Source organism: Populus alba, chromosome 7 (genome assembly GCF_005239225.2).
Source record: "Populus alba chromosome 7, ASM523922v2, whole genome shotgun sequence".
NCBI lineage: Eukaryota > Viridiplantae > Streptophyta > Magnoliopsida > Malpighiales > Salicaceae > Populus > Populus alba.
In genome coordinates, this window is record NC_133290.1 from 14,269,876 (window position 1) to 14,341,964 (window position 72,089).

Sequence of the window (72,089 nt, forward strand, 5' to 3'; positions counted from 1 at the left end):
AAGTAGAACATTATTGTTTGAGTTTTATATTCCCATAATAGATACTATCTTTCAACCATGATTGTGAGTAGATAGAGTACTTAGCTTAGAAAACTAAGAGTATATAGACATTAAGGCTTCCCACCTTCTCCATATCAAAATTGAAAATGTTCATACAGGAGATATTTAACCAGAATTAGACAGTATTAACATACAGGAGATATGTTGCGGGTTGGATCAAAGTTTTTTAATCTAAATATTTTTTTCAAACCCTAGAAAATTTTGTAGTAATGTTATTAAATTCAATTTAAAAAGTTAATTTTAAAAAATTCTCGACTCGACTCTTTATCTAGTATGAATTTCAAATTAAATGGTGTAAGAATTGTTTCGATGTGACTCAATCGACTTGACAAGTTCAAAAATAATTTGAATGATAGGTAAAAAGAATTGTTTGACTTTAAAAAATATCAAGATGATATATATATATATATATATATATATATATATATATATATTAAATCAATGACATATTAGATTGAATCAAGTTTTGAAATTAACTCACCAAACTTGTAACCTGAATTATAGACTCTATTGGGTTTAATAATTTTATTTTTTAAAATTATATTCCACTTAATGATATGATAACAAAAGTAGATGCTAGCAAATTAAGAACCAACTAAATATTAAGATGTTTGTTTGAAACTACAATAACTTTATAGAAAACAAATCAAAATAAGTTATGAATACCAATTCAAAATTAATTAAAATTTTGAAAAGCCAAAATTTTGAAAAAGTTGAAGGATAAAATTAATTAAAGAAAAGCCAAAAGAACTCAATTGAAAGGAAAAAAAAAAATTAAGATATGGAATTAAAAAGAAAAAAATATATGAAGGACAAATAACAGCAATGTTGATTAAGAAAGGGCTAGGTATGCTAGCAAGTTATTTTCAAACCTCTTTAAACAGAAGGATGGGAAAACAAAGTGACAGAGGATTTTGTCTGATACAAAGACAAAATGTACATTTCTCTCTTCGCCTTTCCATGTGCTCTTGCCCAGAGAGAAAATACATAGGTAAACATGAGGTCATTCTCAAAATACTGCCGATGCCCTACTTGTCTTGGGCCCATAGGTAGCCTCATGACAAATAGGAAAAGCAATTCTCTTTTGTCATTGCATGATCTTCATCTGGACCTTCTTCGAGGAAGAAAATTAAATTAACCAACCCCGTCGCCATCTTGCCCCAGATTATGTAGCCATTTTCTTGACATTTTATCGTCAAGTAGTCCAGAACCATTTAATCCTGTAAACCATTTGGAACCCAAGCTGTGGAAAAAACTGAGTTGTGGCCCTTCCATGTGAGCACCAGCATATGATCTTCTTCTCTTTTCATGCCCCACCCACTAGCATGCTCTTCTAGCAAGGATCTAACTTCACCAATTGTGTCTACACAGAATGGAACGCTTGAAAACCCTGCATTTTTCATCCTTTGTGCTAATTTAATCCCAGATTCTGACCTCTCTATCCTTTGAGCCCCTTCAAAACTGATAATATTTTCGATTTTATGACCAATATCAGACTCATATTCAATCCTTTGGCTGCTATCTTTAAGTAAGAAAGTTTCCAAAGCATCGAATGGTATCCATAGAAAATTGAAGCAAGTGGTAATCCTAGAGGAGAGGCTTGGTGCACTTAAATCAGAATCTTCATCGACAACAACTACAATACAAGGATTGAAACCTTTTACTGTACAAAGGAAAGCGTCTCTTAAGGAACAATCTTGAACACTATTTCCCTTTTCCTCATCAGACAAGTATCTTAACCAGTTTTGGCAATTTATCACCAAGGCCTCATCGTCTCTAAGGTCTAGCATTGTAGGAGTCAAGTGATTCAACAATGACTCAATATGAAAGTCATGAGAAGATTCTTGGGACATAGTTTCACTTGAAGCAAAAGAAGATGGGTCATGATCAAACACGTTGAATTCAAAAGGAACATCCCTATATTGGCGAAATTGCTCAAACGGAGACCAACTTCTTCACACGATACATTAAGAAAAGGAGGGACTGGTGGTCTACAAGAGGGAACTGTAATCCTAAGTGAAGGAGGACCTTCAGGCCTTATAGCTAAAGCATCTATAAGAGTAGGCCACTGCATACAATGAGTGATGCTAAAATCTAAGATATGAACTTTAGAGTAACCTTCAATTGCCTTCAAAATAGCACTGTTCGATGCACAAAATCCAAACCTGTGCCAAGGGATAAGATCAACGTACACGGCAAGCTCGGTGACAGACATGTTCCTCCTCCGAATTGTGCTGCTACCATCAAAATTCATCGCGGTAGGACAAACCTTGGATGCCCTGGAGATAAGTGCCCTAAGAAACCAAGAAGTGAGCCTTTGGTTAGGGTCACCAACCAAAGAAGCAACATTGTTGAGCACCCACATCACTTGTTGAGCCAAAGTCCCATCATTGTGTTCTAAGGCACTAGCACAATGAAGTAGAAGCTTCTCTATACAGGCTCCATCAAGGCTACCAAGACACCCTTTAAGTGCACCGGAGAGAGAGCTTTGAGGGTTGTTGAAGAGACTAGGGTTTTGAAGAGAAATGGAGGTATTACTGTTTCCTCTCAGTTCAGTTTCCATGGCTAACAAAAGGAGATCTAATAAAGAAGAAGTGTTAGGGTTTTTGTTGATTTTAATTAACGTGCATGGAAGGTGTGGTAGCTTCAAAAGAAAACTAAGAGGATGCTAGAGAGGAAAGCCCTTTGGATTTGTCCATTTTTACACTTGTCTGGTGAATATTGGTAGTTGGGATTGAAGAGCTAGGGTTTTATCTATTTGTGGATCCAAAGTTCTTCAAGAAAAATGAGGTCTATGTTTAGCAAATCCATCTATAGCTAACGTTAGTGCTCTAAACAAGTTGCGATTTGCAGAGGGACAGAGAGAGAGGGGAGTTGAGAGCTAGTTTATCTGCTACTTGAACCATATATATATATATATATATATATATATATATATATATATTCATTTTAATGACTCAAGGTTCATTTATGTGTGATTTTTCGGCTCCATGTATTGCCAGGGTTAAGTAGAATGCAGACAAACACACTGCACTTTCACTTTCACTTTCTTTTAGTTTTTACTATCTTTTCCTTACTGAAATCAAAGACATGGCTGAAAATGAAAGGAATCCATGAGGGCATAAGCACACATGCATAATTTTTACCAGCAATTTATGCAGTGTACTGGTCTAAACCCTTGTTCCATTCATCATAAAGGATATCTGCATGTAGCTGAGATCAAGCTAAACTAGCAAACAAAGAAGAGATAAATTAATCATATTATGCCTCATGTGGGTTTCTTAACGTTTGTTAAACTCCCATTAAAGAAGGATATATAATTACGGTCTGATTTGAATTGATATTGTAGCTTATATAAGCTATTTTGGTCTATTGCCAATTATCCTCCTCACTCATTTTCTCCAATCTAGTGATTGTTGTGATTTCTTACTACATAGGCAGAGCATAGTTTAAGAAAGTTGTCTTAGCCGGCCACTCTTTTGTCGAATTTAAGGCAATGGAATGCCAATTAAGACAAAATCCGATGATTAATTAATAGGTTTAATTAATGTTTTTTCTTTTCTTTTTTGCCAATGAGTTTAGTGATTGATGGCTACCTTTCATTTCCATTCTTTCACGTATACAATGATGCATATGAGATGAACTTTGTTTCTTGTACCGTGTAATGCCACTACTAAAGACAAACTAGACCTCTTCCCACAATAATGAATTTAGGGTTATAAAACGTGACTCCATGCCCATCGCCATAAAACTTTCCCAAAAACTTTTCAGATATGAGATTCAGGTTGTGCCAAAAATTGTCCCACATCACTAGGGATTAGTACAGGAGATGCGTGTGGAACGATACATATGGTGTTAGAAAAAGAGAAATTTTAACAAAAACTAAAAGAGGATGCATTAAAATTTACCATGATTTTTTCTTTTTCTTTTTTTCTTTTTTTTAAAGTCATCCATCAATATTTAACTTATTAAAGATTGAACTTTATTATTAATTATAGTTTGTTTTTTACGTGATTATCTCAGTTTCATAATAAATATTGCAAGTTAAACTGATTAACTCAGTTGACTCGATTTTTTTAATTGATATATTTTTTAATTAATATTGGCTTGATTTGAAATTAGATTTCATGATTTGTTTTAGTTTGTTTTCTATAAGGTTATCATAAATCTCATGACCCGAGTTACATGTTTTTGTGGGTTAATTTTGATAGATTCAAGTCGTTTTATTGTATGTCTTTTTTAGAATAATTTTTTTTTTGTAATTTTACCCTTCAATAATTGGTTGATTGAGAATTTAGTTTTATAATTTAACATTAAGTTGATTGAAAATTAGACTTTATAATTTATTTTAATTTTATTTTCTATAAGATTATCCTTATCTCATTACCTGAGTTTAGGGTTTAGCGATTAACCTAACATGATTAGAGTCATTTTTTATATTTTTTTTTCAATTTCATCATTTAATATTGAATTGATTGTAAAGTAGGCTTTATAATTTATTTTAATTTACTTTATATAAGGTTATCTTGGTTTTATGATATAGGTTGTGAGTTTGATAAGTTAACTTGGATTTTGCAGGTTAGCTTAGATTGATCTGAGTTAATTCAATATGTTTATACCTCAATATTTTTTTTTTTAAAAAAAACAAATGTTGTCTTTAACTTTCTAATCAAACTATATTTTTATAAGTCATTCGAGTTGTTTTTAGACTATTTAAATCGATCATATTATGTTAAATCAATCTTGTACATTTATTTTTTTTCTACTTGAAAAAATTTAACATATACATAATTTTTTATATTCAAATATATTTGATCAGACTCGTAACATAATGCAAATCAATGATTTAATTATCACTAAAAAAAATGAATCGTGTTTTTTTTTTTCTTTTTAAGAAATTGATAGGTTAATCAATTTGGAGCCCTCTCGTATTTTATTTTTAAAAGTAGGTGTCAAAAGAATATAAAATTCAATTAATTTTTACTCTCTCACATAACTTTCTTTAAAAAAACTTTCAAGAGAGCAGGTTGTTTTTCTATATATGAGCTTTTTTATAACTATTTAAACTTTTGAGTTTAATGAATTTTTTATACATAATATCAGCTCTCTTATCTTAAACTAAATAAATTGGAATTCAGTTTTTCATTGCTTCCAGGCCTAATGATCCAGTAAAACTAAGCACAAGAATAGTTGTTGTGTTTGTTGGATGAAATTATCCAATTTCAATTATTAAAGAAATTAAATAAGTATATAAAAATATATATCTATAATTCATTGTTTCTAAAATTTTAAATTAAAATGAAAGATATCATTAATTATATGTAAGTTTTAGCAGCGCCGTCTCATAATAATAATAATAATAATAATAATAATAATAATAATAATAATAAAATAGATAAAAATATAAAATAAATATATTTCTAGAATAGAATAATTTTAAAAATAAGGAGCGGTTACGTGCCTAAGGTTCTCAACATAGATATTAACGTGAAGGCCGTCCATCTCTCTAAACAGAGATAAATTAATATTGTTTTGATTTCTGACATAAAAAATAAAATTTTAAAAATAAAAAATATTATTTTAATATATTTATAAATAAAAAATATTTTAAAAATCAACCATTATCATATTCCAAACACCCTCTTTCTCCTCTTATTGTGTAAATATACAGCACAGGTTATGAGCGATCAGGTTTGCCATGAAAGCTAGAAATGATCATACAGCAAAGCGAAGTACAGATTGTGGCCATGTTTGATTTGCACAAAGCTACGCAAGAAATTACTTCTTGCTTTATTCGAAAGACGCACTCGATTACAAGAAAAAACTTCGAGCTTCCCAAAACGATGCGCAGAGAGAAAGCTCACGTAAGACGTGATGATGGAGGAGGAGGAGGAGGAGGCCAGAAGTTGAATCCATCAAACAGAATAATCAAATCATTTGATCATATTCTGAGACATCCAAGAACCGCCATAATTTCTCAGCTTTGTCAAATCATAAGCTGTCTTTAGCACAGCTTTGTTGGCCAGGCTCATACGGACAAGAATTAGTTTTTATACCAGCATGTTTAAATCATTAAAAATATAAAACAGAAAGAAATTTAAAAAAGCATGATTAGACTTGAAAAGAAGAAGAGCACAGGCAAGGAAAAACTATAGAAAGATGCTATGATTCTGATTTGAAATTACATCACTTGTCTCGTTAGCATTTCGAATGAATTATCTGTTTCAGCAAAGCTGTAGTGCTTTGCCACACATGAGGATACGTCTTTGTCACTTGTACACGAAAATCCAATAAGAATCCTTTGATTTCGATGGTGCTTTCCATCACTGGCAAAGGGAAGCTTTTGCTTTGTTTGTTCTAGAGTCATGTCTCGATTTTTCCTTTGATAAAATTTAGTCTTGTCTCCATGATTCACAGTGCATGTACAGGTTTTTTTTTTTTTTTAAGCATCAAAATCGATCAAAACAATATAAAATGATGGAGCTCCATTTCAATAGCTACGCCATAAAGTTTGATGAGTAGGAGCTAAACTCCTGGAGTATCGTAATTTCTTGTTTTTTTTTTTTCTTAGAAAAAACTTTTTTAAAATATATATTAGGATTGAAAAAACATTACACTCATAGCACGTTTATTTTTATATTTTAAAAATATTTTTTTTAAAAAATTAAATTATTTATTATTTTTTTATTTAATTTTTTTATATTTTTAAATTGTTTTGATGCGTTATTATTAAATAAATTTTAAAAAATAAAAAATTATTTTTTAATTTATTTTTAAATAAGAAATATCGCTACTATAATACCAAACAGACTCCCAAACTCAAGAGTTTATTTAAAATTTTAAATCATCTCAATTTCATTAGTCACGTAACTTTTTTTTATTATAAAGAGAGACTCAAGTCTAAATTCTCTTGAAGAAATGAGGCCTCACATAAGTGCTAGTTGAAACATAAACTCACTAGCATAAAATCGTATGAGTATAGACCGGTTGAGCCCCTAGTTTCTTAGCCGCATGTAAGTGTCTGTTTGAGAATATAATTATAATTACTTTTTAAAATATTTTTTATGTTGAAATGCATCAAAATAATATTTTTTTAATTTTAAAAAAATATTTTTTAATCAGTAAATTAAAAACGATTCAAAACATAAAAAAAAATAATTTTTAGCATTAAAAAAACTTGAATTTTGATCCCAAACGCTATCTTAGACATTTGCAGGCTATTAAAACAATGTAATCACCATGGCTAGTTAAAGAAAATAATAACATGTAACTTTGTGACTTGTATCTTATTATCTTATGTAGATCGAGGATCTAAATTTTGAATATTCTCGATTTATTTTAAATAATTACGGTGATTTGAATACTGTTTATTTCTATTTTAATATATTATTTTGTATTCACCGTTGTTATGCTTATGTTTATAGAAAAAAAAATTTAAAGAAATTTTATCATAGTTATTCCTCGATTTATTGAGGAGCTAAACTCAAGTCGTTAGATATGTAACACTAGAGGCTCAAACAAAAGGTAATGGCATTCCTCTTTCTTTAAAAATTTCATTTACTTGTTAAATAGTTAAATAGTTATGTTATAACAAAAGTTATTTTTTAAAGTATTTTTTATTTAAAATATATAAAAATATTTTTTTATTTTTTTTTTATTATTTTTAATTTTTAATGTTAATACACAAAAAATATCTGAAAACACCAAAAAAATTAATTTAAAACAAAAAAAAAAATTAATGTTTTTGAAAAATACTTTTAAAATACAATAATAAATGAGTTCTAAGAGCCCGTTTGATATTGTGATAGCAGTTGCTTTTCAAAATATTTTTAGCTTAAAAATATATTAAATTATTATTTTCATTTTTTTAAAATTTATTTTTAATATTAAACACATTCAAATAATATATATATATATATATATATATATAATTTAAAATAAAAAAAATAAAATTATTTGAAAAACATTTTAACACCCAAAAACAAACTAACTGTCACTAAAGGTTTTAAACTAGACAGCTCTTCAATTAATGCTTAACAGATCATTGCAATTAATAAACGATCGAGCATGTCCTCGTTATTTCCAAACATATGGGAACTCGGAAAGAACAAAACCAAAAACCTTGAACTCTATTTTGTTTCTTTATCAAAGGTGTGGTCAAAGGAGGTTTTTTTTTTTTTTTTTTTCAGAATGTGTTCAAAGGAATTATGCATGAATAACCAGTGCATTATTTGAATGATTTGCCTAAAATAAATAAATAAATAAAATCAATCGGACAATGAAAGCACCTATTCCACTTGATAGAAGAGTACCTTTTTGGAATATTGTCATAAGCTGACTTTGAATCGAAAATATAAAACTGGCAAGAACATAGTGATCTCCACCCAAACTTTAATTACTTCCAAAAATTTATCATTCCATATGTCATAACCCGATTTTTGACCATTTTATTATTATTTATTATTATTATTATTTTATTTATTGAAAAGGATAAAAAAATTGATGAAAAAAATAATGATGATGATGAGAAAATAAGTAAAATGAAATAAATGAAGGATGAATTAAAATTTGGGTTAATGGCAAAATGATTGAAAGTTTTGGGGTTTAATTAAACTTTGAAATTAATTTAATTAAGCTTGGAATTAATTTAATTAATCCAATTAAGGGTTTAATTGGAGAATTGATAAGTTTTGAGACTTAATTAAGCTTGGAATTGATTTATTTAATCCAATCAAGGATTTAATTGGAGAATTGATAAGTTTTGAGACTTAATTAAGCTTGGAATTAATTTAATTAATCCAATTAGGGGCTTAATTGAAGAATTGGTAAATTTTAGACTTAATTGGACTTTGGATTTAATTAAATTAATGAAATCAGGGACTTAATCGAAGAAATAGCAAAGTTTGGAGTTTAATTGGGGCACGATTGCAACAAATTAAAATCCAAGGACCAGCTTGAAAATGTCACGGAAATGAAAGGATTCAATTGCAATTTACCCGAGGACTGGACTGCAAACGTTCAAAACATCAAGGACAAAAACACAAAATAACCTCACACTGTTCATCTTCTTCACCCGAAATAAAGAAAAAAACGGCTGCCTTTACTCCTGCATTAAAAACAGAGGCATGGTCGACCGCATGGCAGGAGAAAGGGGGATAAAAACCATAGAAGAAGAAAACGCCAGGGAGGAAAAAAGAACAGAAACAAAGAGAGTGGGGAAAGAGGAGAAAAGGGAGGAGCAAAAACCGAAAGAGAAAGGATAGGCTAAAACCCAGACACAAAAAAAACAGGCCACGGAGAGAGACCACGAGCAGCGGAGGAAGGAAGCAGCTAGCCCTCCATCACGTCTTCGTTTCTCTGCTTCCAGAGAGGAAGTAACACCGGGAACATAACAAGGCGCAAGAACAGAAACTGTACAGGGGGGGGCAAGTTTTCTGCCCCTGTTTCTTCCCACAGAAACAGAGGCGTTCGTGCCTCACGATCGTGAGGCACGAACGCGTGAAGAAAGGCCATTCTCTGGCTTTATAAGCCAGAGAAGGCCACAGAGAAGGAAGAAGAACTGAGGAGAAACACGAAAAAGAAGAGGACAGAACCAGTGGACGAGAAGAACAACACAGACGGACGCAGACGAGCGAGGAAGACGACGAGCAGGGGAACAAACCGAAACAAAAAGAAGAAGACAACTGAACAAGGAAAGCTAAAACAAAGGGGTAGACAGAAAGCAGTCACAGAGAAGAGCAACGCTGGTCAGTTGTCATCCCCGTCTTCAAGTGCAGCAATAGGTAAGTTGCGTTGCCCCTCCCTGCATTTTAATTGCATGTTGCTGTAACAGGCGTGCGTGAGCGGTTCACGCACGCCCGCGGGTAAAAAAAAATAGAAAAATGGCCAGCCGGGTCAAGCCTGTGACTGAGCTGGGCCCAGCCCAAAAAAATAATAAAAAAAAATTAAAAAATAAAAAAAAACAGAAAGATAAAAAAACCGAAAAAAATTAAAAAATATGTATGCATGAATAAAAATAATATAAATTTATTGGTTTATTCACTGACGCCAGAGTCAGGAATAAAAATACCGGTTTAAATTTATATTATTTTTATTCGTTGTATTTTTTATTTTGTTTAGCTAAAAAATAAAAATGTGTGCATGCTTAAAAAATAAATTTATTTTTATTTATTTATTCACTGGCGCTAGAGTAGGGAATAAAAAAATATATTGATCTAATTTTTGTCGTAGCTACGAAATTTTTACCAACGCCAGAGTTATTTGGATTTGGTTCGAGCTCGAATATTCACTGGCGCCAGAGTCAGGAATATTGTAAACAAATCATCACAGCATAAATTAATAAATATTTAGCAATTTAAGACAAAACCAGCAATGCAGTCTGCCTTAGGCAGAACGTTTAAGGGGTGATAATATCTTCCCTTTTACGTAACCAATCCCGAGCCATAGAATCTCTGTTGACCAGTTAGGGTTTCTAGTGACCATAATACTAGGTGGCGACTCCTCAAACAAGACATTTTTTTCTAAAAGAACCGGATGCCAGAATCTGTTCTTTTTCCATAATTAATTCAAGATAATTATTTTTAGGGCCGCCGCGATGTCGGGTGCGACAGAATGGCGACTCCACTGGGGACTTAGGATTAAGCTTTGTCTTTTGTCTTATTATTGTTATTTTTTTTGTTGTGTTTATTTATTTATTTTTTGTTTGTTTATTTTTCCTGTATTTACTGCTTTAGCATGCATTCTTATTTATGTTGTCATGCATCACTTTGAAAGCACACACTTTGCAACCTAGGATAAGTGGGAAAGTAACGGTACCCCAATGGCTTTAGCCTGGGTAAGACTCGTGAAACCATCCAACTCTCGCTTGATTGTTTACTTGGAAGTGGTTGATATGCCAAACTGATATTACTCAGGGCCTCTATCTTCACACTACTTGTAAGCCTCATATCGACCTTTCATGGACGATCACTGAGCATGCGAAAGACCCTTTGAGACTAGATAATGACCAACCCCTTGATGCACTCAGTAATTAGGATTTTTCAATTAGGTTGTCACCCCGTGAAGGGCAAGTTCGCATTTCATACGTATTTTTTTATTTTTTATTATTGCTTTAGCATTTTTGCATAATTGCATGATTTACATTTAGCAGGTTGAAATATAGGTTCCCCATTGAAACTCATTTATAACACTCGTTCGAGAAAAAGACAAATGGAAAACGAAGAAAGAGCCCAATTGGAAGCCCAACATCAAAAAGAAGTGGACAATCTTAAGGAAGAAGTCGTAAGGCTTACTAGGCTACTCGAGCAGGCATTGAGAGATAAATCCGGAAAAGCAACACTTATAGCGCAGCCTGGAGATATGCATGTAACTCATTTCGATCCACAAAATTTGGGGGCAAATAGGGAGTCATCTGAATTTCAACAAGCTATGCATTTCCAGCCAGCATACCCTTCAAGAATTTCATCTACCACTGATTCCACCAAGAAAGAATCTCAAAAGGGCAAGATGGTGAAAGAAGAGGATTTGGAAAAATGGACTACCCTAGAAGAGAGGATAAGGGCAGTTGAGGGAAACCATTTGTGTGACCTGGTGAAAGCTATCAATATGTGTTTGGTACCTAACGTAGTCATTCCTAAGAAGTTTAGGGTGCCAGAATTCATTAAATATACGGGAACTCAATGCCCTATAACTCATCTCAAAGCATACTGCAACAAAATGGCTGAGGTGGTTGATGACGAGAAATTGCTGATTCATTTCTTCCAAGACAGCTTGAGTGATGCTCCAACTCACTTTGGTATATGCGGTTAGACAATACCAAGGTTAAAAAATGGAAGGACTTAGTTGATGCCTTCATGAGGCAAGTATAAGTTAATATAGACTGGTCCTGATCAGTTTAAGCTTGCAAGCTATGAGAAGAACACAAGGAATCCATAAGAGAATATGCCCGGAGATGGAGCGAGGTAGCTGCACAAGTTAATCCCTCCATGTTGGAAAAAGAGATGATCACTTTATTTTTCCAATACATTTAAAGCTCCGTACTTTGAATACTTGGTTAGAAGCTCTGCACAACATTTCACTGACCTGGTTATTATAGCTGAGAGGATTGAACAAAGCCATTGGGTTAGGTAAGATTGTTAACCCGACTAAGAAGAACGGTTTCACTGAAGGTGGTGCCAAGACACTTATCGTCCTATAGCTAATTCCTTCACACCGAAACTCTCCAGAAATCAACTATTTTGAAGATAAAGTTATGGTGATAATAGGTCGAGAATGGTCTACATGTGACTGAAACTAAGTTGTTGAAGAGGATGCCATTTGTCAAGGAGAATGAATGATTGAAAGATTTCAAAATTTTCAATGAATGATCATCTAAATGTTTAGCCCTTTTGTGTTATCATGCCAATATTTCATGTTTGGCATAAGATCTTTGTTGTTGAACTTTTTTTTTCCTAAGCTTCAATGAAATAATGAGTTTGTCATTCAATCGTGTTTGCGAGCAATCATTATTCATCTTCTTAAGAGAGTTTTGTTATAAAACTCACGAATACACCTTGAAGCCTCGCGTGATCTTATAGACGCAATTCATCTCTTGTACCAAAATCCATTTCCCTATTGGAGTTTTTGAAAAATTGATCTGGTATTTTAATTTCCAAAAAATAATTTGATGTTCTTTTAAAAAGATGATATTTTTAAACATTCTATTTTAGAATGACAATTGAATCAAGCAAACTCCATCATTGAGGTGACTAAATGATAAACCAAAAAAAAAAAAGAAAAAAAAAGAAAAAAAAGAAATGAATAAACAACCCTTATCCTATGACCTTGAATCCGAGTGTTTTTAAAATGTATGAATAATGGGTATGTAGTGAACTCGTTACTCATGACTAATGAAATGCATCTTTGCAAGACAAACTATTATACTGGAATGAGGTCAAAAGTTTATTGATCTTAACTGCTTGCGCTTGAAATGAGGAAAGGCCATCTTTTGTATTCTTTTACGTTATGAAATAAGTACATCCCTTGCGATCCCTTTTGAGCCTGAAATAATTTTTTCTTTCATGAAAAATCTGACTAGGATCAACACGCCCACACGGGGGGCAAGAGAAAATTTCAATTGAGAAAAGAGTAATAAGCTGGCAAGAAAGCAAAAAGGCATAAGAGCTCAAGAAACTCAAATGCTAGGGGGATGCCCAAATCATAGAGAAAAAGTGAAATCAAGATAAAGTGGTATGCCTAGCCAAAACAATAAAAAAAGAAGAAGCAGCGCAAATTCAAAGAAGTGCTGAAAAGAAAATAGGAATGACATAAAGAGCGAACTACCTGATGTGATCCTCAGTCTTTGAAAACCTGAAACACTCTTTGAGCCTTATGAATCCTTTTCTTTCATAGCCAGAAACCCGCTACGTTACGTCTATAGAAGTCATTTTAATCAAGCAGCAGTCAACCGAGAACAATAAACAATGCTCTCAAATGCAAAGAATCTTTTTCAATAAGATTTTCATGACTCAATGAATAACTACTATTATTTATTCAATGCTGGATGGAAAAATGAATGTTCAAAAGAGACAAATTTTTCGTCGTCAAATCTCGAGCTTTTTTTCTCGAGCCCTTCACTTTGAAAACAAAAAGGTCATCTAATGACGTATTTTTCACTTGAAGATCTCATGCAACACAAGAGCAAATACCCTCTTTTCCAAGAAGAATTAGCCAAGGAGTTGCAAGATTTCAAAAGTAAATTGGTTTAATTCACATCAAAATAATTTTTGTTTTTTAAAATGGCAAGATCAAAGATTTAAGATTCATCTTCTAGACACAATCTCCTTCACCAAAATGAACAAAAGAGAATGAGAAAGAATGTTTTTAAAACTTTATTTGTCTAGTCTGACAAAGCACGTTTTGGCGGAATGACAAGTAACAAGGGGGCAACATTGTATTTTCTCTTCCCTAAGAAAAAGAGAGGAATATCTCCTATAAGACAAAGGGGGGCATTTTGGTTTACGAAAGACAATTGATCCTTTCAGCAGTGAAGCGAATGTTTTTTATCAGTGAAACGAGGGGAAATGAAATAAGTTCCTCTCAATTAATTTTGACGAGTTAGAAATATTCAGTAAAATAGTGGGTTGGATGGGGCACCATAAAAGGCTGATTGTGCAAACAAATCTGGAAAAAGACTTAATATGGGCTGTAACTTGGAGTGGGCTAGAAAGGCCAAGCGACGAAAGATGACAATCAGAGGTAGGCAAGTCTCATAGTCAAGCAACAAGAAAGACTAAGAAGAATGGGGGACTATATTTCAAAACAGGTAAAGATGCATGCATATCACTAAACTTTGAAGACATTGAACAATGAGTTTTTGCCAAATTTCATATGAGAAAAATCCCAATGGAATCAATCAAGTGGAGGCCAACTTGAAATGCCAAAGGATCACAAATTGCTGTTTGAATGTTTTTTCATTTTTTGAGAAATTTTTTCAACTGGGAAGGCGACATAAGAAATAGGACTCTGAAAAATCTTCGTGCCTTTTCTTCCTCTTCGTGCCTTTGAGACCCGTTTTCCTTTCCAAATGCCTTTGAGAATCCCTTCGCCTTCTGAGCGCTCTTTGACGCCCTACTTCTTCTTCAAAGTGCTTTTGAATCACCGTCTTCTCCTTCGAGTTGCCTTTAACAGAACTCTGCACTTCCTTTTCGTTTGAGCACCTCTGAGCCATCGCTTTCCTCTTCGAGTGCCTTTGAGCACTTTATTTTCTCTTCGAGAGAGAGATGCCTTTGAGCACTCGTTTCCTCCTTCGAGCGCCTTGGAGCCCTTGCTTTTGTGTGTGAGTGCCTCTGAGCCCTTGCCTTCCTTTTCGAGCGCCTCTGAGCCCTCGCTTTCCCCTTCAAGTGCCTTTGAGCACTAGTGCCTCTGAGCACTCGATTCCCCTTTAAGTGCCTCTGAGCACTCGCTTTCCGTTCAAGTGCTTTGAGCACCCAGTGCCTCTGAGCACTCGCTTCCCTTTAAGTGCCTTTGAGCACCAGTGCCTCTGAGCACTCGCTTTTCCGTTCAAGTGCCTTTGAGCACTAGTGCCTCTGAGCACTCAATTCCCCTTGAAGTGCCTTTGAGCACAGTGCCTCTGAGCAACTCGTCGTTTTCCCCTTCAATGTGCTTTCAGCACAGTGCCTCTGAGCACTCGCTTTTGTTCGTTCAAGGTGCCTTTGAGCACAGTGCCTCTGAGCACTCGCTTCCCTTTAAGTGCCTTTGAGCACCAGTGCCTCTGAGCACATCGCTTTTCCGTTCAAGTGCCTTTGAGCACCCAGTGCTCTGAGCACTCGCTTTTCCTTCAAGTGCCTTTGAGCACCAGTGCTATGAGCACTTGCCTATGAGCACTCGCTTTTTCCCTTTAAGTGCCTTGAGCACCAGTGTTGCCTCTGAGCCTCAGAGTGCTTTTCGCCTATGAGCACTCGCTTCCCTTCAATGTGGCTTTGAGCACCAGTGCATGAGCACTCGCTTCCCTTCAAGTGCTTTGAGCACCAGTGCCTCTTGAGCACTCGCTTTTCCCTTCAAGTGCCTTTGAGCACCACAGTGCTCTGAGCAACAGTGCACCAGTTTTGAGCACCAGTGCCTTGAGCACCAGTGCTTTGAGCACTCACTTTCCTCTTTGAGCGCCTTTGAGCCCTCACTTTTCTTTTTGGAAGCGCATTTGAGCACTCGCTTTCTTCTTGGAGCGCCTTTTCAGCCCTCCTTTCCTCTTTGAGCACTCGCTTTCCTTTTCGAGTGCCTTTAAGCCCTCACATTCTTTTGAGTGCGCCTTTAAGCTCTCACATTCTTTTGAGTGTGCATTCGAGCCCTCATTTTCCTTTTTTTTTATTACTTTGGGTAGGGTCCACCCTCATATGAGACCACTTCTAAAAAAAAACAAAAAAAAACAAAAAAAACAAAAAAACAAAAAACAAAAAACAAAAAATATTGGTCGTCTTCCAAATGACTTGTTTCTTAGATTCTACATCTCTTCTGTAAAGGTCATGTGTCCATCTACTATTTTCAAGACTAAAAAAATAAAAAATCAAAAAAAGTGGGTTGTCTTCCAAATGACTTGTTTCTTGATTTCTACATCTCTCTGTAAAGGGACATGTGTCCATCGTACTATTTTCAAGGACTAAAAAATATAATAAAACAAAAAAAGTGGGTTGTCTTCCAAATAACTTGTTTCTTGATTTTTATATCTCTATGTAAGGTCGTGTGGCCAATATCTACTGTTTTTCAAAGTTTTCAAGACTAAAAAAAAAAAAAAAAGGATTCTTTTCTATATCTACTTTTTTTCTTTATAAATTTTACTACACAAAGCTAAACGAAAATGATAATTTTCCAATATCTTTGCATAGTAAATATTATAAAGAGGGGCAACTGTCATAACCCGATTTTGACCATTTTATTTTTATTATTATTATTATTATTTTATTTATTGAAAAGGATAAAAAAATTGATGAAAAAATAATGATGATGATGAGAAAATAAGTAAAATGAAATAAATGAAGGATGAAATTAAAATTTGGGTTAATGGCAAAATGATTGAAAGTTTTGGGGTTTAATTAAACTTTTGAAAATTAATTTAATTAAGCTTGGAATTAATTTAATTTAATCCAATTAAGGGTTTAATTGGAGAATTGATAAGTTTTGAGACTTAATTAAGCTTGGAATTGATTTATTTAATCCAATCAAGGATTTAATTGGAGAATTGATAAGTTTTGAGACTTAATTAAGGCTTGGAATTAATTTAATTAATCCAATTAGGGGCTTAATTGAAGAATTGGTAAATTTTAGACTTAATTGGACTTTGGATTTAATTAAATTAATGAAATTCAGGGACTTAATCGAAGAAATAGCAAAGTTTGGAAGTTTATATTGGGGCACGATTGCAAACAAATTAAAATCCAAGGACCAGCTTGAAAATGGTCACGTGAAATGAAAGGATTTCAATTGCAATTTACCCGAGGAAGACTGGACTGCAAACGTTCAAAACATCAAGGACAAAAACACAAAATAACCTCACACTGTTCATGTTCTTCACCCGAAATAAAGAAAAAAATCGGCTGCCTTTACTCCTGCATTAAAAACAGAGGCATGGTCGACCGCATGGCAGGAGAAAGGGGGATAAAAACCATAGAAGAAGAAATACGCCAGGGAGGAAAAAAGAACAGAAACAAAGAGAGTGGGGAAAGAGGAGAAAAGGGAGGAGCAAAAAACCGAAAGTAGAAAGGATAGGCTTAAAACCCAGACACAAAAAAAACAGGCCACGGAGAGAGACCATCGAGCAGCGGAGGAAGGAAGCAAGCTAGCCCTCCATACGTCGTTCGTTTCTGTCTCTTGCTTCCAGAGAGGAAGTAACACCGGGACATAACAAGGCGCAAGAACAGAAACTGTACAGGGGGGGCAAGTTTTCTGCCCCTGTTTCTTCCCTCGAAACAGAGGCGTTCGTGCCTCACGATCGTCGAGGCACAACGCGTGTAAGATAAGTGATTCTCTGGCTTTATAAGCCAGGATGAAAGGCACAGAGAAGGAAGATGAACTGAGGAGAAACACGAGAATAAGAAGAGGACAGAACCTAGTGACGAGAGACAACACCCAGACGGACGCAGAACGAGCGAGGGACGACGAGCAGGAGCGAACAAACCGAAACAAAAAGGAAGAAGACAACTGAACAAGGAAGCTAAAACAAAGGGGTAGATCAGCTAGCAGTCACAGAGAAGAGCAACGCTGGTCATTGTTTCATCCCCGTCTTCAAGTGCAGCAATAGTAAGTTGCGCTTGCCCCTCCCTGCATTTTAATTGCATGTTGCTGTAACAGGCGTGCGTGAGCGGTTCTACGCACCCCGGGGTAAAAAGAAAATAGAAAAATGGGGCCAGCGGGTCAACGCCTGTGACTGAGCTGGGCCCAGCCCAAAAAAATAATAAAAAAAATTAAAAATAAAAAAAACAGAAAGATAAAAAACCGAAAAAAAATTTAAAAATATGCTTATGCATGAATATTAAATAATATAATATTTTTTGGTTTATTCACTGACGCCAGATCAGGTGAATAAAAATACCGTTTAAATTTATATTATTTTATTAGTTGTAGTTTTTATTTTGTTTAGCTAAAAATAAAATGTGTGCACTGCTTAAAAAATAAATTTATTTTTATTATTTATTTCACTGGCGCTAGAGTAGTGGAATAAAATATAAATTTGATCTAATTTGTCGTAGCTACGAAATTTTTAACCGAGATGCCAGAGTTGGATTTGTTCGAGCATCGAATATTCACTGGCGCCAGAGTCAGGAATTTGTAAACAAATACATCCGCATAAATTAATAAATATTTAGCAATTAGACAAAACTCAGCAATGCATGTCTGCCTTAGCATAGACGTTTAAGGCGTGGTGATATTATCTTCCCTTTTAGCGTAACTCAAATCCCGAGCTCATAAATCTCTGTTGACCAGTTAGGGTTTCCTTAGTGACCATTATACTAGGTGCGACTCCTCAAACAAGACATTTTTTTCTTAAAAGAACCGCGAATGCCAAGAATCTGTTCTTTTTCCATAATTAAGTCAAGATTAAATTATTTTTGGCCGCCGCGATGTCGGGTGCGACACATATATATAATATGCTTTGTCATTGAATATAATTGGAGAACCTCAACAGAAAGTGTGTGTGTATATATTATCTACAGACACGTATTGTTCATATTTTGAAACCTTTCTGATACAAATGCCGTATTTCTCGTATTGGGAATTTATATGATTTTTCTTTATTAATTGTAAGTAATTTGGACTAATTTGAGTGTATTTGATTAATTTTATGGGTTTTAGAAGTTTACATAATTCAGTACGAGTCTGCGAGTGATTTGAAATTTAGACATTTAAAAATAATGATTTCTAAAAAATTTTAGAACCTAAAGCCGTTAACTATACTAAATTTAATTTAATTTTATTATAATTTGTTAAAATTGATTTTTTATTGAGATATGTAGACTTTAGGCGCTGTGTTGCTTCTTTAATTATGCTCTGACAACTTCCAAATTATTTACATGTCTTATTAGTGACATGACTACACTTATGCATGCATGCTTTTGAGGTTTAGTTATATGATATAGTTCTGTCAAATGCTGCATAAAATTTTAATATTCATGCGATATTTATGATGTGAAATTATTTGGTATATGTACCAACCTGGTACCACGAACTGGTAAAGGAATAGCAAAGAGGGATAAATAATCCATGTAACCCTGAGAATTCCATCCATATATTCCTTTGGTTTTTGTGGAACCAGTAGCAATATATTTTTAATAATGGTGCACTAATTAATTCCAAATTCACACGATTGATTATTTAATTCGGATCTTCAAATCCATTTTTTGTTGTTAATCATCTTTGATTTTTGATAAACTCTTCTCCTTGAATTAATCGATTTTTTCCGCACCATTTGCTAATGCTATTTGAATATGCGAGGAGTATTTGTGGTATGGTAATAGAGAATTTCTCTATCGAGAAATTTGATGAACTTCTTCAGGCTCAATGTATTGTATGACAGCAATGGAGAAGCTACCTCAATGGAACAATTTTTATGTTATCACTTCGTCTAGGTCAGCTTCATCATAAGAACAATTAGATCAATAAGTCATTATCCTAACATAATCACTCGTAAGATCTTTAAATAGAGAATCAATTTATTAATTAAATCGAATATACTTATTTATCCAGCGACTAATTAATTGACCTAACCTAAACTATAATTGAGATCTGATTTTATTTTTGTTTAATATACATTATTTTTTAAAGAAAAAATGCAATTTTTTTAATACGAAAATATCATTTTATTTACAAATAAAATTCAAATCGATATCAGTTTTTAACATTTTCAAAGTTAGCCACGTGACAACATCCCCATGGGTCTGGCGGAGTGGTTAGGCGCACCTCTTCGTCGCTTACAGAGATCTGGGGTTCGACCCCTCTCCTTCGTCTGCAAGCCGGCCAGCTCCATTGGGGAGCACTTGCCACCGCGGTGCGAAAGGGGATTAGTCTGGGCCAGCGCTCAGGGATATCCTTGGGATTATACCAAAAAAAGTTAGCCGTGGACTTTACCCTACCAATTCACTATACACAAGTTCTAGGTCAAATGAAATCTTGAAACAGGTGTGATGACTATAAAAATAAAAAAATCTGTTGAATGTTCTATCTAATATCGTTTTATTTTACAAATAAAATTTAAATTGAGATCAGTTTTTTAACATTTATCAAGTTAGCCCGTGAGTTTACCCTACCAATTCACCATACAAGTTTTAGGTCAAATCAAATCTTGAAACAGAGTGTGATGACTATGAAAATAAACAAAATTTGTTGAATATGCTACTAATATGCGTTTTATTTAAAAATAAATTCAAAATAGACATTAATTTTTTTAACATATTCACAAGTTAGTCTGTGAGTTTACCTTTACCAGAGTTAGATACCAATAAAGTTTTAGGTTCAAATGATTAAATATCTTTGAAAACAGGTGTGAATGACTATGAAAAATAACCAAATCTGTTGAAACATTCTACTAATCAAATTGGCTTCACTAATTGTCTGAATGGCAAGTCTCTGAATGCTTCTCAAGCCCAGCAAATATAAATGAAGTGAAAGCAACCAGACAACAGAGAGTTTTCATGCGTCCATTGTTTCGCCACACAGCATTTCGAGATGGACTTGCTGTCATCTTCTAGTTTTGGTGAAAACGCATTCTCTGGATTTCTTCATGGGCCAAACGCCACTAGGTATTTTGCTTGCCTAGCTTTGGGAGAGCAAGTTTTCCCACTGGCTTTGATTGTCGGAAAGAATTCTGTGGACAAGATATTGAAGCCCGCACAAATTCCATATTAAATTGATTGAAGCGCAAAATTGACAAGTAAATAGATGTTCCATCATTACAGTTCTGGCAACTTAAATGCACAGATATTTGCCTCTGCAACAATCCTTGCACATTCTTCCCTCAATGTTTGGACTGAATTCATCATGTCCATAGTAATAAATGGACCGTGAAATACTAATTTAAGGACGGGTAGGAAAATGCAAAAACATAAAATAACGCATCAGCCCCACAACTCTGTTGATCACTTCCCAGCCATCTGCATTCAAATAACGGCATCAAATCACTATAAAAGGTGTTTCTGTTGCTACAACTTCCATCCGTCCAAAAACTAGGTATATAATAGGTAAATTTACAGTAGGATCAATTTACAGAACATGGATATATAATAGGTATATTTGAGCTCAAAGATTCGAACTCGAGCAGCACTGTCTTTCTTTCTCCCATTCGGTTTTCCATATATCTAACCATAATGGTTTTAGAGCTCATCCAGAATTATCAATTTGAATCTAAAAGATCTTACGTTCTCGGTGTGGAAAGAGAAGGATCTGAACCTTTTATAAATATAAGTCTCAATGGTAATTCCAATGTGAAAACACTCGGCCATCTCTTCCCACATAAAATTAAAATAATGATTATAGTCTAAAAAACAACGTAAATCGCCAGTGCAATCCCAAATCAAGAAAATAGAATCTTAAGTCTTTTTAAAGTTAAGAATTTCGTTAGAATTTTTTTTAACAAAAATAGTTTAACATAAAACATTGACTTGTTTAAAATAAATTATGGAATAATGAAAATGGATCTAAGAAAGCTCTTACTTTGAATATTTTATAAATTCAAAAAACCTTTCATAAAAATACAAGATTTTCTTGTTAATATATATATATATTTATTTTTTTTAAGGAAGAGGCATTAAGTCAAGTGGGTTTTGATCAATGTTTTATGTTTGTATTTTGATTTATTTACTGTAAAATATTTTTTAGACCTATAAAGTTTTGAAACACCGACATTCCTCTCCGTTTATTATTTTTTTTTAAACGAAAGTATGGTTTTAAGGTAAAAAAAAAATTATTAGGTTTTATATTTTCTTACAGGGATATTAATTAAGATAAAAGAACTATAAGCAAGAGTATTCTCATGTTAGCTTTTTTCAATGTCAAAATTAAATAAAAGTATATATAAATAGATTGTAGTGCCAATAAATAAGTATGTTCTTACCTATCTTTCATAAACTGCAAATCCTCCATCCATAATAATAATGTGGGAATCAAATTCATTGATTACCCAAACTAAGGCTGATCACAGGACACAATTGATTCCACCGAATTCAGGGCATATGAAGGCTCCTCAACATGATGAAAAGCCAAGTGACAAAACCACCACAAGAAGAAGGCATGTACACCTCTTACCCTTTCATCTCCGGCAGGCCATGTATTTCCCTCTTCAATACGCCATTTTATATATATTCAGGGACATACGTACCACCATACATCAATATGGTCTTCTATCAACATTTTTAAACTATAGCCAGCATGGAAGTGATATTTTGTCATGTATCATCATGATCTTTCCTCCAAAAAAAGAAAAAAAAAAGATTCTATTCAAGTCATGAATCACATGGTATGGCTTGCTTGATCTTTATCTAACTTTCCGAGCTGCCTAAGGAGATAGATCCGACTGCCTCTTCCCAATAGTAGGCCTAAGGAGATAGATCCGACTGCCTCTTCCCAATAGTAGGGACTGGTTTTGAAAGAAGCAGCTAGCTAGCTCCCTCACGGTGGGATTCCCTCTTTGCCATCTTATTATTAGACGATGCATGCCTCTTATATTCTGCGGCGAATCCAAGAAGTAACTCGGAGAAGAAAAGACAAGCAATACACGGTCTTCAAGGAAAGAGTTGTTGCCCCGGTGGATATAAGAAGTTTGCAGGGAACCCTAGGAATGGCAAGCGGTGCCGCTATGGGGTGCGGTTCCAGCATTGGCAGTTCATGTTTAACGTCCTTCCGCTTAGAAGCACCTCTTACTTTTTGTTTGACGGTTTTAACGTTAAAGTTGGTTTTTAAAGTGTTTTATATTTTTTAAATAGATTAAAATATATATTTTTTATTTTTAAAAATTATTTTTGACATCAATTTATCAAAATAATATGAAAACATTAATATATATTAATTTAAAATAAAAAAAAATTATTTTAAAAAATACTTTTAAAATATAAAAATAAATAAAATTTATTTTTTATCTGCTTTTCTTTCAACTAATAGTGAGCCTTTTCCTTAGTGAGGACACTCTCATTGGATTTTTCACTTCTTGCTAGGAAATTAAAAGTTGTTTAAAGTTATTTTAAAATATTTTTTGTTTTGGAAATATATTAAAATAATATTATTGTTTTAAAAAATATTTTTAACATCAATCACATTAAAATAATAAAAAAATACTAACAAATAAATTAATTTTTTTAAAATCAAATTAAAAAAAAACAGTTTAAACCTTAAATATTCCAAAACCATCAATTATGAACATTAGCGTAATAGTACAAATAATTTAATTTAATTAAATGATTAAAGAGCAGATAATTAAGGGTTTCTGATATATATTTTTACAATAAATAAAATAAGATTTTGTAATCTAGTGGTCACACTGTTTACCATTAATTAATTAATTTTTATGATTAGTTTGATTACTCGTTAAATCATTTTCCCCGAGCATTGAAAGAAATAATTTTCACATGTAAGCAGCTTCCTTTACATCTCAATAATAAAACCAATATTATTTTTATGCTATCAAAATCTTTTTATGGCTAGAAAAATTGGGTTCATGTCTTTTGGATTTAGATGTACGTAAATATTATATATATAAGCTTATAATAAACAATTTTTTTTATGATATAATTACCGGATATTTACAATATTAAAAAGTGATAAACATAAAAAAAATCTCAAAAACAAAAAAATTGCTACATAAACAATTTAAATTTTTTAAATATATTTTTTTAAAATGCAAATTCACATAGAATAAATTGATCCGATAATAGGTATATATACACACATGCTAACAAATATAATAATTATAGGTTTGTTTTTCAAAAATCATCAAGTATTATAAATTTTAGAGTTATTAGATATTTATTTAATTATTAATTTTAGAGTTTCAGAAATTTATTAAGGTACAGATAAACTGAATCAACGTTAAAAAAAATTTTAATTGTTAATTAACATGGGTGGTTCTAATAAAAAAAAGAGAAGAAAAAGAAGAGAATGCGTAAAGCGTTGGTTGATGAAAGTAACAGTACTGATGATGAAATTTATTACTCCTATAAAATGCAAGGATAGGACAAGCACTGCTCTCCCACACACAACCTGCCTATAAATTGTAGCAGTTGGAGCACCATTATAGACATCTCCAAGCTCATCTCTTGCAAGAAACCAACATACGATAGAAACCATGAAGTTCTTAGCACGCTTCGGTTCATGTTCCTTCTCAACCACGGCAATAGCAGCAGCTCCTGAGGTGGAGGATGAGGATGTGGATGTGGTGGAGGAGGCAGCAGCAGCTACCACCGTGATTAATGGTGATGTTACACTGCTAGCGCCGGGAAGTGGAAGGAGAAGCAAATCAAGAGGACGTGGGTCATGGCGTCCGGCCCTTTCGGCTATATCGGAAGACAGGAGGATCGTATTTAGACGGAGAAAACTAGCTGAGACTACTGAGAAGAAAGCACTGGCTACCAAAGTGATGAAAAAACCAGAGGCTCAAAATCTTACTACGCAGATGTCATTTTCCGGGTTCTCTCCGACACCGTTTATGTTTTGATCAAGTTTTTTATTAGTTTCGTGTTGTAGTTATCGTGGGAAAAGTTGCATCATCCATGGATAGTTGTATATTATTGAAGAGGCAACATGGTTAGATGTTCTTGCACGCTGGAAGTTTCCTTTTTTATTTTTTTTAATTTATTTAAAAAAAAAAACCAAACTCTAGCGCAGCATAGCTTTAAACCGGCCTGATCCGATAAATAACATGAAAAACTCAGGCTTTGAGCCTGACCCAGACTACGTATTTTTCCTTTTCACCTGTAACCCGAGCCTTTTTTCGAGTGAGTTTTCGTTGAAAAAAAAGTGCACAATTCAAACCCAGTATGTGGTTAAGCAATCTCAGGATCAGATTCACCCATTTTTCCCTCTTGATATCCAGAAAATGTTTGAAGGTCTTGGATGTTTGGTTACACAAGGGAGAAAAGGGAAAAGGAAGCAGTGAATTAAAAATAAATTAAAGAGAAAACTAAAAATTGGTTGCAATTTAATCATATGCTATATAGGCAGCATTAATATTGTCACTCAACAATTGATAATATTACAGGGGCGTTGTGCTCCTGGTATATAGTCTGTCAAACTCTCACTTGAATGCCCTTCAAATGAAAACGATGCCTGATGCCAAGAAACCACGACCAGGCGACTGATCAGTGCGCCTCAATTGTTTAGAACCAACCCAAAAACCAAAATCAAATCTGTCATTCAGTAACCATTTATCCAATGTCGTGTGGTTGGCTCTGTGGTTGGTGCTGGGTGATGCTCACGGCTGTCTGTCAGTCGTGAAAAGGGCTGATCATTACCTGCAGGCGCGCCTCTTTGAGAAGAAGGTATATTCTGACTCTTTGGATCAGAGGCTGACTTTGAGAAAGCCTGAGCTAGCTCCAAGGCAGATGATACTTTACCAGGGCGGTTTCCTGCGGCGTCAGATGAAGTTTTTGGTTCTTCATTAGGTTTGCGCCAGGTTTCAGGTTCAGGTCGCTGGTCCTTGGCATCCTTGCTGCTTTTCCATTTATCATTCCTCCAGTTCTTCCTTTCCAAATCAGTTTTCTCATGGTCCATCTGTTGATCTTTCCTCTCAGAATCCCTCCCGTTTCTTCTGCTGGTAGCCCCACGGTTGTCATTTTTCTGACTCTGATGAGCGGTTGGAGCCACATGTTCTGATGTGAGTTCATTCTTGGGAGAATTCACCCTTCATGCACAAGAATTCAATTATCTTTAGCAATTACTTATCTTTAGATCTATTTTCAGTCACGCCTACATATGCAGATATTAATAGACATCACGAGTAAGAGATAATCGATTAAAATGCACAAGGAATGGTGCAATTACATGGAATGAAAGACATAACGGGGAGAACTAGACATGAAATCAGTTCATGAAACTCAATTAATTACACCAGATAATCAATAATTGGATGTAGATATTCATCCAATATAAAAGAAAAGCAGGTTTGACCAAGCAAAATTGCAATGTCTCTGAAATTGTGGAGAGAATGACTACCTGTTGGGCGAATGATTAATGTCAAGGTTATTAATTGCTATGTCATCTACACCTCGTTCCTTGAGAACCTGAGAGAAATATGCAAGGTTATTCGTGAACTTAATACAAATTACTGAACAACACCATCTAAAAGGGTAAAATACATGGGGCCAATTTAGAGAACCAAGCTGATAATGAAGATGAATAAAAATCTAAAAGCTCATGTTAAAAAGATAAATGAAAATAATGGGAGAGGGGGAGCATCAGTGTGGATATGAAAAACATAAAAATTGAAAAAGAATGGTATAAATGCATAAAAAAATTCATGAAAAACAAATATTCATAACTATGGAATAATCGCATGATAAATAACAGAACACATACCAATTCCCGTGGACGAGCACCGCCAAACAATGAACTCCTGCATCAGTCAAAGAAGACATCAGATGTATAATGATACTTGGCAGATAACTACCCATCACCTACCCAGCAAAAGGGCAGAGTTGGTGTATATTGCAACATGCGAAAGAAACATGGCAGAAAGTGCCTGAAACAAGACGCTGAAGTGTACTTAGCAGCGTACAAACCCTAAAACAGTACGTACAGCTAACACAAAAGGCTGATTTGATGATGAAAGTCAAATTACTGATCAAACGTAAGGCTGGCATCTCAGACCAGAACAGCTAGCACAGTCACAGAAATACAAGGCAACAGGCCTCTGTTTGCAGAAAGCATGGTTTAGTTATCTTTTCAATACAACTGAGGCAGCTATATAGATCCATGGGCGTCAAGAGGAAAAACACTTGCGAGCTGCCTGCAGCTTTTGGGAGATTGTAGTCAACTAACAGACGATCCACCAACCTGCCAATTCCAACCAATCTTCCAATCCCCTCACTTTAGTATGAGAATAACTTTTCCCGAAGTAAAAATAAAATAAAATGAAGCTACATAATAGATCTCTTTGTCTCTCAGAAAATAAAGCATGCTGCATGTATTATCCCACCACACTAGGGAAGGCGTGACATATTTGGAGTGGTAAAACATAAACATAAATTACTGTTTCTGTCAGGATAGGGGTAAAAACAGTCCATATTAAGCACAATGCCAATCACAGCCATGCACCACTTCCTCCCTATGGCAGTGAGGACCAGGGCCACCGTGCTCCAAAAAGTTCCAAATACCTCTTTGGTTCAATACCCACAGACCCTCTCTCTAAATTAATCAAACAACCTTTATCCCCTTTTCTTTGCCTTGCCCATTCTTGGAAAAAATCCTAGCTCTGCCACCGCTTCCTCAGGAACTTATAACTAGGTTAGCAATAACAGTTGATCATTGAACAGAATCAACAGACTGAAAGCAGACACAACAATAACAAGCAAAGTTGACCACAGTTAAGGATGGCACTCCATTCAGGCAAGCTGGATAAAGAGCGGCTAAGACCATAGCATAGGCTATTAGAGTTAGGGAGGATTAAAAATTCAGACAATCCACTCATGTTTTAACAAAGTTTAAAAAAAATAGAAAATTGTTAAGTCTAGCAACTACTAAAAGTGAATGAAGTTTTAGAGCCACATTTATCTTTTTGACGTTTGACTACAAATCAATAGCAGGTATCTCACCTGTTAATTCTACAAGGATAACTTAATTTCACATACAAAAAGGAGGAATTAATCAGGCATCAACCAAAATTAGGCCACATCCTTAAAACAAATGTATTCACAAAGGTAGACCAGCTGCTCAGACTCGTATAGGTGATCAATTTGGACATCAACTTCTGAGCAACGAGAAGAATATATATCAGCCATGAAAAGAAAAAGATAAGCAAAACAAGTTGAACAAATCGTTGTCAACAAACTTCCAAGACATTTACTAATTAGACTAGCTATTTGACACAACAAGGGATGCATGTGTACTGTGGAGACTGGAGCATGAAAATAATTTGTCACGGGAACAGACCAGGAAAAAATAAAGAAAAATAAATGTATTAATTAGTACTATATGCTCAAAAAACTCATTTCAGTCTAAATACATTCCAAGTTCTCATCTTGAACTAAGCAAAGGACCAACACCCAGGCGCTAACCTCAGCTAGGTGCAGTTACTTAGAAAAAGTCAGAAACTTGCATGGATATTCGTTTGTTTTGAGAAAATACATTTTCCTTCAAACCAAGCATCATGCTATTTTCAGTAACGACTTTGTACTCGACAAAAGAATAAGAAAATTCCAAGGTAAAATATATCAAGAAATAAGAAACATGCATCTACATCTGATTAAAAAGAAAAAACAAATCCCACAAACCTTTCTCTTTCAAGGCTTCCATCAGATTGTTCAACAGGTTGTGAGCGAGGCTTCAAATTCAATTTGGGACGTTCAAGTGGTCTCTCAGCTGGCTGACTACCACTCTTGGTATCCGCCAACCCTGGCTTTGAAGGATTTCCATTTCCATACAATTCATGGGCAATTTCAATCTTCCCAGATACTACAGGTTGCTGGTACCCCTATATTAACAAATACAAAAAATAGAGAGACCATCATAATCAACAAACAATCAACTTGAAGAAAGCATTAAAATATCTCCTGAAAAACAATGCTATACCTGTCTGTAGTCATTTTCTGGTCTCTCTAATGCTTTAGTTCTTGCAATAACATTCAGCTTAGGTCGTTCTGATACTTCTGGGGGCATTGCTGGTCGAGTTTGCGAGCTGACAATACCTCCACTATGAAACTCTTCCAAGTGCATTTGAGGTTGATCCCTCCTATGATTCGGCAATGTCCTCCCCCCACCCTGATTCCTATCTCCTGTAACCCTGCCACTTTCAGCTTGACCTCCCCTTGAATTATCATAATCACCCCTCTCCCTACCCACATCCACACTATGACTTGCATTACTCTCCTGTGAATAAATCAAATGTGGTAACAGTTCACCAGGACTCTTTGACTGCCACAATCCTGAAGATACCTTTTCAAGCGCACTTGCTTGAGCAAACTTTGACACCGGATTCGATGCCGGCGACACAGATGAACCCCTCGAGGCATTAACACCCATCACATCCCTCCTCATCCCCCAGGCATTCGGAGGATTATTATTCACACCCTGACCATTACCACCACTTGTTATCGCTGAATTACTCCCCCAACCACCCGAATTCTGCGAACTAACTACAACCGAAACCCCTCCCGGTCTCAACGGAGACAAACTCGCTCCCAAACTCATAGACTGTGGTACCGGACTTGTCACTGGTCTATCCGGCACCCTAACAGACGAACTAGAAACATACTCCGGCTTCAACTCTTGAGGAACCAAAGCCGAAGCACGAACATTTTCATCACTAATAGTACGACGAGGAGCAGATGAACCATCCAACGGCTTACGCTCATCCTCGTCAAAGTTTCTACCTATAGGCGCCGGGTGAGATAAAAACGAAGCTTTCTCATCAAAACCACGAGCAGCCCCTGACGACTTCGGCCGCATCAAATTATTTCCCCAATTTGCCGACGCATTTCGGTCCGAACCAGGCTTCATCATACTGACGAACCAAACAAACAAACAAATCTAATAAGCTTAAGAATTTACGATCTAAAATTTGAAAATTAATTAAGTGAAGTACAAATAATTTAGATCAAAATCACAGACAAGCAAGTAAAAAAAAAAAGAAAAAAAGAAATGAAGAGAGCGAGAGATTACACGCCGGGAGCTGAAGGTAGAGGGAGATCAGAAGGAATAGAGCCGCCATGAAAGTCCTTCAACGACATGGTCGACGCCGTTTTCTTCTTCGACATCTCTCACACTCGATCGATCGATCAATCAATCAATCAAAGCTTTAATTAATTCCTCTGTCGATCCAAGTGATTATTTTTTACAGAAAGAGGAACGGGGAGGGGAAGGAACGGCGTCGTAAAAGGTGAGAGGACAAAAGTTTTAGCGGTGCGATGAGATCGGTGGCTGGCTGTGGGAGATCTACTATTATCCTTTTTGAGTTTTTTTGCACGCTTGGTAAGTGAATTAATCTCTCGCCATCATTAACAAGATTTTGAAAGTAATTTATTCAACTTTAGACGTTAATAGCCTATTTAAAACTCGACTATAAATTATTATTTTATATATATATATATATATACATGTAAACACTAATTTGAAAATTGTAACCGTACTCTCTCACACATGCACGTAAAGTTGCGTCCACTATTAGCTATTTTTTTTAACCGATGGGTTAATCATGTCCCTACAATATCCACTGGGTCCGCCATGTTTTATCAAATCAAGCTTTAAATCCTAAATTTTTCTAATCAACCATCAAATCCAGGCCTCCTCTAATACACATGTTTTTTATAAAATTATTTTAATATATTTTTAATTAAAAATTACTTTTAAAAATATCTCAAACCACCTAGATGTTATTTTTTAAAAATTATATTCAAAATAATTTTTTTTTATATATTTTTAAATTGTTTTAATGTGTTAATATTAAAAATAATTTTTTAAATAAAAAATATTATTTTAATATATTTACAAGTAAAAATATTTTTTTAAAAAATATTTATTATGTTCCTGGATTGCCATGCAATTCAGATATTTTGTTTAAAATTATTTTTTTAATTTTTTTATTATTTAAATATATTAATATTAAATTTGATATTAAAAAAATAAAAAAATATTATTTTAATATATATTTTTTTTAAAAAACAAGTATGCTGAAAAGAAAAAACTCATTTCATATTTTTACAACCATGGAAAAGGATTAGCCCATAAAATTACGAAGAATACGAGCAAGTAAATATAACCCAGAGAAAAAGGAAGCCATCCTTTTCCTATCTCGAAGTCCACAACTCACATGGATCATCATCATTCTTTGGCAATTCTCCTCGGCTTTTCTTCCTTTGGGCCACAGTTCAGAGTTAGAGTTCGGAAAAGCGATTTTTTAAAGTTTTTTTTGGTTAACTTTTTTAAATTATTTTAATGTATAAATATCAAAAATAATTTATAAAAAATAAAAAAAATTATTTTAATATATTTTTAAATAAAATATACTTCAACGCTAAGAAACTCAGGAAGCACATATTCCTCCTCCATCCAAACATGAAACACAGGCCTTATTCGTGTGAGAAAATAAATAAATAAATAAAATTTATTTTTTTAAAATAATTTTTATTTAAAAATATATTAAAATAATATATATTTTTTTATTTTTTAAATTTTATTTTAAATATTAATACATCAAAATAATTTTAAAAATAAAAAATTAAATAAAAAAAATTCAATTTATTTTTGCAAACACGTCCAACCATATTATAAATAATAGAATAATTTAGATAGCATTTAATTATTATTTTAAAGCAAAAATAACTATGACGGATTATTTGATTTCTACATAACCCCATTGGACAAAAAGATCTTGTACCTTCCAAGATCAGTATAAGGTTTTGTCATGGGCTAGGAGTACATGAGAGCCCAGCCGAATCCACTTTAAGCCTTGAACCCTCTGTCAAATTCCAAAACTTTGGGTAAAGTTATTGTATTTTAATCACAACAGCTTGCAAAATGGAAATCCCTCCCTTCCACCTCTCTTGAAAGATTTCTCTTACACGTTGAGCGCCAAAACCTGTATTTTACCAAACTCTCCCTGCTCTGTCAAATTGACAAAAAAACCCTCATTTTATTTCTTTTATTTTATTTTACATTCTCTTTTCTTATATATATATATATATTATTAAACATAGATATAAAATTCAAATTACCTAGATTAATTAATTTTTTTAAAATCAAAACCTTATTATTTTAATTTTTTTATAAATCAAATTAAATCTTGATTAGATCACGAGTTGACTTATAGTTAATCAAGCTAATTTTATGTTGATTTTTTTACACCTTGTACAGAAGACAAATTAGTAACATTTCGCATAGACTTACAAATGAAACAATGTTTTTTTTTTCTTTCATATAAATACCATTCTTTTTACTTATTTTTTATATATAATTACACATTAATTAAGATTTGTTGAATTTAATTTATTTAAATCAAATCGAGAAAAATTAATCAATTAACCTAAAACCTATTTACAAAAGCTACAACTTTTATTATGCCGATATGATACTTGCCTTCCCGGCGATCCAAGCAATGAAAGGGAAAGCCAAAAGGAGAAAAAGAAGGCGAGGGAGTGAGTTGCAAATGCCAGGAAACCCTAGATGGTACCGAGTTAGAGCAAGTCAAGGACTCAAAAAGCCGAGTCAAAGACATCGGCACTACGACGGGTCATGTTTCGTTCGTATAAATACAGGATCCGCAAGGACATATTTGTCATTTCAAATTCAAGTCATCTCCTCAATACCCAGCCTGATAATCATAAAAAAAAAAAAAAAAAAAAACACACGAAAGCTTCGTTTTTCAGACCAAAAACACCAGCCAGCGAGCCAGAGAGAACGAAAAAAGATTTTATTTCTCTTCAAGGACTTCTTCTTCTTCTTCTTATTAATTTCTCTCTTTTCTCCTCCATTTTCGATCTGCAAAATCAACGACAATCTTCGATCTGTCCTTTTCCGTTCCTGAATTTTCTCCCGGTAAGTCTCTCCTTATTCTCTCCGTTATCTCCCCGTTATTTACAAACACTAGGTTTTTGTAGAGGGTACTGATTCTAGTTACTTTTTGTTCATTTGATTTAATTTAACCCTACATTGATGAACTAATGGTTTTGTGTTCGTGGATTTGTGGAAATTAGGGTTTGGAATTGAAGCGAAGGAGACGAACAAAATTGGCTGAAGTATGAGCATCGATAGCCCTGGGAAAGCGGAGAATTAGGGTTTTCGGGCTTTGGAGATTTCAGGTTTTGAATTCCATGGGTGATGGAGGTGTCGCATGTATGCCTTTGCAGCGCAGTAGTAATAATATCATCATGGAAGAAAGATTTCCTGTTCAAGAAAAGAATACAACGACAACAGTAACAGCAGCAGTTCCATCAACAACAACAACGAAAGTGGAAAATGTAAACAACAACAGTAACAGCAGTGGTGGTGGTGGTAGTAATAATAAAAATAATAATAATAATGTCAGTAGTGGTGACAAGAAGGATAACGGGAAAAGTAATAGTAGCAACAATGGGGTGACCGGGAAGGTGAAGAAGGTGAAGAGGATAGTTAAGGTGAAAAAGGTGGTGAGGAAAGTAGTGGTGGCGGAGAAGAAAGGAGTGGGATTGGTGAGAGAAGTTAAGAGTGCTTGTGGGAGTGGTAGTAAGGAAGTAGTGGTGTTGGAGAAGAAAGAATCAGGATTGAAGAAGGAAGAAAAGAGCAAGGAAGTGACAGCTGAGAAGAAAGAATCAGGATGGAAGAAGGAAGTGGCAGCGGAGAAGAAAGAATCAGGTTTGAAGATTAGTAGTGGTGGCAAGACAGTTGAAAATGGTGATGGTTTGGGTTCTGGGGATGCTAAGTTGCAGAGTGGGAGTAATAATATTAAAGAGGAAGTTGAAGAGGGGGAATTAGGGACATTGAAGTGGCCGCCTAAAGGGGAAATTGAGAATGGCGAATTTGTTCCTATACCAGAGAAGCCAAGGAGAAGTGAGATTGAGAGAGGAGAGATTGGTATTGAGAAATGGAAGAAAGGGGATATAGAGAAAGGGGAGATTGTTTCGGGTAATAAATGGCAGAGAGGGGAAGTGGTTCGAGATGAAATCGAGAAAGGTGAGTTCATTCCGGACAGGTGGAATGGTAAAGATGAGTACGGCTACATTAGGTCTCGTGGCAGGTATGACATGAGTAGGGAGCGGACGCCACCTTCAGGGAAGTATTCTTGTGAGGATTTTAACCGAAGGAAAGAGTTGACTAGAAGTGGGGGTAGTCTGCACAGTAAAAGTTCTATGAGGTGGGAGAGTGGCCAGGAAAGGAGTACGAGGATCAGCTCAAAGATTGTTGATGAAGAAGGTTCGTATAAGAGTGAGTACAGCAATGGTAAGAACCCTGGAAGGGAGTATTCTTCTGGCAACAGGTTGAAACGTCATTGTACCGATTCTGATAGCACCGAGCGCAAACATTATGGGGATTACTCTAGTTCTAAAAGCAGGAGACTTTCTGAGGATGGTTCCCGCTATGCTTACTCAGAGCACTATTCACGTCACTCTGTGGAGAGGTTCTATAAAAACTCTTCTTCCTCCAGAGTATCTTTATCAGACAAGTACTCATCCAGGCATCACGAGTCCACTTTGCCCTCTAAGGTTGTTTATGACAGGCATGTTCATTCCGACTGGTCCCCACATGAGAGGCCCCGATACAATGATCACAGGGACCGAAGTCCAATCCGTCATGAGAAATCTCCCTATGGCCGAGAAAGGACACCATATGGACTGGAGAGATCTCCATATGGGCGAGAAAGATCACCATATGGACGTGAGAGGTCACCATGTTGGCGAGACAGATCCCCATATGGACATGATAGATCCCCCTATGGACGTGAGAAATCCCCATACGGACGAGAGAGATCCCCATATGGACTTGAGAAATCACCTTATGAACGAAGCCGCCATTACGAGCATAGAAAAAGGAGTCCTTCTTATGTGGAAAGGTCCCCACAGGATCGAGCCCGGCACCATGACCGCAGCGATCGAACACCAAATTGCTTGGAGCGATCCCCACATGATCGGGCTAAGCCCAATAATTATAGAGAAGCAAGTCGAAAGGGGGGAGCCACTGAGAAGCGGAACTCTCAGTATGGTAATAAACAGCAGGAGGATAAGATCAGCCAAAAGGATCCTGATGCAAGGGACACAGAACCCCCAGCTAAGGAATCTCAAGATAAAAGTAGCGTGCTTAATCTTGATGGTTTGGATGAAAAGAATGCCAGCAGTGAAACTCGCATAGAAGAGAAGTCCGAGAGCCCAAGGATAAATATTAAAGAACCTCCTCAAGTTGATGGACCTCCTCCTGAAGAACTGCAATCTATGGAGGAAGATATGGATATATGTGATACGCCACCACATGTCCCTGCTGTGGCTGATACATCAACTGGTAAATGGTTTTACCTAGATCATTTTGGTGTGGAATGTGGCCCTTCAAAGTTATGCGAGCTTAAGGCGCTTGTTGATGAAGGAAGTCTTATGTCTGATCACTTTATCAAGCACTTGCATAGTGATAGGTGGTTGACAATCGAAAATGCACTTTCACCATTTGTGCCAGTGAATTTCCCATCTGTTGTGCCAGATGCTATAACTCAACTAGTAAGCCCTCCAGAGGCTCCTGGTAATCTTTTGGCAGATACTGGAGATATCGGGCAATCTGGTGCTCAGATTGGCGAGGGAGTGTCGGGGAATTTTCTGAAACCACCACCCTGCCCTGATCACAGTGAAATTGCTTCTGAGTCTTTAGAAGATCTACAGATTGACGAAAGAGTTGGAGCTCTACTGGAGGGTTTTTCTGTTGTTCCTGGCAGTGAGCTAGAGACTGTTGGAGGTATTTTTTAAATTTTCTTTCTTTTACTTTTCATTTTATAGCATTAAATAATTTTCTGGTTATTTAATGCTAATGTTTATTTTTTGTCTGTTTGGATATTTCTTACATTCTTTCTTCTTCTTTATCATCCTGCAGAAGCTCTGCAAATGACATTTGAACATGTGCAATGGGAGGGATGTATAAAAGCAGAAGGTATATAAATGAATGCCAATATCAATCCTGTAATTAATTTATTTTCTCGTTTTCTTGGGTCATCTCCACCTCAAGTGTCGCACATCTTCAGACAGTCTCTCCCCAATATTCACAAAACAAGTCAGTTGCCATGACAGATCATCCAGAAATACTGACCAGTGTCTTCTTGAATGAACAGGTTTTACCTGGCAGCGAGCTACCGCTTCTGAACAACAGGATGAAAACAGTGATGAATTACAAAGACATTCTGATGTGAAAACAAACGTAGCTGTGGAAGCATGGCCAGCTACTCTTGCTGACAAGGATGATGGCTTTGCCTCATCTGTTGATTCCACTGACTGGTTTTCTGGTCGATGGTCTTGCAAGGGTGGGGACTGGAAGAGGAATGAGGAGTCTGTCCAGGACAGATGTACTCGAAGGAAACTTGTTCTCAATGATGGATTCCCAGTGTGCCACATGCCAAAGTCTGGGTGTGAGGACCCACGGTGGCATATAAAAGATGATTTGTATAATCCTTCTCAAAGCAGGAAGCTTGACCTCCCTCCTTGGGCTTTCTCTAGCTCAGATGATAGAAATGATACTGGTGGTGTCAGTAGATCAACCCTCAATAAACCTCCAATAACGAGGGGAGTGAAAGGAACCGTGCTACCAGTGGTCAGGATAAATACATGTGTGGTTCAGGACCATGTTTCTGAGACCCGCACTAAAGTTCGAGGGAAGGACAGATATCATTCAAGATCTGTTCGAACTCATTCTGCAACTAATGATGTGAAGAGTTCATCAGTGGAGTGCGATTCACAATCCAGAGTTGTCAATGATCAAGACTCACATGGATGTTGGAAGTCAACTGCATCACTTAACACTCCCAAAGACCGTCTTTGTACAGCAGATGACTTACAATTGAATTTGGGTGACTGGTATTACTTAGACGGTTCTGGCCATGAACGAGGTCCATTATCATTTTCAGAGCTTCAGAACTTGGCGGATAAAGGTACCATCCAAAAGTATAGCAGCGTTTTCAGGAAATTTGATAGAGTGTGGGTTCCGGTTGCATCAGCCACAGAGACTTCTGAAGCCGCTGTCAGAACTCAACAGTCAAATGTTGAGCTGTCTGTTGGTTCTTCAGGAACTCTCTTGAAGTCCCAGACTGTTGCTAATATTGAGAGTAACAAAGATTCTAGTTCATTTCACAGCCTTCATCCACAGTTCATCGGTTTTACCCGGGGGAAGCTACATGAATTGGTAATGAAATCGTACAAGAACCGGGAGTTTGCTGTAGCCATAAATGAGGCCTTGGATCCATGGATTGTTGCAAAACAGCCTCAGAAAGAGCTCGATAAACATATGTACCTCAAATCAGGTATGGATGAGTTGATCATCCAGGTTTCCTTTTGTATCTACAACTGAGTAATATTAATTGCATGATCAAGTATTAGATGATCTTCTTGCTGCTCTCACTTTGCATGCACACGTGCCCTGCTGACAGATGAAGCATTAACAGTTCTCCTCCTGCTTCCTTCACATTTCTCTTCTTTTGTCTGCATCATAACTTCCATAACATTGGCTCAAGTTTCCATGTCCCATGCCTTTGTTTTGTCACAAATGATTGATCTTTGCTGCGTTGCTGGAAATGTTTAGATGGTATTTATTTATGTGTTTTCCTTAAGGTTCTCCGCAGATGGTACTGTCTGAAACTTTTGGTTTGGGCCATAATTTTCGCCGTGTTTTCTTGTGGTTGATCAACATCCCTATTTTCCCACTGAAATACTTGTATTTGATTGTTTGTCGTTATAGGTGTGAAACTAGCACTCACTTTTCCTCCATTACCTTGTTTTTTCTTTACATATGCTTTAGGTTTGTTTTCTTGTGTCCACTATTGTCATCTCTTTCAAATTCTGCCTCTTGTTCTTCAGGCTTTGGCAATTTTTGCCTCCTTCCTTTTCATTTGTTTCTTTCTGCATGTTTTTCTTCAACTTTTGCTCTTTGCTGTGCTTTTTTCTGGATCATATGTTGTCGATATATTAAAAGGTCGATCAAACACATATTGCAAAAAGCTATTGTTATGGTTGTGCTAAATGAATTTTGTCTGTTACATCTGTGGCAATCATATATCTTTGTTCATTGCATTGACCTGTGCTCTATTTAGCTCCAGTTTCTGAACATATGTTTGCATATGTTTTCTATAACTTCCATGTTGTACGCAATCTGAGGTGCTTTTTCTGGGGCTGGTGAGTTGCAGAAATAGATGTACGTGTTGGAAAAAGAGCCTGGATGCAGCCTGACCAAATTGTTAAGCATAATGAAATGGAGGAAGACACAGTGCACAAGGTTGAAAGCACTTTTGAGCAACTATGTGGAGATACCAATTTCCACAGAGAAGAGAGCATGTGTTCAGAAATTGAGGCAGGAAGCTGGGGTTTATTGGATGGTCATATGCTGGCACGAATCTTTCATTTTCTGAGATCTGACTTGAAATCCCTAGTCTTTGCTTCCTTGACTTGTAAACAGTGGAGAGCTGCTGTTAGTTTTTACAAGGGCATATCAATACAGGTTGATCTTTCATCTGTGGGTCGCAACTGTACTGACCTGATGGTGAGGAGTATCATGGTAAGTTTTATATATGTTTGGCTTTACAGGCTATAGTCAAGTCTTTACCTTTCTGGGGGTAATATGATTTACATGTTTGCAGAATGGTTATAACAAAGAAAAGATTAATGCAATGGTGCTGACGGGTTGTACAAATGTCACTTCTGGCATGCTTGAAGAAATTCTTCGCTCTTTCCCATGTTTATCTTCTATAGATATTAGAGGCTGCACCCAGTTCATGGAGTTGGCCCATCAATTTCCACGTGTTAGTTGGCTCAAGAGCCGCACAAGGATCCTTGAGGAGTCAAATTCTAAACTAAGGAGTCTTAAACAAATCAGCGGGAGAGATGATTTTGGGGAGCTGAAGGAGTATTTTGATAGTGTGAATAAGAGAGACTCAGCAAATCAATTATTTCGTCGAAGTTTGTACAAACGCTCAAAAGTGTTTGATGCTAGAAAGTCATCATCCATTCTATCCAGGGATGCTCGTATGAGGCGATGGGCAGTCAAGAAATCTGAAAATAGCTATACAAGGATGGAGGGGTTTCTTGCTGCAGGTTTAAAGGACATAATGAAGGAGAATATCTTCGATTTTTTTGTGCCTAAGGTACCAATACTTGGTTTGTACTGATATGAGTTGTGCTGGCTTGAGTTCTTATTCCTTTTTTTTGTATATTAATCAGGTGGCAGAAATTGAGGATAGGATGAAGAATGGCTATTATGTTGGGCATGGATTGAGGTCGGTCAAGGAGGATATTAGTCGAATGTGCAGGGATGCAATTAAGTAAGTTTATCTTTAATTGCTATTTTGTACTCGTTTGTATATCTAGGCATGTCTGTATCTGCATTTGTTTGGTGCTGTGGTCTGGAAACATTGTATAACCCAAGATTGCTTAAACAGCAAAACCATTCTCCCTTCCTTTTAATGAATCAAAAGCTTATGAATTTCTGTTTCAATTGTTACTGGAAACAATTGCTGATGTGATGCTGACGGCCTACATTTAGTACAAGGATTTCCGTTAGCTTTGCCGCTGTATTTTATGTACTTGTATTTTGCTCTTTCCATGCTGGAATATTTGCAATGAAGATTTCTACTATTGCACACCAGCATTAAGTTTAATGAAACCACTATGCACACCTCTTTTGCTTTCTTAACAATACTTTACATTGGCGGACCTCAATTTCTTTCTTTATCATAACATTATCATGATTATTTGTGTGATACTATCTTTTATGTATGTACATCCATAATTGCAGAGTAAAGAATCGGGGTGCTGGAGACATGAATCACATCATTACATTGTTTTTCCAACTAGCCTCTCGTTTGGAAGAGAGTTCTAAGTTTTCTTATGAAAGAGATGAGCTCACGAAGTCATGGAAAGATGATTTATCTGCAGCGTTGGATTCTGCTCCAATGAAACATAAGAAGAAAGCTACTGGAAAGAAGTACATGAATAGGAGCAATGGCACTATCCCTGCAAATGGTAGTTTTGATTATGGAGAATATGCATCTGATCAGGAAATTAAGAAGCGTATATCCAAACTCAACAGAAAATCCATGGATTCAGGAAGTGAAACTTCTGATGACCGGTCTTCTGAAGATGGCAGGAGTGGTAGTGATAGTACTGCCTCAGATACAGAAAGTGACTTGGATTTCCGATCAGAAGGCCGAACTGGGGAGTCAAGAGGAGATGGATACTGTATGACAGATGAGGATGAACGTGAATGGGGTGCTCGCATGACAAAAGTGAGTCTGGTTCCTCCTGTTACTAGGAAGTATGAAGTCATAGACCAATATCTTATTGTAGCAGATGAGGAGGATGTCCAGCGAAAGATGTCTGTATCTTTGCCAGATGACTATGCTGAGAAGCTTGATGCACAGAAAAATGGCACTGAGGAATTAGATATGGAACTTCCTGAAGTCAAGGATTACAAACCTAGGAAACAGCTTGGAGACGAAGTTATAGAACAAGAAGTTTATGGAATTGATCCCTATACCCACAATCTTTTACTTGATTCCATGCCTGAAGAAGTGGACTGGCCTTTGTTGCAAAAACATATGTTCATTGAAGATGTGCTACTCTGTGCCCTGAATAAGCAAGTCAGGCACTTTACTGGCGCTGGGAACACTCCAATGACATATCCTATACAGCCTGTTGTTGAAGAAATTGAACAAGCTGCTATGGAGGATTGTGATATTCGAAAAATGAAAATCTGTCGGGGTATCTTGAGAGCCATAGATAGTCGACCTGATGACAAATATGTTGCTTACCGGAAGGTATAGCACTTGAACTTGATAGTATCCTTGCCCCCAAAACACACACATGCACCAAAAAAAAAACACAAGAAAATTCTTTTTTCTGTATTTTTCTCCCTTTATGGTTATTTTACACCCGTTCTTTTCATCATCAGGGGCTTGGTGTTGTATGCAACAAAGAAGGTGGTTTCGGAGATGATGACTTTGTTGTGGAGTTTTTGGGAGAGGTATGAATTCTGACTAGTTGAAAAAACTGCATTTAAGGAGCACCTGTCATTATTTGATTGCATAGTAAAATAATGTTTTACAGAACTTTTAGAAGCTGTCATGGGTGGTATCCTTTGGGATGATAGGATACGTAACCGCTGATGTGTTGCCAGGATCATCTTCTTTGTACTGGCAGATGAAGTGTGTGATCCTGCAACATAGTTTTGTACGATATCTTTGCGTTAGATATTATTGGTCAGAGGTTTCTTTGGTTTTAACATCTCAAATACATCAGTAGAGCAAAGTAAAAAATAAGGCTGTCTTATGATGCAACTCCTAGTGTAGTTGATAACTTGGCATTCATGTAATTGCTTCTAATTATCCATTGATAACATTGGAAAGTGCATGTGTCTGAAAGTAATAACTATGCATTGGTTTGCTTTCATAATATTTCTGCGTTTGATGCTTGGGGGCTGTTCTTTAGAATAAATCTTTGGTGTTACATGGTGGTAAAGCTTTAACCTTTTTCTTTTTCTTCACTTTAAACTTAATTTTTGTAGGTATATCCTGCATGGAAATGGTTTGAGAAGCAAGATGGGATTCGATTATTACAGAAAGACAGTAAAGAACCAGCTCCAGAATTTTACAACATTTATCTTGAGAGGCCAAAGGTGTTGTGTTACTTGAACTTCTGTAAATGGGTTTGTCATATCTTGTCTCCTCTTGCTTTATTGAATTTCCTGATATTTTGTTGCTATTCTGCAGGGTGATGCTGATGGTTATGATTTGGTTGTTGTTGATGCCATGCATAAGGCGAACTATGCAAGTCGCATCTGTCACTCATGCAAACCTAATTGTGAAGCAAAGTGAGTATTGCTCCCCTTTTATTCGCTGTTTCTGATTAATGTGCAGAGGGATAAAGCATTATTCTGGAAAGCTTTGCTAGTTATAGAATATCAAGTAAATGGTGGTTCAGTGACATTAATTTACATCCATGCATTTCTTTTTGCTCTCTTGTTGTTATATATGAATATTACAATCTTAGGAAGGTAGATAATCCAATTAGATGTTTAAAGCTAGAAACATCCCATGAATGACAATCCGTGAAAGGCAAAGCTCCAGATCTTAGAATTAGTTTTTGGGTGGATGGTGTTATATGCATGCATGCTGGATGTGTTTTTCTTCGATTGTTTTTGTTTTCCATGATGACTTTTGTGGGAATCAAAATGTTTGGAATCTGGAATTGATTATTTCTTTGTTGAGTGAGATAATGCTGCACCATCTGTGTATTTGTTGTTCAATGAAGTATTGTTCTATTGAAGATTGATCTGATTTTGAAGCAGCAGTTATTGAGAGAAAAATGTCATTGTGAGACACTTGTTGTAAAAAGAAAAATGCTGTTCAATATTAACAAAATTTCAGTCATTCAGATTATTATCAATGTGAATGCAGAGTTACTGCTGTAGAGGGTCAGTACCAGATTGGAATCTACACTGTCCGTGAAATCCAACATGGCGAGGAGATAACATTTGATTACAATTCTGTGACAGAGGTGCATATCGTTTACCTGTTGGCCTTTTCACACTGTAGAATATAAATTCCACTTTTTTTATTCTTGTCCAATGGTTGGTGGCTTTTCATTTTGCAGAGTAAAGAAGAATATGAAGCGTCTGTTTGTTTGTGTGGTAGCCAAGTTTGCAGGGGTAGCTACTTAAATTTGACAGGTGAAGGGGCTTTCCAAAAGGTACAGACTAGGATTGAATTCTCTTTTCAGAAAAATATTGAAATATCTTATCACTGTACTTAAAGTTTTTGTGTTTTTTTATTTGATGTCAACTGAACATTGCTGCTTATCAGGTGTTGAAGGAGTGGCATGGATTACTGGATCGACATTATTTGATGCTCGGGGCTTGTGAATTAAATTCTGTGTCTGAAGAAGATTATCTGGACTTGGGAAGGGCTGGTTTAGGCAGTTGCTTACTTGGTGGGTTGCCAGATTGGGTGGTTGCATATTCTGCTCGTCTGGTCAGATTTATAAATCTGGAAAGAACAAAGCTTCCTGAGGAAATTCTGAGGCATAATTTGGAAGAGAAAAGGAAATATTTTGCAGATACATGTCTTGAGGTCGAGAGAAGTGATGCTGAGGTTCAGGTAAATGCATAGTGTATGTGTGCACGTGAAATGCTCTTATGAAGTCTGCTGTTTGAGTGACTGCTTGTAATTACTTTCTGGTACTCTTTTTTTGAGCAGGCTGAAGGTGTCTACAACCAGAGGCTTCAAAATTTGGCTGTTACTCTTGACAAGGTCAGTATTGCCTTGGTAATTATTTGAACTATCAGCTTTTGATACAAAATTTTGATCTCTGATGTTTAGGTCCTAGGACCATTGATTTTATGTCTCAGCCTGAAATGTACTGATGTAGAACCACCAGCAAGATCATCCCTTCGTAATTGCCTTTGTTTTACCTATCATACCTTGTTCCTAACTCATAGAACATGGCTATAGAGTCCGGGCTTTGTGATACAAAATTTCCTCTGATATTTAGACCTTGGGGCTAACAATTACAGGTCTGAGTATGAAATCTAACCTGTAGAAATGATTTAAGAACTGCCTTAATTTTCTATCCATTTATTCCATGTGCCCAACTCATTGAACATGATTATAGTCTGGCTGATGAAGCTCTAGGTTTGAGGTCTGAGTATGTTGATTTTAGATGTCTTCCATCAGTAGGAATTCGTGAATTCTTAAATCTTCTAAGTTCTATATGCAGGTGAGGTATGTAATGAGGTGCATATTTGGTGACCCAAAGCAAGCTCCACCTCCGCTGGAGAAGCTTACTCCCTGAAAGAAACTGTTTCCTTCCTCTGGAAAGGAGACGGATCACTTGTTGATGAACTTCTGCAGTGCATGTCTCCTTATATGGATGAAGACATGCTAAATGACCTCAAGTCCAAGGTTTGTGCGCACGATCCATCAGATTGTGATGACATTCAGAAAGCTCTTCAGAAATCTTTATTGTGGTGAGCAGCAGCAGCTTATATTGCTTCTTTTTTTCCTTAATGTGTTTTCTTGGGGAAAGAAGGGAAAATTCTATTGATTTTTTTTATTTTGAAGGTTGAGGGATGAGGTGCGCAGTCTTCCATGTACATACAAGTGCCGGCATGATGCTGCAGCTGACTTAATCCATGTTTATGCTTATACAAAGAGCTTCTTTAGAGTTAGGGTAAGTCTTTGCTGAACCAGTCTCCTCTAACTGGTTATGTCAATTTTCTTTGCCTTGGAACTACTTTTGCTGTCTCCATTGCATGCTCTTTATTCTATCTCCAAGTAACATGGTAAATTTCTTGCAGGAATATGATGCATTTACTTCTCCACCAGTTCACATTAGTCCACTTGACTTAGGCCCTAAATGTGCTGATAAGTTAGGGGGTCTTCCCCACAAGTATCAAAAAACCTATGGGGGGAACTATTGCATGGGGCAGTTGATATTTTGGCATGTCCAGACTAACACCGAGCCTGATTTTACCCTTGCTAAAGCGAGTAAGGGCTGCTTGTCATTACCCGAAATTGGTTCCTTTTACGCTAAGGTTCAGAAGCCATCACAGCAGCGCATTTATGGTCCCAAGACCGTGAAAATGATGTTGGAAAGAATGGTAAGTTTCATTGCACTATCATTTACTGCATGCTGTTTGATATCTCTGTACCACAAGATCTTAGCTTTGCCCGCATCCTTGCTTTAACTGAAGCTGCCATGATTTATCCTTAACTCTGGAGATGGTAGGCATGTGTCTTCATGCTTAGGCCTGAGAAGTTTTTCAGGCTGAATCCGAGATACCTATGGTTAAAAAATGACTTCTGTAAACCAAAGTTGTCAACCCTGATCACAATAACCTAGAATCACTTTAGCCAAACTATTTTCGAACCAGATTTGTTAGCGTGTGGTTTCTTATCTGTTGATGTTGTATTTTCAGGAGAAGTACCCTCAGAAACCGTGGCCCAAGGACCAAATATGGTCATTCAAGAACTCTCCAAGAGTTTTTGGCAGCCCAATGCTAGATGCTGTATTGAACAATGCCCCACTAGACAGAGAAATGGTACACTGGCTGAAGCACAGGCCTACAGTATACCAAGCGATATGGGATCGATGAAGTTGCTCTCCCCAGACAGGGTAAGCCGCAGGGGGTGGGGGAATATCATTAATCAGGCATCAAAAGCTTGTTAAGTGTTCTGGAATGGTTTCTTCATTTTAGTTCACAGCTGCCCCTTTTAGTGTGGGAGTTGGTCATCATTCCATAGCATCTCTCTCCCTCTGCTGCTTTCTCCCCATTCTTGTTAAGTGTACAGTCTTTTATTTTGTTTTTGTTTTTCATTTTTTCCTTACTGTAATTTTGTAATTCATTGTTTGGTAGCAAAGAAAAATGAAAAGGAAAATTTCCCATCAATTTCCTCTCTCTCTCTCTCTCCCTCTCGCTCTGACCTCCATTTTGTGAAGAGAACAAGATAGCGTAAACAGGTAAAAAGCTCAGGAGTCCTGCCATGCCTGCTAATTTCTAGCAGCTCTCTATCTTCCCTGACAGGCTGACACCTATACAACACTCTCACGCCCAAGCATCATCCTCGCTTGCTCCTTTTGCTGTCTGCACACCCCTCTCATCACTCATTCTCCACCGTCTGATCACCCCCCCACCCCCACCTAAAAACAAAAACCCCCTTTCCCTTTCCCGACATCTAACTGTTCGAACACCCATATCATCCTTGATTCCGGTGACCTATATTCTTCCTACACGTGTCCCCCCTTAAGAGGACACCCTCCGCGGAGAGTAACAGTAACATCTCCTAATTGCTTTGGTTCATGAAGTGGAGACCGATGTTATTGATTCTAGCTTTGTTTTAATGGAGATCCATATATCCCGTTATTTCCATTAATCTCGAGTGGCAGTAGTAATCCAGGCCGTACTACCATGTTTTCTCTTACGGAACTCCAGTTTCCACTGCGCCGATAACTTTCAACTCCGTCGACATGTTAGCCCCGTCCCTTCTCGGTCACCACAACAATCCCTTGACTTCTCTGCCTGCATCAAACTTAACCAACTACTTGAACGAAGATGATAGTTACTATTAACAACCCTCCAGCCTTGACACATCTTGGTTTTGGCAACTGTTGTCGCTCACCTCAACTCAGCCCACCCCACGAGTCAACTAAACCCTAAGGTTGCTGCTCTCCTGTCCCGCAACCAGTCGAGTCAACTCATCCGTATGAATTTCTCTCCTCGGTCCTGGACAAGTTGTCAAGGCTTAAGAATTGAAGAGAGAATTAGAAGAAGAAAAGAAATTGAGGGAGAAGTAAAGGGAAGAAAGAGGGTTGAAACTGCAATTTCAGAATTCTTATTCTTTCATTACCGGCCTCACAAGTTCTTGATACTATGAACTCTAGCCCCCTAACTATCTCAACAGACTTTCTAACTAACAATCAACAAGTCTGACCAACTAACTTTCATCACATACCCTTTTCTTATTTACAGTTATGACAGTTGCCAACCAATACTGCCTCAATCTGTTTTGAGAAACGCACAGGCTCTAGGGTCGGTGATTGAAAACCTCGCGGTTGTTTCCGAGAAACTGAAAAGGTCGGCCCGGATGATGAAACCAAATTAAGCCGTCTGCTTTTGATCATGGTATTGGGTCGTCTTCTTCATCAGCTTCGCTTCTTACGCGACAGAGAATCACTGAGACGGTGAAATGCTTAAGAGAACTGATGCCATGGGTTTCTACAAGGATGTACACGGCCACTATACTTGATGAGGCTTAAGAGTATATCATTATTTTACAAGAACAGGTTAGAGCTTCAGTAGTACAGTCAAGACCTGTCACTACTTTCGATCATCGTAGTCACAATTGTCCGTACTCTAATGATCCTTACAACTTTGTTAATGGTGCTAATGTCGGTGGTGGTGGTGATTTTGCTTTCGGGGAGGCTGCGTCAAGTAAGGAGCAGATAATGGAGATGGTTTTGAAGTCTAATGTGGGTCAAAACTTTTTGGATTTTTTTATTTCAATGGAGGGGTTTTCAAGTTAAATTTATGATTTTAGCGGCGTGTTTGTGTGCGCACGTGCGGAAGGGGTTTTGAGGTCTTTTTATTTAAGGAATAATGAGTTACTAATATCTTATTATCTCTAGGCATTTTGGGCCTAATTATTATAGGTTTTAGCTTTGTTTACTTTAAGATTTGATATATATATATATATAAACAATATCTAAATAGTGTGGGGAATCACTGTTCCCCCACACCTAAATCACTGTGGATTACAATAGTAATTCACAGTGTTTTCTCTTTTGTTTTCTTTTTTTTTTTTGCATTTTTTCATTTTTTTTTTTTCAACTTTCCCTCATTTTTTTTTTCGTTTTGTTTTCTCTTTTTTTTTCGAAATTTCTTTCCTTTTTTTTTTTCCAACTTTGCTTTTTTTTTTTTCTTTTTTTCCATTTAATTTTCTTTTAAAATGTTTTCTTTATTGATTTTACTTTTTAAATATTGAACTGGTTAAAAATTCTGCTTTGTAATTTTTTTCCTTTAAAATATTGTGGATTGCTACGGTGTTTTTTCAATTTTATTTTTTTTATTTTTTTAAAATTATATTTGTTAAATTTTTTTATATTGAGCTGATTAATAATTTAGTTTTGTAATTTTTTTTCTTTAAAATATTGTTAATTGCTACAGTGTTTCTCTACATGGTTTTCTTTGTTTTTGTTTTTGTTTTCTCCAAAATTATCTTTTTTATTTTATTTTTTTAATATTGAGCTGGTTAAAAATTACAGTTACAATATGTGAGGAAAGCACTGTAACTTTCCTTGCAAATTATTGTGGATTGCTACAGTGTTTTTTTCTCATGTGGTTTTTTTCTGTTTTGTTATGTTTTTTTTTCTTTTCTAAAATTTTCTTTGTCAGTTTTTATTTTTTAAATATTAAGTTGTTTAATAATTGCAATTACAAATAAATATAAGTTTTTCCTCACAAAACGCTATGGATTGATACAATTTTTCCTTACATGGTTTTTTTTTCTAGTTTCTTTTGTGTTTTTCTTTTTTGTAATATTTTTTTTAAATTATCTTTGTCGATTTTATTTTTTTTTAATATCGAGTTGGTTAGAATTTAACTTTGTAATAAAGCTTAATCATGTGGGGAAAACACTGTAACTTTCCTCACAAAACATTGTTGAAAATTACTATTAAAAGTCATTATAAATAATGTTAAATCATGTGGGGAAGCACTATAGCTTTCATTACAAAACATCGTGAATTGCTACAGTGTTTCCAACATGATTTTTTTTCCTTTTTTTTGTGTTTTCTTTTAATATTTTTTTTTCTAAAATTATCTTTGTTGATTTAATATTTTTTTTAATATTGAGCCGATTAAGAATTTAGCTTTATAATTTTTTTTCTTTAAAACACTGTGAATTATTACAGTGTTTTCCCATATGATTTTTTTATTATTTTTTCCAAAATTATCTTTGTTTATTTTTAAAAAATATTAAGTTGGTTAAGAATTATAATTACAATAAAGTTAAATCATATAGGGAAAGCGTTATAGTTTTTCTTACAAAACAATAAGGATTGCTACAGTATTTATCTAAATGGTTTTTTTATTTTATTTTATTGGGGAAAGCACTGTAGTTTTCCTCATAAAACATTATCAATTGCTACAATGTTTTTTCTTATAGGTTTTTTTTCCATCCAAAATTATCTTTGTTGTTATTTTTTAATATTAAGTTGGTAGAAAATTTAGCTTTGTAATTTTTTTTTCCTTTTATTAACAGAAAAGTTAAATCATGTGGCGAAAGCAATGTATCTTTCCTCCCAAAACATTATGGATTGCTACAAATCATTTTGTTCAGTTTCTAAGTTTTGATCACCAACACAACTTTTTTTCCCGTCATGAAATATTAGCTTCATTATATCTTTAGTTTCTATTACTTATCTAGCGCTGGTTCACAATTATAACACTATTAAATATATTTATTTTATAAGCCCGCGGCAGCGCGTGGGCATGCATCTCGTATAGTATAGTTGATAAGATCTATTATATATTTTATAACCATGAAAAATTGAGAATTCATTGTGAAACATCTTTTTTTCCTTGCTGAGAATTACCTTTTATATTATTTTAAATTTGCAGAAGAGATGCTTAATTTTGAGTTTTGAGGAATAAAAGGATTCTAGCTAGACACCTTTGACTCCTAGGCTTTTTCACATTCCTTACATTTTTATGACATTACTAAATATACTTAAATGACCAGGTAAAATATTGTTGCAGTTCAAGAAGCCATTTTTTTTCATCTTCATCTTTTTTATTATTATTATTATTTCTCATTGCAGTTTTCTATGCCTAATTTCAAGAGTAATTTGTCAAAATTTATCAAGGAAAAAAAATTATAAAGAAGTCAATAAAAAATACATTAAATGAATAGAATATTGTAAATCAAATTATTAAACAATCAAGTTGTTGATAGAATATGATAACTTAATCTTATATTTCGATAACAATACAAAATATATAACATTAATATATTTGTATCTATAAAATATCCACCGATTTGAAAGACTTATATATATAATCAAACAATTCATACATTCTGGAGGAGTATTTACATACTTGTATAATTAAACAATTCATACAACACATGACAAAAAGACCTCTCACTATATATCACGCAGACTACCTCTTGATCTTGCTAAAGGTTCATTTATTCCAAACATTCCCAGCTTCGTAGTAATTAAATTATGAAAAACAACACTTGGAGTTCACGTTGATATTTGCGCTAGTTTGTATAGATTTTGATTAATTTTATGAGTTTTAAAATTAAAAATTATATAAATTTTTAATGATCATGAGATTCGTGAAATTTAAATTTGTGACATTTAAAAAGCAAATTCAAGATGTAACCAATTAAATTATATCTTTTAAAATTTATTTAGGATCCAACCACTTAAATTACACCTCTTTAAATTTTTATATTTTTTATTGTTGCATGGTATGGTAGTGGTTGGATGATTGGATCTATTTAAAAAAGAAAAAGAAAATAGTGTGGTTTTTGTTTTGTTGGGCAGTTTCATCTATTTAGAATGCTGAAAATAATTTAGTTTTCAACGAGAAAAGAAACAAATTGGGATAATATCAAACACACAAATAGTAATTTCACTATTTAATTTCATTTATTTTTTTAAATCTCCTTTTTAATATTTTTTTCTCTGTTTTTAAAAAATCTCCTTAATTTAAATATTGTTTTTTTTTCCCATTAAATCAAAGGCATTTTAAATTTTGCCCACCAGTAGATTCAGGAACACAAAAAAACTGACCTGGGCATTTGCCCACTTCGGCATTTTTGAATTTATTTCACAATTCATTTATTTTAGACCCTTTTGGAAAAACATTAGCCTCTGTTTTGTAATATTTTTTTATAATATATTTGCAATGAAAATATATTATTTTTTTAATATATTAATATAAAATTAAAAAATCTAAAAATAAATTATTTTAATATATTTTAAGTGAAAAAAAAAACTTTTAATTTCTATTTTTTATAATTTCAACTGGTTGTTAAAGCACGGTGGGTCACACCAGCAAGTATAGCTAGAAAAAGGTACCGTGGAGGTTAGGTTTTTAAAGCTGTGGGAATATACTGCTACTTGCACTGTCAGTTATATTCTTTTGAATATAATGATAAATAAAAAAAATAAAAAAAGAATTGACAATAAATTATTTTTCAATGTGCACGTCCACATTGATTCTCTTAACTAACAAATAATAATACTAAGAGTATTCTAACCATTTAATTCTCTAATATTTTGACTTTTGGCAGGACTGGCTAGAGCCTTTGATATCTTTACTGATCTTACACCGTTTCAACACACTCTTAGGCATGAAAGTATTTTGTCATAACCGAGTTATTTATCGATAAAACTACAAGCAAATAATATAAAGGAAGTTACAAAGAAGATGAGTGCTCCTAAGCTCATGTAAACAAGAACATTTCATTATTAAAATTGATTCGTGGATGTGCACTGCCATCTCCATTACGTACAGGTTTTATACGGACAGTATTCTAACCATTTCATTCTCTAATCTTTTGACTTTTGGCCTCAGTCCACATCGAAGACCATTCGCTTGTCAAAGTTCACCGGTACTGCTCATCTTCCAAAGTGAATCAGGTGATTCGTGGATGTGCACTGCCATCTCCATAACAGGACAAATCAAAATTAAAATTCAGACCCCTTGTATTAACTAAACTTTTTTAATGAACTGCAACTGTTATTACATTCTTAAATATCAAAAAAAAAAAAACTATTCAAATAGAAGAAAGAGATGAATTGTTGTTGTAGTAAAAACATAATAACCGTACAAGATATGGAGAGACTTAAAACTTTATTTTGGACAACAATCCTTGAGAAAAACAAGACTAGAGAGAATGAGAAGGGCTGCGACAATGAAATGATTTTGTATAGAAATAGAAAAGAAAAATAATTAATAAATAAATAAGTTATATAAGATTAATAAATAAGCTATAACACTAGAGTTGAGACGAATTTGAAACTAGCTATATAATTCATCTACATATATGTTTAAGCTATTGAATTTCGGATAAAAATCTGTAATATTTATTCTTGTTGTCACAGTACCTAATGCTTGCTTTGTTCTTTAATTGGCTCTTTTTAAAAATAATAAAAAAAACAATTTCTGGGACCCTACATGACTTTGTTCAATATGATGGCTGAGGTGAAACGTGGCATCTTGTTATCTTCCTCAGTAACCAACTTTTTTATAGTGTACTTCTACAAAACACTTGGAAACTTAATTTTGACCGGGCAAACCCACTTACAAACAACGATCCTCGTATTTAATTACCGAAAAAGTCCTCGTATGCTAAACAACGACTTCTAGATAATTAAGTAGACAATGCAGGGTGGAGGCAACCTTCCAGATTACCATGGAGTTTTAGCAGCAAATGTGTTTTCCAGTCCTTTTCAATGGTTATAAAATAATTGAAATTTTTTTCTTTTCACACGTAGGCGAGGAGGCGGTTCCATTTAATCAAGGCAAAGTCTTTCCACAATTCCGCATCGCTTTTAAAACTATTACATTTTTATAAATATTTCTTCAATCAATTTTAAAAGATAGGGGGGGTTATATAAAGGCAGTGGGGGAAGAGCTTTGAATCTTGGCCCTCTCCTCCAACCTTCCTAATAGATTTAGCCTACCATGGAGTTTGAGCTTATGAATAAACAACTTACCACCACTGACATAGAGTCTCGTCTGTCTTATCATATTCTTTTGAATTCTATATTCTTTTGAATATATAATAATAATAATAATAATAAAAAAGAATTGACAGTATTACTGGCAACGGAGCGAAATGGTCAGATGCAAGTTCAGCGAAGTGAATTCACATAGAACATGTTGATTCTTCGGCCTGAAAGTATTTTGTCATGGTCTAATAATGAAATGTTCTGGTTTATAGGAGCTTAGGAGCACTCATCTTTTTATTGACTTCCTTGATAGTCTTTACTTCTAGTTTTATCAATAAATAACTCGATTATTATTATTATTATTATTATTATTATTATTATTATTATATATATATATATATAAATCCTTTTCTGTTAATTTGATTACCGAATGATTGAGCCAGGGAGTGGGTGTTTTATTTCAGGCTTCCCCTCATGAGAAAGCATGATTTGGAAACGTTATTGATCACGGGTTCAGGTGGCATTTAATTAATTCTGCTAAATGCAAGTCTAACAGGCTTTTAATTCAGTTCAGCCAAAAATGTTAGACGGCGTCTAATGTCCCTTGTTCTTCTTTACTTTGCCTAGCTAAACCAGTAACTCGTCACCCTTGGGATTCAGGATTCCAAACCCTAACCAGTCATCATTTGCCTAAGCTTTGCTTGTAGGATGCCATCAAATGCTTCCTAAAATCTCAACTGACTACAATTTTCTTTATTTCATGTCAGCAAAACTGTCGTTTTATTGCATAAAAAAAATCATGTTGTACCAATTAAGACATGATTCAAATTATCGGTGTTATTAAGGTTTGAAAATTTTGCATTGAGCAAATAATGATAATACGATTGAAGTCTCAGTAACTATATATTTGTACTGTTATATTTGAAGAAATTATAAAAAGACTCATATTTATAAGATGAATACATATTGCATTATTATATATTTGAACAGATTACAAAAAAAAAAAAACTATTATATTTATAATAGACGATGCATGTTGAGAGTAAGCGAAAACAAATAAATTATATCTGTTATAGATTAAGTCAATTAATTATTGAATCTCTTAGGTAATTTTTTTTTTTTGGTTATATTACATCAGTTTTTTTTCTAAGTCTATTTTTTTTCATGTCTTTATATTTTGTCTTGGATATTAGTTTTATAATATTTTCAATATACTCTAGATAATTATTCAAAAAAAAAAAAGATTAGGTCACGATAGTCTACTATATAAATATAAAAGTCCCAATAATTATTATATATAAAAAAGTTATATTTGAAGAAATTATAAAAAGACTCATATTTATAAGATGAATACATATTGCATTATTATATAATTGAACAGATTACAAAAAAAAAAAAAAAAACTATTATATTTATAGTAGAAGTTCCATGTTGAGAGTAAGCGAAAACAAGTCAATTATATCTGTTATTTATATATTAAGTCAATTAATTATTGAATCTGTTCCATAAATCTTAAGATTTATCTAACATACGTTTTACTCAACTTTAAACTAATGGACCCACATGTCATAAAATTCAGATTGACAAATACAACTATATATAATTTAATCTAGGTTACTTTGGAAAATATTCATATGTGGGTCTATAGTGGTTGTGCTCTTCGTCTTTCAATAAGACTCACGTTAATCTTTAGAATAATTCATACGTGGTCATATCATGCAATAGCGATATTTGATGGGTAATTCAACCTAACTTCACCTCCTCAGTCCTCATCTCATACCTTTAATTAATTACGTGGTGGAAAGGAGTCATATCATCAAAACATTCTTAGAGCTCCTTTCCCAAATAATTAATAACGCCTATGTTTACTGTTATTATTTGAAAGTATGATTGTAGTTGTTTTTTAAAATATTTTGTTATATTAAAATAATATTTTTTTTATTTTTTAAAAATTATTTTTAAAATCAGTACATCAAAACATACAAAATAAAATTAATTTTTAACAAAAATAAATTAAATTTATAAAAGCATGCTTTACACCATCTTTCAAACTGTACCTTTCAGCTCTTACCGCTGCATGTTCTTTTGACCGGGGAGGCGTTATTTGGGCCAAACGGCACCCGCAAATCCAGCCACCCAGCTCTATAATCTATATAACCAAGGCAGAGAGGATATATGGACATCTTCGCATCCATTATTCTCCTCCCATCTTCCTCACACATTTAGCCTACCATGGAGTTTGTGCTTGTGAATAAAAAACTGACCACCACAGATATAAAGTCTTGTCTGTCTTATCCAACCGCTAATCTCTGGGCTTTTCAAATGGTGCAAAGACAAAACGCTATCCGTTTTAATGCAAGAGATCCTACTGGAAGAGTGTGGGAATTCAAGCTTTGTACAAGAAATCATGTTCGTTACACGAAACCCGTCATCAGAGGAGAGTGGTTGGACTACGTCCGTGAGAAGGGACTTACAGTCAATGATTCTATCATCTTAACAATGGTAGAAGATGCAGAAAATGGAGTCAGCTATAACATTAGAGTTGAGCCCAATACGGAACTGGCTTTATAGCCCTTTCAGTTCATCTACATGTAAGTTTCAGCTATTAAATTTCGAATAAAATTTTGTAATATTTACTCTTGTCGTTGATATCTATCTTTTAACGTGTTAATTTTATAATTATTTTTTTTATTAAATCAATGTTAATATTATTTGTTTTTAAAATAAATAATAATTAATGACCCATGATGTTTGTGGCCCAGCAACACTTCTTCCGTTCTTCTGTAAATACCAGAGTTTATGACCCATGATGATGTTTGTGGCCCAGCCACACTTCTTCCGTTCTTCTGTAAATACCAGAGTTTATGACCCATGATGATGTTTTTGGCCCAGCCACACTTTTTCTGTAAATACCAGTGACAAAAATTGACGTGAGAAAACTTATGGGAAAAAAAGGAAAAACCCTAAAAACCTTATCTATCCTTCATCTCTTGAAGGAGCCGCCGCCTCCATCCCAAACCACCACCCCCGTTTTGGCTCTTGCCCCGGCCAGACCTCACAGATCTTCCCCTTCCCGGCAACAGATCCTCCTTTCTCCCTTCAGCCCTTCCACCGACAGTAACATGGCCGGAATAAAAAAAGAGACTCCTTTTGTGTCCATGTATATTGTAAGAATTCTTTTTTTAATTCTGTCGGAAAAGTAGTTTGCCTGTATCGATATAAAAATTTAAATTAATTATTATAGTAATTTTAAAATCTAATTCAGGATTTTACCTTGGGCAACACCAGGGTTATTATAGGTTTTGAACTTCAATCTAGCTTTGAAGTTCAACCTAGATTGACCTAATTTTATTTTAAAACAAACAAAGTAATTTTGCCATGACCAGAAAAAATTTTGGGAAAAAAATCAATAGGATTTTTACTTGGATTTTTTGTTAAGTCTTGCGGGATCAATTTTTTATCTCTTGTTTTTTCTTCAAACTTGATAGGTCAAGTCCTTAGGTTAATTTAGCGGGTGTAAAAATAGATTTTGTTATGTTTGTAAAGGCTAATATAAAAAATAAAAAAAAATATTATTTTGATATATTTATTAAATAAAAACATATTAAAACATATATTTACACATCAAAACATATATTTAGTATTTACTAATTAGTAGTATAGTGTATTACTTATAATTAGTTAATGATATTTATGCATATACCTAATAGTCTGGGCAGGATCATATTGGTTGCTGGGTTATCGATGCTAGCTATTGGCACTTTGTATTGAAATGTATTATTAAATTAATACTTATTAAAAGCATTTTTTATATAATTTTAAAATATTAATATTAAAAATTAAAAAAATATATAATATTAAACCCAAACTTTTAATTGGTAGACTGTTATTTTTATATTACGACATTCAATGTTATCAAAAAAATGAATTTATAATTTTAAGAGTCGATAGGTATCTAACATATAACTCAAAAACTACTAAAATGAACAAAAGACTACACAAGGAGTTACTTTCTGGCATGGCATGGAATTTGCGGACGAATTATGATGTAATGGTAAGGTGAGGCCAAGACTGAAGCCTCCACCGTGTCACCAAAACGCTACCGATGGCAAGTTTGATATTCTCCAGTATATTGAACTGAATGCCAGGATTCGGTCATGAAGAAAACAACGACCTCTAGATATACTAAAGTACCGAAAAAGTCCTCCTCTTATATAATTACTCACAAAATAAAGATAGGGGGGTTATATAACCAGGCAGAGAGGAGGGAGATCTTTGCATCCAGCATTCTCCTCCCATCTTACTTGACACATTTGGCCTACGATGGAGTTTGAACTTGTGAATAAACAACTGACCACCACAGACATAGAGTCTTGTCTGGCTTATACGGAACTGGCTATATAATTCATCTACATGTATGCTTCAGCTATCTGTAATATTTACTCTTGTTGTTACAGTACCTCATGCTTGCTTTGTTTCCCCGTAAAAATCTGTAATATCTTCCTGTATTTTGCTTTGAATATTGGTTTTACTCTTGCTTTGAATATACTCTGAATGATTATAAAAAACAAAACCTAATGCTTGCTTTGTTGCTTGGCCCATTTTTTTTTAAGGAAAAATTCTGGATCTTGACATGACTTTGTTCAGTATGATGGCTTAGGTTTTTAAGCGTGGCATCAATTTATCTTCCTCAATAATCAGCCTTAGGGTTCTTCTTGGCACGGAAGCGGTGTGCTGTGTTCTTGCTATTATTCCATATATATGGCCTCCTTATGCTTGTCGTTTTGGGGTCTTGTGATGTTATACTACATGTCATTGACATGGAATATTGGAATTCATCCAGCTTCCTTTGTTCATATGTCTCTAGGTTCTCTGTCTACTGGTTTACATGCTCCCTGTTCACTATTTTACAATCTTCCATGGTTCTTTGATGTCTGTAAGTTCTCTTGTCCTCCTGTGCGCCTACCCCTAGGTGTTTTGCATGTATTCATATGCTTATCAAATATATATCAGTAAACTTGCTTGTTGATGTTGCGTTTGCTGTTAATTTTATTTTTGTATCTTCATTCATTCTTTGTTTTTTTTTGGCTACTTGCAATGTTAGTCATGTTTTGAGAGAGACAAATAAAGTAGCAGAGATTTGGGTAGTGAAAGAGGTTAGAATTCATGGTTTTCTCCTCCCTGCATGGTGATCAGTTGATTTCCCAAATTAGCTATTATTATTTAATATGATAGTCACATTGAGAGTTTAAACAAGTTGGAGAAATACTGTAAAAAATGGGACATGGTTTTTTTAGTGCACGAAATACAGTAATTTCACTATTTAATTTCATTTATTTTTTTAATTTCCTTTTTAATATTCTTTCTCTGCTTTTAAAAACTTTCCTTAATTTAAATATTTTTTTCTTTTTTTGAAATCAAAGGCATTCTAGATATATAGGGAGTTTTGACAAATCTTCAAACTTTTGAATGATTTATAATAGAAGATAAATACATGTTGAGAGTAAGCGAAAACAAAACAATTGTAGCTATTATAGATTAAGTCAATTAATTATTGAATCTCTAATTCACTAAATTGTAAGATATATATATATATTACTTGTTGATTGATTTTTATAACATGGAAGTAGTAATAAGAAAAGTTAACATACGTTTTAATAAACTTTGAGCTAATGGACCGATCGAGATGTCATAAAATTCAGATTGACAAGGATAACTATATATCTAATCTGGGTTACTTTGGGAAATATTGATATGCGCGTCTATATATATATATAGTTGTTGTGCCCTTCATCTTTCAATGAGACTAACGTTAATCTATAGAATAATTTTTTAAGGTTATACGAAGACCAAAGTAATTGGAGTACGAAATAGCTGATCGAGTGAAGATAAAGAACTTTGAAATTCTGTAACCAAGAAAAAAAGTTGAAAGTTTTTTTTTTTTTTTTTTGATTTTTTTAGATTTGAGGAAACCTATCTTTTAAAAAATATATTTTATGAATCTAGATAAACAAATAAAACTCCAACTATTTTAAACTTTTATAAAAAATACACAGCTTAACTCAAACTTAAAAAATTTAATGTATATGTCTCAAATTTTTTATCATTACATCACGTCTCTTGAGGACTGAAAGTGGTTTATAGCTTGAGCTGACTAAGCCGATTCTCGTCATGACATTCTTCTATCTCTGTTTACTATTTTTTATCACGATATATTCATATAATTCCAGAGTACAGACAGCAAAGAGAGGTACTTGACAATATGTCAATCCAAGAACATAACCAAAACCTACGGCATTCAGGCATGAACGAAAACCCTTGCTGTTGATTTGAATTCACTAATGAACATAATCCATGGTGTTCTCGAGAGAGCAGTGAAATGCCGATGTCGAAGGGTACGTAGTTTCTTTGAATACTTGGCATCCACAGGGCACGCGTTTGTCATTCACGAAGTCAGAGAAAAAAGCCATGCGCCTTGTTGATCACATACATATTCCCTCAATCTAACTTTAAGCCAATTCTCGTCATGACGTTCCTGTCTCTGTTTACTATTATTAATTATTGCCTATGTTGTCGTCAAAGTGGGTTCTTAAACATTAGAAGCACGACATCGATCTGCACGTGCTTCAGTTGTGAAGGTAAATTACAATAACGTACCTTTTAAGATATTATGCAATAATAAATACCATATCTAAAAATCTAACAAAAACTTTCTTTTCGTTCACGAAAATATTACAAAAACTTCCTTTCTGCCATAAAATAAAATGGAGATGGGTAATTCTATTATCCGAGATGAATCTAGTATATTCTCAATCTTCCACTTCACTAAATTATGTTAATATGTTGAATTTTAAAAATTAAAAATATATATTATTTTAATACATAGAGGCGTTCATCACTTGAATAGGATTGACATACATACATGCTCATATATATGAGCTTGGCTAAGATTTAGTTGGCCTCTCTAGGCTTTTGCACCTACACTTTGTCATTCTCTAGTCTAAATTATTTTATTAACTACCTTTGGCCCATTGTTCTTTTCTGCTCAAGGGAAAGCATGGATGAAATCTTAGGGAGTAAAATACATTCAATGTTTTCATCTCTTTAAAAGCTTAGGTTATTTGATCTTCATGTCAATCTATTTTATTATCTTTCTTAAGATTTTTCCATTTTATTTTATTTTAAATTTTTTTGATTTGTCCCTGTCAAAGTTTGGATTACATCTCACAATATTAACAAAGTCACCGATTTAAGTAGATATTAAAATTAATTAAAATTAAAAATTTAATTCAAATTTTGAATTATATATTTAATCTATTAACACGAGCTTCCTATAATTAAGGCATCGAGATTGAATTTTAAAGAAAAAATAAAAGTCCAAATTTTAGTGTGTGTGTGGGGTAGGCAAGTAACAGTAAGATTTTGCTTTGACAATGTAAAACATAGAGAACTTGTAACGTCGCGATTTACAACAAAAATATTTTACTTTACAATTCATATGGGTATTGGCAAGCCACATGTCATATAGGTAACAAATTATCTTTTACCACCTGGCATATAGGTAAAAAATCTTCTGACACCTGTCATTGCCACCTGTCATATAGGTAAAAATTATCTTATGACACCTGTCATTGCAACATGTCATATCTTTTGCCACCTGTCATATAGGGAACAAATTATGTTTTGCCACCTGTCATATAGGTAACAAATTATCTTTTGCCACATCGTGGAGGATTCTTCAAACTTCCCGCTTGTCTAAAGTCAGACGGTTTGATGTCAATAATTCTTCAAAACATTGATAACTTTATATTTTTTTTCTTTTCACGTAGGCGAGGAGGTACCATTTAATCAAGGCAAAGTCTTTCCACAATTCCGCATCTCTTTTAAAACTATTACATTTTTATAAATATTTCTTCAATCAATTTTAAAATAAAAATGTAACATAGAAAAAAAAAAGTTACTCATAATGTTTTTTTATCGCTTAATTTTTTTATTTCTAATTTAATCTTTTCATATTAACAGTAAATTCATTTCAGATTGTATTTGAAGTTTTATTTATTTAATAAAATAAAAATTAATTTTATGGATATAAACCAATTAAAACTTTCAGATTCAATTTCTAGCCATATACACTTACTAGCCATGCACCATTAGTAAAAGACAGATAAAAAAAAAAAAAAAAGGAGTTTTCATTTGCTGAAACAATAACATAGCCGGAATAAAAAAGACTATTTCTGTGTCCATGCATATTGTAAGATAAGTTTTTTGGATTCTGGTGGGAGGGTCAACTATTATTGCCTATGTTGTTGTCTTTAAAGTGGGATCTTAGCTAGCATGACATATTCTGCAACAAAAGAACGTGCAAAAAAATTGATTGTTCTCATGCCTAAAATTTCCGGCCGCCATAAATTTCCGGTCGCCGTCAAATTGATTGTAATATTTTTAAGGTCTTGTAAGATGGAACCGGGGATGGTCCAAATAGATCTCTTCGCCTTACCTACCCACTTCCAGACAAAACGCTTGCGTTAGATGTCGCGCTATGTGAGCTCTTAAACATCTGAAGATGCCAGAAAACGGGGCAGACGTTCCAGAAGCCGCGACCATATACGAAGTTATTGGAATAGAGGTCTCTAATTAGTCCATTACCTTGGTGGATCATATTTAGCGTTCTTGGTTTTTTATTTTGACTGTTTGTCACCTTTGACTAACAATAAAGTGTGTGAGAACTACTAGAAGAAACAATGAGCAGAAGAAGAGAGAATAAACGAGAGGAGAGAAAGATGAAAAGGAGCTACCAAGGGTAGCAGCTCAAGATGTTTAACGCGCCTACATTTTTTTCCCTGGAGAGATTGATTATACTGTTCAGAAAACCAAAGATACAACACACACACACACAGAGTGCTACTTGCACCGTTAGTCATATTGGGAGGGAGGCAAATAAAGTTGCAGATTTGGGTAGTTAAAGAGGTTAGAATTCACAGTTAACTATATATGTAGTCTGCTTTCACCTGATTGTCCTGTCTTTGGCTCTCCTTCTAATTAGGTAACTAAATTCTATCTTCTTTTGAATATAATAATAATAATAAAGAATTGACAGTATTACTGGCAATGGAGCGAAATGGTCAGATGCAAGTTCAGCGAAGTGAATTCACATAGAACATGTTGATTCTTCGGCCTCAAAGTATTTTTTCATGGTCTAATAATGAAATGTTATTGTTTAGAGGAGCTTAGTAGCACTCATCTTCTTTTTGATTTCCTTGATATTCTTTACTTCTAGTTTTATCAATATATAACTCGATTATTATATATATATATAAAACCCTTTTCTGTTAATTTGATTACCGAATGATTGAGCCAGGGAGTGGGTGTTTTATTTCAGGCTTCCCCTCAGAAGGCATGATTTGGAAACGTTATTGATCACGGGTTCAGGTGGCATTAATTAATTCTGCTAAATGCAAGTCTAACAGGCTTTTAATTCAGTTCAGCCAAAAATGTTAGACGGCGTCTAATGTCCCTTGTTCTTCTCACTTTGCCTAGCTAAACCAGTAACTCATCACCCTCAGGATTCAGGATTCCAAACCCTAACCAGTTATCATTTGCCTGAGCTTTGCTTGGAGGATGCCATCAAATGCTTCCTAAAATCTCAACTGACTACACTTTTCTATATTTCATGTCAACAAAACTGTCGTTTATTGCATAAAAAAATCATGTTGTGCCAATTAAGACATGATTCAAATTATCGGTGTTATTAAGGCTGAAAATTAAGACATTGGAGGCGCCATTAAAGCAGGACTGGTAATGTTTCTACTTATACAAAATTGGAGAGGAAACAAAACTGGTTTGTCATATGTAGGTTTCGCAATCCCATTATTGGCCAAGTCTTATTATGTGAGCTTGACTTTGAACAGGTCATCGAGACCGAGTTCTGAGGTGAGTAGCAAATATACAGGGTTGCAATTTCCTGTTTACTTCCTTGACTCGACCGCCGTGGATCCGGAAACTTGCTTGTTGATGTTGTGTTTCATTAACAAGACTGCTGTTTTATTTTTGTATCTTCATTCATTCTTTGTTTTTTGGCTACTTGCACTGTTAGTCACGTTTGGAGGGAGGCGGATAAAGTAGCAGAATTGGGTAGTGAAAGAGGTTAGAATTCATGGTTGCCTCCTCCTTGCATGGTGATCAGTTAATTTCCCACATTAGCTATGTATTGTAGCCTGCTTTCACTTGATTGTCCTGTCTTAGGCTCCAGTTCACGGATAAAGGATGGGCTAGTGGCCCGCATATGAGCAATAAGCTTGCATCTTCTCGTGAGGTGCCAAATTCTGATGTGGCCTTCCTTCCTACTTGGTTCAAATAAAAGGAAAGGCCGATTCAGGCCATTGTCATATAATCCAATAAAGCTTTCAGGTTTTTGATATTGCTTTCAGTCCAACCCATCATGAACTTTGGTCCGTCCCACTTGATTTTATTTAGTAGAGAATATTATTAAACCCAAACCTTTAATTGGTAGACTGTTAATTGCATACGATGACATTCGAAATCAGTGAAGCATTTTACAAATAGGAGGCTACTAGTCAGCGTTGCAGCATCGATGATAAAAGCACCAAAGACAACACATGGAATCACTTTCTGCCATGGCATTTGCGGATGAATTATTTTGTGATGGTAAGTTGAAGCCAAGACTGAAGCCTCCCGTGTCACCAATACGCTACCGATGGCAAGTTTGATAATCACATAAATTAATTTAAATATATATTTTTTTATTAAAATAATAATATATTGAATTAAATTGGTAACTCTTCAAATTGAAATTTACCTATAAAATCCATAATCCATGTTATGAAAATATAATAATTTGATTAAAAATGATTTAATAAAAAGACTACACAAGGAGTTACTTGGTAGACTGTTAAATATATATATTTTTTATTAAAATAATAATATATTTTCAAATAGTGTGGTTTTTGTTTTGTTGTGCAGTTTTCATCTATTTTGGAATGCTGAAAATAATTTTAGTTTTCAACGAGAAAATAAACAAATTGGGATAATATATATTATTTTATTTTTTAATAGAGTTGTAATATGGGTGAAATGTAATAATGAAAGTTTCAGATTTGCTCCGCTGACTAGATGGTCTTTTAAAGTGGACTAATAAAATTAAAATTGACAGATTTATCTTCTAATGTATTTGTATTAAAAAGCAGAGTTTGAGGTTTGGATTCTGACATCCACTACAACAAATCTACAGGAAACAAGAAAAATGAGATTTTGATGATTGAATTTTATGTATACTCAATCATAACTTTAACCACATAAAAGCTAAATCATAACTTTAACCACACAAAAGCTAAAACAAATACATACTAAGAGTTTGTCTATATAAAGTGTATATCAAAGATACCAAACAAAGTCAATATTAAAATTAAAATTTAATCCAAGTTTTGAATTATAAATTTGAATCTAACAGGTTAATCTATTAACACGAGCTTCCATGATATCGAGATTGAATTTCAAAGAAGAAGAAAAAAGTCTGAATTGTAGTGCGTGTGGTAGGCCAATAGCGTAAGATTTTGCATTGACATAGAGAACACGTAGCGATTTGCAAGACCTCATCTAATGAATAACCAGTTAATTATATTTGCCACGTCAAACGCTTTTCTAAAGTCGAAGATCGATTAACCACTTATGATGCCTTCTTTTGTCAAAACTCAAAAGTGTGGCTCGGAGGTATCAACCACTTATGATGCCTTCAAGGATTGATGCCTTCTTTTGTCAAAACTCAAAAGTGTGGCTCGGAGGTATCAACCACTTATGATGCCTTCAAGGATTGATGCCTTCTTTTGTCAAAACTCAAAAGTGTGGCTCGGAGGTATCAACCACTTATGATGTCCAACTGACTTACATTTTTATAAATATTTCTTCAATCAATTTTAAAATAAAAATGTAACAAAGAAAAAAAAAAATCACTCGTAATGTTTTTTAATCACTTAATTTTTTTATATTAAATTAATTTTGAATTGTATTTGAAAATTTTATTTTTTTAATAAAATAAAATTTTATTTTATTAATTCAAACTAATTAAAATTTAAATTCAATTTCTAGCCGTATACCCTTACTAGCCACGCCACCATTAGTAAAAAAAATAGATAAAAAAAAGAAGAGAAGTTTCATTTGCTGAAACAGGAACATGGCCGGAATAAAAAAAAAAGATAATCTTTTTGTGTCCATGTATATTGTAAGAATTCTTTTTTTAAACCAGAATCAATATAAAAATTAAAAATAATTATTATAATAATTTTAAAATTTAACTCAAGGTTTCACCTTGGGCAACAACAGGGTTACGAGTTAAAAAATATTGAAAAATTAAAAATTACAACAGGGCAACAACAGAATTAATATTGATATTAAAAAATTAAAAAAAAAATTATTAAACCCAAACTTAATGAACTGATTGCCAGGATCAATCGATAATGAAAAAAACAACGACTTCTAGATGTACAAAAGTACCGAAAAAGTCCTCGTATTTAATTACCGAAAAAGTCCTCGTATTATAAACAACGACTCTAGATAAATAGACAAGGCAGAGTGGAGGCAACCTTCCTGCCGAGTGCCGACCATGGAGATTGAGCTTGTGAATAAAAAACTGACCACCACAGACATAGAGTCTTGTCGGTCTTATCCAACCGCTAATCTCCGGGCTTTTCAAAAAAATATATATACCTTTAGTCAAGGGCGGAGCCAGGAATTTTTCCTATTCTGGGCTATTAAATAAATGTATAATTTTTAAAAAATAACTATTAATTCATGTATATAAATTTTTTTGAAGATAACATTACAGTTTTAATTCAAATACATTATCTAAAATATTAAAAAAAAATGCATAAAATTGAAGTAAAAAGTAAAAAGAAACTCATTATTTAAGTTACATCCTTCGATATTTTATGAAATATAATTCATTTATAATCAAATCTAAATCAATATTATAGCAACTCCTTAACCGATATAAAATAATAATCTCATGTCAACTGGAAAAAAAATTAATTAATTTTTTTTTCTCTCAATTTCTCCTTCCTTCACTGGATTTCTTCCTTAGATTAGGGTTTTATAAGTTATACTTTGTAAGTTTATAAAGTTATTCTCTTATTTTTCTTTTTTTTTCCTTGGATTTTTTTTTTTTATGTTTTCCCTTACTTCTCTCTCTTGCCTTTTCTTTTCTTTCTTTTTCTATTCTGCTTCTTTACAGTCGGCAATATATAAAAGAAAGGAAGAGCTTATTTGTTTTATTTTTTGATGGTAAATAATCATTTTACCCTTAATGAGTTGTTTTGCTTTTATTTGATACTCTTTTTTTTGTTAGCACTATCAAGCTCCGTTCATCCTAAAATTTTAACCAGATTTTATTCAATATATTTTAAGATCCTTTGTAAAATTTCAGCTCAATTTAATAGTCGGATTGAAAATTACTTTCAATAACGTAAAACTAGTCAAATTATGATTTTTCATCAAATTTTCTAAATTTCTCCAAAAATTCTAAAATTTTAATCCAAGCTAAAGTATTATATTACAAGGCTCTACGCAAATTTTTAAAATTTTTTGATAAACTCAATTAAAAATTAAAAATTTTATTTTATATATAAAACTAGTCAAAAAAATATTGATAAAATCTTAACATGGGCTAGAGCCCACCCTAGCCCTCAGCACTCCTCCGGCCCTTGCCTTTAGTCTAACTTTTTTATGCAAAAATATTCAACAGCGAAAAATTTTTCTCTCGACTATTAACCAAAAAAAAACTGTGCCTTTAGTTCATTACGTGGTGGAATGGAATATTCATATCATCATAACATACTTCTAGCTACTTTCCCAAGTAATTAATAATGATTATGTTGCTTTCTTGAAAAATGTGGTTGTGATTTTTATAATAAAAAATATTCATGTTGAATTACATTAAAATAATATATTTTTTATTTTTAAAAATTTATTTTTTAAATCAACACATCAAAACAATCTAAAATATATAAAATAAAATTAATTTTTTTGTAAATAGAAAAAAAAAACATGAGGGAAAAATTAAAACTAAATTATCAAACAGCTCAATATTTTAAAAAAAATCAACAAAGATAATTTTAAAAAAACATATGTGGGGAAACATTGTAGCAAAAACAAAGGAAAAAATTATAATAATCTACAATGCATGTTTTTTTTAAAAAAAAAATTATGAAATAAAATCAACAAAAACCATTTTAAAAAAATAAGAAGAAAAAAATTCATCAAAAAAGCATGTAGGGAAGCATTATATTAATTCATAATTTTTTAAAGTATAAAATTACAAAACTAAATTTTTAAATAGTTCAGTATTAAAAAAAAAATTCAAAAAAAATAATTTTTTTAAAAAAATATAAAAACAAAAAAGAAGAAGAAGAAGAAGAGAAGAGAATTCCCTACCCTTCAAGAAAAAATTCCCACCCTTCAACATCACTATACTTTACTACTTTACTGAAACATCACTATACTTTACTACTGAAACACCACACCATACTTTACTAAAACATACAACTTTACTAAAACATCACGCATACATCATCACGCATACATCAGCACACATACATCATCACGCATACATCATCACGCATACATCAGCACCCATACATCACGCTAAAACATCACTGTACTTTACTGAAACATCACTATACTTGACTGAGATTTTAAAATTACCACCCTCTATATAACCTTGGCAGAGAGGAGGTAGATCTCCGCGTCCATTATTCTCCTCCCATCTTCCTGACACATTTAGCCTACCATGGAGTTTGAGCTTGTGAATAAAAAACTGACCACCACACACATAAAGTCTTGCCTGGCTTATCCAACCGGTAATCTCTGGGCTTTTCAAATGGTGCGAGGACAAAACGCTATCAATTTTAATGCAAGAGATCCCACTGGAAGAGTGTGGGACTTTAAGCTTTGTACAAGAAACCATGGTCGTTAATGCAAATTTTTTGTACAAGAGTGTGGGAATTTAATGCATTTTTTTTTTGAATTCGAGGAAACTCCACCTCCCAAAAAAGTATACTTTATGGATCTAGATGAGTGAGTAAAATCCCGACTGTCCGAGACTCTTACAAGAGATACACGCTCTGACTCAAATTCAAGACTTGTTGTGCAGCTCTCAAGCCCTTTATCATCACACTAAAAAAGACTATATAAAAAGCTAATACATTTTTTACTAAACTTTAAACTAATAGACCCACATGTCATAAAATTCAGATTAACAAATACAACTATATATAATTTAATCTGGGTTACTTTGGAAAATATTGATATGTGGGTCTATAGTGGTTGTGCTCTTCGTCTTTCAACAAGATTAACGTTAAGCTAATAATTCTTAAGGTTGTACGAAGACAAAAGTAATTGGAGTGCGAAATAGTTGATCGAGTGAAGCCAGTGGTTGATGGGTCGGTACAAATTAAGAACTTTGAAATTCTGTAACCAAGAAAACAAAGTTGATCGGTTATCTTGTAATTCTAACTGGGTCATATCATGCGATACTTGATGGGTAATTCAACCTAACTCCACCTCCTCATCTCATACCTTTAATTAATTACGTGGAACACTTGAGGGCTTAGCTGCTGTGGTAAACTGCAAGTTCAATCCTTGCGAACGTCCCGGGTTCGAACCTCAAAGAGTACCCCTGTCACCCCCGTGGTGTCTTACCTGTTCACTGGGCTTGCAGGATGTTCAGTGGGCCCGGGGATTAGTTGTGGTGCGCGCAAGCTGGCCCGGACACCCCGGTTATCAAAAAAAAAAAAAAAAAAAAAAAAAAAAAAAAAAAAATAATTACGTGGTGGTGGAATGGAATCATATCATCATAACACGCTTCTAGCTCCTTTCCCAAATAATTAATAATGCCTATGTTGCTTAGTCATCTGGAAGCGCACTGCTGGTTATGGTTTAAAATATTTTTTATATTAAAATATATTAAAATAATATATTTTTTTTATATTTTTAAAAATTATTTTTAAAATCAATACATCAAACTATCTAAAACTTACAAATAAAATTAATTTTTAATAAAAAATAAATTAAATTTTTATAATACATCATTTATACCCCGTTTCCAATATATGCCGGTCAGCTCTTAGCACTGCATGTTCTTTTGTTGTGAACGTAAACTACAATAACCCTTTAGCAGCGGTGGAGGGGGGGGCCTTTTCAATGGTTATAATTTTAGCAATAAAATAATTGAAATTTTTAACTCTTTTAAAAATAATTCTTTAATTTAACTCTTTCAAAGTTTTTGTTAAATTTGGGAGGACCTACAGGAGAGGTCTTGTACAGCCCCTTCCTTGTCAATATTTTAGTAGTAAAAAGGAACGGTATCGTTGTTAGCTAGCCTATTCTTTTTTTTCTTACAGTGGATTGGGTTCCAAAATATGATTTTTGATTGGATGCCAATATGGGTTATAATTATGCCAAAATGGGCGTAATTATATTATAAAAAAAATACATTGCTTGAATCTTGCATATGGACGTAATAATAGGAAAAAAAAAAAAACAGAACAAAAAATGGATAACAACATCGGTTAATAATCCCTACCCCCTTTCCCTACCCCCTTTTCATCTTCTTGTTCTTTATTTTCCAGCGGCCTTTGCATATCAACCACCTTGCAAGGTATCAATTTGAAAATCATTTGTGACCTTTTCAAATTGCACACCCATCAAGGTATCAAGATAATCAGTCAAAAATCCTTGATGGTGTGTATCTATACCTTAATTTGTTGCACGTCAAATTGCACACCATCAAGGATTTCTTTTTACAGTGTATTAGCTTTGACTTTTCTTTGTTGCACATCAAGATGATACACTGTATTACAGCCAAAAATCCGTCTTTTTATAGTGTATTTTATTTGTTGCCCATCAAGTTGCATGGCAGCTTGTGTGCTGAAACTCCTGATCACTTTTATTTCTTTTATTTTCTTCCAGCAAATAAAAATAGATACAACCTTGACTTTTATTTGCCTTGACTTCCACCAAATAATTTATGCTCTTAATTATTATTTAATCCAGAATGCTCTTAATTATTTCTTCTTGACTTCCACCAAATAATTTAGAATGCACTTTTATTTCTTCTTCTTCTTCTTTTTTTAATCTAGAATGCTCTTAATTATTATTTAAAATGATAGTCACATTGAGAATTTAGTTACGACTTCTTGAATAAAGTTCATACAATGAGTGGTCTAACTGAACGAGATTAATCAATTTGTTGTATTACAAGGCTAGGCGGCCAACAGGTCTTGAAAAAGATATCGTTGTTAGCTTTGACTTTTAGAGGTTTTACATTTTAAAAATATTTTAAAAAAATTTAATTTTTTTTAACTTTAAATTAATATATTTTTAGCGTTTTCAAATTATTTTGATATGCTGATATTAAAAATAATTTTAAAAAAATAAAAAAATATCATTGACATGCATTTTAACACAAAAAATTATTTAAAAAGCAATTATAACCACAATTACATCGCTAAACAAGCTCTTATTTGATTCACATCAGGGGTGCGATTCACATCAGGGGTGCATGGCAGCTTGTGTGCTGAAACTCCTAATCACTTTTATTTTCTTCCGACAAATAAAAATAGATACATACCTTGACTTCTAGTTGCCTTGGCTTCCAACAAATGCTGTTAAGATGGAATCGGGATGGTCCCCGTAGATCGCTCGCCTTACTTACCAATTCCAGACAAAACGTTTGAGTCAGTGTCGCGCAATGTGGTCTCTTAACATCTGAAGATGCCCAGAAAGCGTGGCAGACGTTCGAGAAGCCGTGACCTTATCTAGGTGTTATTGGAATGTAGTGTTTCTGTTTTAAAAATATTTATTTTTTTTTTAATTTTTTTTAATTTTAAATTAATATGTTTTTAGTGTTTTTAAATTATTTTATGTGTTGATATTAAAATTAATTTTTAAAAATAAAAAATATTATTAATATATATTTTGACATAAAAATATATTTGAAAAATAACTACAATCCCATTGCAAAACAAATTATTTCTCCGTTGGCATAGATCCATCGAACAAGAATTTTGTAGGGTATGTGGACGCAGGGAACGTGTTGATCTTACACGGTTTCAACACATTCTTCTGCCTGAAAGTATTTTGTCATGGTCTGACAATGAAATGTTCTTGTTTATATGATCTTAGTGGACTTTAATTCAGTTCAGGCAAAAATGTTTGACGGCATCTAATGTCCCTTGTTCTTCTCACTTTGCCTACCTAAACCATCCTGTTATATGCAGACAGAAATAATTGGAGTGCCAACTAATTTTAAATCTTGACTTTGGCAGTCGACAAGACTGGAATATCGAGTCAGAAAAAATAATTTTGATAAAATAAAAATGTTTATTACTGTAATTTTAAAATTAATTTCGGACAAGAATTCATGAATGATGGAATGCCGATTGATCAGCGGCAATCAGCACTTGTGGTGGTGGCCCACAGCATGGGTGCACATCGAAGATCCTTGAGCACTTCACTTCCTAATCGACAAACCAAGTCTTAATCAAGTCACGATAATTAGGATTAGTTTTTAATTAATTAAGAGCCACTAATCTAGAAGGTTACTCCTCCTAGCTAGCTAGCTAGCTAGCTAGCTGTAGGCACTGTGATATCCATGTTGAAATTTAGTTACGTTGTGGATGGAGGTGATGGAATTAGAATTTATTTTATAGCAGTTATTTTTTAAATGATTTTTTTTAATTAAAATATATGTTAATAATATTTTTAATTTTAAAAAAATTATTTTTAATATTATCACATTAAAATATTTTAAAAATATTAATTTAAAATTAATAAAAAAATAAAAAAAATTTAAAAATATTTTTGAAACATAGAAATAAAACCGTTGTTTAATATATTAGTTTTTAAAACATAAAAATTATTTATATATAAAAAAATGCCTTCTTTTGTCAAGAAGGTTTGATTGCCGTCAATCGTCCCATGATGACGGTGTGCTCCTCAAGAAGGTGTGCTCCTCAATAGTCCAATGATGATGTGGTGGCCCCATTGACAGATTGAAGGTTTGATTGCATTGCAAGGTGGGGTTTTTCCGATTTAAGGTCGTGCCATCTATAGTTTTAAGATCTGGCTCGGTGGGGTTGGCCCAGTTCAAGGCTCGGGTTCTAGATTTTGACTAAATCACCGAGTCAAATTTTATTTAAAAAAAAATTAAAATAACGTCGTTTTAGTTAAAAAAAAAAAACAAAAGTCAACGAGTTTGCGACCGGGTCTTGCCAGGTCAATCCATCGGGTCACATCGGATTTTTCCTTCCTTCACTTTTTCTTTAACCCGGCCCGGTTTCGATGGATGGGACAGGCCTTCACATTTACATCTCTCATATGAGCAATTGAGAGATATTTGCTTGTCACGGTGTGGCTTGTATATTTTGCTTTAATTTCATATTAAATTGACAATGTTTGGTTAAATAAGAGATCATGATTTTGTATGTGCTCCATTGAAATTTATCTCTTGAATTATTTGTTAAGAGAAAGGGTCTGTTTTAGCTCAACTCGTTTTTTCAAAATATTTTTAAAATTATTTTATGCTTGAAAACATATCAAATTAATGCTTTTTAATACTGAAAAATTATTTATATAAAACATATGACAAGTGTTTTCCAGCTGTCAAGGATTTTTGCCTTCTTTTGTCAAGAAACTCGGAGATATTAACCACTTATATGATGTCCTACTGACTTACATTTTTATAAATATTTCTTCAATCAATTTTAAAATAAAAATGTAACAAAGAAAAAAAAAACAAAGTCACTCGTAATTTTTTTTAGCACTTAATTTTTTTTATATTAAATTAATTTTGAATTGCATTTGAAATTTAATTTTTTTAATAAAATAAAATTTAATTTTATTAATTCAAACTAATTAAAATTTAAATTCAATTTCTAGCCGTATACCCTTACTAGCCACGCACCATTA

General features: G+C 34.1%; 2 protein-coding genes and 1 pseudogene across 2 annotated transcripts; 1 reads left to right on the forward strand and 2 right to left on the reverse strand.

Annotated features, from left to right (window-relative positions):
• Nucleotides 1-1,274: 1,274 nt before the first annotated feature.
• On the reverse strand, nucleotides 1,275-2,623 carry LOC118036242 (scarecrow-like protein 32). The gene is made up of 2 exons (XM_073410350.1): nucleotides 2,097-2,623; nucleotides 1,275-1,977 (listed from the first exon to the last, which is right to left on the reverse strand). Exons 1-2 carry the CDS (start codon nucleotides 2,621-2,623, stop codon nucleotides 1,275-1,277), a joined length of 1,230 nt encoding a protein of 409 aa, XP_073266451.1.
• A 22,557-nt stretch (nucleotides 2,624-25,180) lies between these two features.
• On the reverse strand, nucleotides 25,181-30,226 carry LOC118036234 (uncharacterized). The gene is made up of 6 exons (XM_035041923.2): nucleotides 29,887-30,226; nucleotides 28,798-29,728; nucleotides 28,500-28,699; nucleotides 26,587-26,623; nucleotides 26,224-26,291; nucleotides 25,181-25,912 (listed from the first exon to the last, which is right to left on the reverse strand). Exons 1-6 carry the CDS (start codon nucleotides 29,979-29,981, stop codon nucleotides 25,426-25,428), a joined length of 1,818 nt encoding a protein of 605 aa, XP_034897814.1. The 5' UTR covers nucleotides 29,982-30,226; the 3' UTR covers nucleotides 25,181-25,425.
• A 2,323-nt stretch (nucleotides 30,227-32,549) lies between these two features.
• On the forward strand, nucleotides 32,550-45,315 carry LOC118036227 (histone-lysine N-methyltransferase ATXR3-like; annotated as a pseudogene).
• Nucleotides 45,316-72,089: the final 26,774 nt, after the last annotated feature.

Excerpts from the sequence above, each read along its gene's own strand:
- LOC118036242 (XM_073410350.1), bottom strand. The coding sequence starts at position 2,623 with ATGGAAACTGAACTGAGAGGAAACAGTAATACCTCCATTTCTCTTCAA. Across the intron at positions 1,978-2,096 it reads ATAGATGCTTTAGCTATAAG|GGATGTTCCTTTTGAATTCA; the intron begins GCCTGAAGGTCC and ends TCGCCAATATAG.
- LOC118036234 (XM_035041923.2), bottom strand. The coding sequence starts at position 29,981 with ATGTCGAAGAAGAAAACGGCGTCGACCATGTCGTTGAAGGACTTTCAT. Across the intron at positions 29,729-29,886 it reads CTACCTTCAGCTCCCGGCGT|TATGATGAAGCCTGGTTCGG; the intron begins GTAATCTCTCGC and ends TTGGTTCGTCAG. Across the intron at positions 28,700-28,797 it reads CAGAAAATGACTACAGACAG|GGGTACCAGCAACCTGTAGT; the intron begins GTATAGCATTGT and ends TTGTTAATATAG.